The sequence below is a fragment of the Euprymna scolopes genome, chromosome 19 (genome assembly GCF_053919585.1).
Source record: "Euprymna scolopes isolate OS-2025 chromosome 19, ASM5391958v1, whole genome shotgun sequence".
Classification (NCBI taxonomy): Eukaryota; Metazoa; Mollusca; class Cephalopoda; order Sepiida; family Sepiolidae; genus Euprymna; species Euprymna scolopes.
Window position 1 is genome coordinate 64,028,829 of NC_136500.1, and position 72,089 is coordinate 64,100,917.

At 33.6% G+C, this 72,089-nt stretch overlaps 2 pseudogenes; one reads left to right on the plus strand and one right to left on the minus strand.

Moving 5' to 3' along the window:
- Positions 1 to 9,650: 9,650 nt before the first annotated feature.
- Positions 9,651 to 9,777, minus strand: LOC145240518 (U2 spliceosomal RNA; annotated as a pseudogene).
- A 24,376-nt stretch (positions 9,778 to 34,153) lies between these two features.
- Positions 34,154 to 34,270, plus strand: LOC145240443 (5S ribosomal RNA; annotated as a pseudogene).
- Positions 34,271 to 72,089: the final 37,819 nt, after the last annotated feature.

Consider the following 72,089-nt stretch of genomic DNA (forward strand, 5'->3'; position numbering starts at 1 on the left):
TTGGTTTTGTCTGGTTTGATTAATATTAATATCTTTTAATTTACTTTGTATTCATTATTCAAGTTGGTTGGTTGTTTTTGTTTTACGTCATATCAACCCTTTTCAGGTTATTTAATGCCGAATCCAAAGATTTTGAGGAAAATTTTTTTAATAGAATATATTTGTTGTTTTCAAGTCGGTTTCTATTTAACCCATAGTTGGGACCCTAACAAGTACTACCAATCCGGGTCAGAGTGGACCTGGGAGCAATGGCAATTAAAGGGTGGCTCCACACTCCCCAAAGCCCGCAAGCTGGGGCCTCACCACTGGATATAGTTTAAGGTCATATGCAGGACCATCATCATTCAAGCTGAACAATTCTCATGTAACGAATATTATTCAGTCCCAAGCCTAATTATTATTGTTACAAAACGAATATTCTCGAGTCTAAATGCAATTAATTTTAAGTATTTATTCATAGACTATTATAGTTATGAGCAGGACGTGGAAATTCCAGTAAATGAGAAGTATATTGAATAAACAAATATGTTTTAATAAAACTGATATTTTACATGGTAGCGCAAAAATGAATTTTTGGACAGAAAAAAAACAAACAATAACACTAAGAAAATATGAATTTATTAACAATTCTATATAGTGTAATTGTATTTTAAATATGTAACTGTCCCAAATAAGATAAATTCATTATTACTGATAACTGCTCAGAAAGTAATATTGTGCTACATAGTCCAATACCAATAATAAAATCACATTGCAAGAGATAATCTGTAATTTACTCCTTAAGTCAAGCGTTATTATTTTTTGCCATGTTTCTTTCGAATGTCCCCTTTTTAAGTAATGTTTCACAGACTTCTTTCTTCAGTGAAGAACCGCTGAACCTTCGAAATTATTACGAGTTCCCTTCTCATCACATTACAACAATGACCATCTATCATTATAATATTAAAAAACAGACGCTAAATCAAAGGGAGGTAACTCATATTCCTGTCCAGGGTTGCCAGATTAGTCTTTTGCGAATTTGTCATTTTTGAAGCTTTCTAAAAGTGTTTATTTTTTAAATTTTCAAAGCGTAACATAATAACCAAGGAAGAAAGAAGCAAAATACTACATAGATTTCTCAATTTTGTTATATTTTATTGTTTTATTTTATTATTTGTTTTGTTTAGTTTAAATATTTTTCTTTATTTTTAATTCATGTACTTGTCACATTCAATTTAATTTTATCTATTTAGCAATAATGATGTCGGTAAAAGCAAAACATAAATAATTTTGAGTGTTAAAACACGGATCTTAACGAACCTGCGAGACCATTTTCACCTGAGTTGTTTCTTTTGGAAAATGGAAATTTAAAAATAAATTTATTTGTTAAAATTAAACTAGACGTAGCAACGGACAAACAAATAAAATAAAGTCAAAAATTAAAATCTATATAGCTAAACATGAAATAAAATAAATCAATGAAATATAAATAAGTTTCTTAATCATGCTTGAATTTAAATTAAATACACATCTGAAGGAGGTAATTTTTTCCCGAAATATTATGTTATACAAAACTTCCATCGAATTTTAGTGACACAAATAAGATTGTAACACGCATACATCCATAACAAGACGGGAGAACTTGAATGCTTACTAAACACTATCATCAACGAAATCACTGTACCAAGATAGCAGAGACTTCCCAGTTGAAGAATTTCAGGAGAAAAGAAACAGTCAGCTCACTGCCAATGCAAGATGTGGTGGAACCCCCCACCTCAACTGATTAACCACCCTCATTGGTCACGCTTGCAACTATAAAAGATAACTTGAATACCTACTGGAAAGAACTTGAATGCCTACTGGAGAGAACTTGAATGCCTACTAGAGAGAACTTGAATGCTTACTAGACACTATTCTTAAGTTTAAGCACAAATAAGATCTTCTTACTATAGGCACTGCAAAACTGCCATTTATTAGAAATACTGCAACTTCTCTAAGTGATGTAACCTCAAGTAATAGCACGGAACTTGATACTGCACCAGACTAGATTAATTCTTGGAATGCAGTAAGATCAAGACACCATAAGAAAGATATACTATAACATAATAAAATGGTCAATTGAAGAGAGGAAAATTATATTCTAGACTTCTTTAACTCAGTGTTGGAAATGTAGACTCAGTGTTGGAAATGTAAAAGAGGAATTTAATGGAGCATTAAAATATCTATGGATCTCATATCAAGATCAAGTGTTTCCCCTTTTTATTTCGAGAACTTTAACTAAAGTAAAATGAAACAAAAAAGAGATATAATCATCTACATAAATCCATATTACTGTCTGTATTTTTGCTCACAGTATATGTCATATGGGACGTTATATATAACATCAAAGCAAATAACGTAATATATGATGACCTCATATATATAGCATGATAGCAAAACAAGGCAGTTTGAAAAGGGAACAGGGGGCAAACATGAAAGTAAACGAGCAACGACAGGTATATTTTATATATATATATATATATATATATATATATATATATATAGTCCAAAGTTTTGTTGAAAATTCAAAGACTCACGTTTTCTTTTTCATAACCTTTGTTTATTTCCTGGGGTTTTCCATTACAGCTGTTTCATTAATGAGTGGCAATTTTACGATTTATGTTTCCGCAAAAATATCCTGTCGCCATCAACTTCTTCAGATGTTTATCCACATTAGATTTTTACAACAAATGGTATATTTTTTAACATTCTGGACATCGTATTCGGATATATATATATATATATATATATATATATATATATATATATAGATATATAGATATATAGATATGGATATATATATATATATATGGATATATATATATTGTTTTAACAAACTCAAGACATCAAGAAATAGATTGATAGCAACAAATAGTGTATTTCATGGTTAGTTAAAAGGCTGTGCTTGTGAAAATTTTCAAACGACATAATGTTTGAATTTGTCCGAATAGTCTTGAAACAATTGTAACTAACGATGAAATATACTATTTGTTGCTATCAATCTATTCCGTGATGTCTTGATTTTGTAAAAACAATATATGAATGCTCAATTATTAAATATGATACTTTTGTAGCTTACAGTTTAAGTCATCTCATTTTAACTTAAAACTTATTGGTATATGAACGATTACCGAATTTCAATTATATAAACCCAGTAAAATTCGGAATACTATAAATAAGACTATATATATATATATATATATATATATATATATATATATATATATAAAGGTGGAAATGCAAAAGTCATCCCTTCTTAACATTTTTTGTGTTAATCTGTTATACTTTCCACTTTTATTGGTTCTCGCATTTGCTTATATATATATATATATATATATATATATATATATATATATATATATATATATAAGCAAATGCGAGAACCAATAAAAGTGGAAAGTATAACGGATTAACACAAAAAATGTTAAGAAGGGATGACTTTTGCATTTCCACCTTTATATATATATATATATATATATATATATATATATATATATATATATATATATATATATTGGTTTATGCTTATCATATTAAACTCTACTCCTAACTGCAGTATCGAACTTTTTATATTTGCTTGGGATAAATTTTTATATTTGCTTGGGATAAATTTTTATATTTGCTTGGGATAAATTTTTATATTTGCTTGGGATAAATTTTTATATTTGCTTGGGATAAATATAAACATTGATATTTATATTCCTCTGAAGCTTACAACGGCACTTGACCAGTAAACTTCCCCCATTAGTCTTATTTTGATTCATCTGACTACTGTTCTCATCTTGAGTGTGATTTTCACAACGTTGTGGTCGATATAACCTCCGGCCTTCTTCAGGTGCATTTTGTCGAACAGAGGTAAAACGTGTCGTCCATTGAGAGTACGGTTAGAAGAACATCGAAAGCCGTAGTACCTGGAGAAACTGAAAAGTCAGGTATAGCCGACCATATTTGGAAAGAAAAGGGAAACCATCTACCACTATGGAACGAAGTAAAAATTATAGACAGAGAAAAACGGTGGAGATTAGACGACTGAAAGAAGCAGCACATATGCTGGGGAATAACCAACTGCTAAGTAGACCTAGTATAGAATTCAATACGATATGGGAACCAGTAATTATAAACAATAGATAATATATACAAGTAATAAGTAAAAAAATTAATATATACAAATAATAAGTATAGAGATAGATATACATTAATGTATAGTAATAATTAGTAATAAATAGTGATATTTACAACTAGAAATAAAAATAGGTTTAAGGCTCCTAAAATTCGTACTTGAATTGTCCGCAAGGACCCGTGGCACAGTGGTTAGAGTACTAGGAAAAATCAATTGTAAAAGTGATGTTCTCATGTATGTTGAAGGTTCAATACTCAGTGTGGGCGACCGAAATGTACATTGCGAATTACTTAGGACCTCTATCTAGTCATGAGGGAACAAGAGCACACTACCACCTACTCGAAATTCCGCCCAAATGCCCGAGTTCGAAAAACATTCACGAAGAAGGTCGGAGGTTATTTATATCGACCGAAACGTAGATGAGAACAGTAGTCCGAGGAATCAAAATAATATGAATAACCAATCCTCATCTCAAAAATTCAGAAACGTCATTACCCCATTAGTTACTTGAGTTTATATATATAGGATTACTTCACTTAATCACATAAAATAATATACGAAGATATAATTTATCAGTATTTACTTCAACAGTGCTCAAAACATAGGTAGAGCTAGGTAGTAAGTTATGAAAATATTTCGCGTCTCACTCTCAGGCTAACGAATTCTACGTGAATGAAACGCGGTATATTCTGTATAGCTTAATTGCCATATATAATTCACAACTACACATAACATACACCAATATGTTTCAGAACTATAATTATATAATTATAATCATATTTTAAGCTCAATATTTTTAATCAGTTGTCGCAGGTCGAGTTAACAATAAAATAGTCCCAAGAAAAAAAGGCTGACCAAATCGATACATAAAATATTAGATCTCCGCATAACATTTATTATATTATATCTTTATCTTTATTACCAGCAATGGAATATATATATATATATATATATATATATATATATATATATATATATATATATATATATATATATATATATATATATATATCTTCCATTGCTGGTAATAAAGATATAATAATAAATATTTATCGATTTTAAATTGTCAGTAAAGCTAAAATCGATAGATCACTCTAATGATGATTACGAAAAACATCTGCATATTTTACAATCGGGGGAAATAACAATCTTATAGTTAAATAATTATAGATTTATTTAAGAATCGGTACTTGTATCGGAATCGGGAAAAATATTGGAATCGTCTCATCACTAATATACATATATATATATATATATATATATATATATATATATATATATAAGTGATATATATATGTGTGTGTATATATATATATATCAGTGATATATATATATATATATATATATGTATATACTAGCAGAAGTACCCGTCGTTGACTGAGTTCAGAAACAGCTTACAGAAAATGGACTGTGATTGATGAAATTATGATAGGCTATGAAAAAAGTGGGTTGTAAAGAGATAGGTTTTGATACCAAAAAAAATTACCCTAAGCAAAATATGATGAAACTAAAGATAATTTTCGCGAAAATATATTTTTTTATATCAACTTTATTTCCATTCGTAGCCAAGAGTGACCAACAAAATTATGTTTCCTTATAAAGAGAAAATGTTATATATATAATAATATAAATATACAAGAAATAAATGCTACCATAGTCAATAAAAGTTACTTTTATGGTAGGAAAAGTTCATTGGCTTGTATTTTTAAGTAGTTTGTAATTTTTTTTTTATTCACGAACCGGTTTTAAAAAATCAAAATGGCAGCGACTTTGAAATGGAGAGTATCATTTTCAATTCGAAGGAGGGGCACCTGAGTATTCTGTGTTAACAATTTAAGAGAGTTCCGTCAACGTAAGGAATGTTTCTAAACATAGTTTAATGTTTTCCGTTATTTTGTGCTTGAGGAATATTCGATTATAGCATGTGTTGTTTATATAAAAATTAATTTAAGTAGTTATCACCTCAAATTTCGTTTTAATTTCGGTTCGCTGAAATTATTTCAAGTAAAGAGCATTAAAAACTATTAAAAAAAAACATGAACTGAACTTTTATTGACTATGGTAACATTTATTTCTTGTATATTTATTTTTTCGGGTAGTCGTTTGTTAGCTTTTCTGTTAAACACTCTTACTAAATAATATCGACGAAATATCGAGACACAAAGAAACAAAAACAGTTTTGAAAATAATGAAGCTTTACTTACTTTAGTAAAATAATCCAAAACAGCAAAATGGGATATTAAAAAAGTAAACACGTAACTACTTTAGTTTTTTAAAGCAAAGAATCGATATAAATATGAATAAGAAGAAAATAGCGCGCTTTTCAAGCAGAACAGCTTCGTTTCAGTTTTACAGTATTGAACTATGTAGTATTGCGCCGTCGGATTAAGGGTTGTACTATTGTGATGTAAAGAACACGCAGAAAGGGTTGAAATCAACTGAATTCCTTCTAGTACACTGACAAAAAATGCTTAAACAAATATATAAATAAAAGTAAAAAGGTTGTGTAAAAGTTTTTAAAAAGACACGTAATCACGTGAGCAGGATTTTTTCCTTCTTTTGACACGATAAAAAGTAACGTTCTTATTTTTTATTATTTATCTATTTATCTATTTTCGAAAGAGTGCCACGTGCAAGTGGAGAAGGAAAAAAACAGAGTTATGCAAAATTTGTGTCGAGAATTGTCTAAAGTTCCGACCTTTTTTTTTTTGGCTTTCACTTTAATAAGAACGTGAATTTATGAGGTGAATTAATTCGACACAATATGATTCAACTAAAAAAAAAATAAAAAATAAAAGCTAACGTGAATTAAGATTAAAGTTAAAGGGTTTATTGTGGACCCTCACCCCTTTTAAAAAACCTTGTTAAACTTTGTGACATATTTACATTCTATGGAGGTCAGGCGCGAACGAACACCCAATAATTTTATTATACCATATTTCTTCAAACTGAAACATAATTATCAAAGTATACTTACGCAAATAGATATGAAAAGTCTTTGTTAAAGTTTGCGCCATATTTCCATGGAGTACAGGCGCGAACGCAGACCCTACAATTTTATTATACCATCCCTATTTAAGTTGAAGCATAATTATCAAAGTATTCTTATGTACATCTATATCAAAAACCCTTGTAAACGTTATTTTTTTCATTTTTTATTTCCATACTTTTGGGGTCAAGCGCGAACGCAGACCCCACAATTTTTATGAATCACTGTTCTGCCAGATCAAACATACCCATTCCTGATCCAGTTTTTTAAAATAGTCAACAATATTGGAGCCTATTCGTGACCACACACACACACACACACACACACACACACACACACACACACAAATTCAGCTTTATATTATAGCTATATATCAACAATCTTATATATATATATATATATATAAATTTAAAAATAAATCAACAATCTTATATACATGCATATGTATATATATAATTATTTTTATTTTTATTAGCGATTCCGTGGTATTTTTTCTTTCTTTTCGCCCCCCTGGGCGCTTGTCTTTTTATTTACAAATAAAGAGCAAGTCTCACATTTACAGCCAATTAAGTAGCGGGTGAGATTATTTTTAACAGTGCTCTACTAAAAGAGAGGGGCTTAAAATATATTTGTAGTCATCCACATACAGTACTGTTTCGTTGTACCACAACTTATCAGTGTGGCTAGACTAGCACCTTTCCCTAAGCAAAGATTGAACCTAAAATCATCACGTTGATAGTCGACAGTTCTACCCATCGACCCACGGGAATGGCGCCCGCAAATCACACACACACACACACACACACACACACACACACACACACACACACACACACACACACACACACACACACACACAGAGTCATCCACATACAGTACTGTTCACTACACTGTATTACTATACTGTACTATATATATATATACAAGCTGTATATATATATGTATATATATATATATATATATATATATATATATATATATATATATATATATATATATATATACAAGCTGTACCCTGCCACGCGTTGCTGTGGCTCAATTTGGTGTAACGGAAAAGTCTAATAAAAGAGAAAATGCATGGTTCTTATAGTCTTAGTACAGCAATGGACCCCCCCCCAAATAAAATAAAAAAGGCAAAAATGTAAAAAGAAGTGATAGTCTTGCAGTACGTAATTGTCTGATTTTTTAGTATTTTTATTTAATGCAAAATGTTTATTTATCTCGAAGAACACAATGTTTATGGATGTATTTGGAGAAGACAAATCGTCGCGGACTCTGGTGAATGTGCTAACTTTGGGTAAATAATTTAAAACTATATAAAACAGTGTCAGAGTGTTTTAGTTTGAACTGACTTTCCCGAACGTAACGTAAGCAACAGCATTTGTATGTTTGAACTAAATATATAGCAAATGTAATTTCGTTAATGAAGAAGAAGCATTCATAAATGTTAATTTAAAATCGTCCAGATTTCTTTAGTAAAGAAAAAGCAATCATATTTTTCAGACCTTTATCGGACCATTATCGGACCTTTATCGGGTTGTTTATTTTGTTTTTGTTTTTCAATTGGAATGCAAGTAATTTCCCGATATAAATATGTAAATGATAAATGTAAATAATAAATTGCTCATAGTTAGATTCCTAGGTTTGAGTAGTCCAAACCGGAAGTAAAAACCAAGTAGCCTTGCAGTGTGTGTTTTACGGTAAAAAAAAAAAAAATGCAAAACATGACAATCGGACGTTCATTATGTTTTTGCTGTTTGTTTTTTGTTTTTTAAGTGAAACGCAAGTAATTTCACGATATCGTTGCGTTCTAATAATAAATTGTAACTCAGGAAGTGTTTCTTTATTTAATAGTAACTTTTTAGTGGAAAGCAGTAATAAATAAAGCTCATAGTCAGATTCCTCGGTTAGAGTTGTCAAAACCGGAAGTAAAATCCGAGCAGTCCAGCAGTGTACATTCTACAGTAAATTAAAAAAAGGAAAAAAGATAATGTTAATCGGAGAATAATAGTTTTTATTTTTATTTATTTTTTTATGGGAGAACAGCGAAAGAAAGAGAGAAAAAAATGGCCTAAACAACCCTTTACGATTCGAAACCGGTATTTATTAGTACTGTTCCCTGTGGACGCATTTTCAACGGTGTTAAGTGGGGGCAGGAGTAGGGGGAATGTATTAAGGAGAAAAGATTTTACAACTTCCATTGATTCTAACCGATTTTGGCAGTGAAATCTCACCGGAAATAAGGCCGATAGCTATTAGTCGGGTGCTCTCGTGTAATGAATGAATGCGTGAATGTAGAATTGACATGAAATTCTTTAAGATGAACTAAAATGACCGAAACATGGGATGAAATGACTTAATTAAATAAAAAGTAAATGACTTAGAATGACTTTAATGAACTTAAGGATGAATTAAATGATCTTAAGAATGACTTGAATGCTTTAAAAATAACTGGAATCCTTCAAAAACAACTTGAATGATCTGGAGAATGACTTGAATGGCTTTGAGACTGACTGGTTGTAAAGTGGGTGATAATTTTACATTAAATTAATACATAAAAGTGATCCCTCACTTTATATCACAATAAGTACAGCATATAGTAAGAACAGATACTACACTTTGATCTTGGCCAAAAGGTCAAGAAAAGGGTATTTATTTGCTCCCCCACCGAGCAAATTAGGCACAAGGCCGATTTTTAATGTGAGGAGTGAAGGGGAAATGGGGACCAACTCCCCGGGGAGTAGGTGAGCTGGATAGTGACAATTGGTTGAAGTGTTGCCTCTACATTGACCAAGGTCTTATATGTGGGGTTGTCCCCACATATGGTCTTTGCTTGTAGTATCTGCCGGAACAGATACTACACTTTGATCTTAGCCAAAAGGCCAAGAAAAGTGGTATTTATTTGCTCCCACACCGAGTAAATTATGCACAAGGCCGATTTTTAATGTGAGGAGTGAAGGGGAAATGGGGACCCACTCCCCGGGCAGTAGGGGAGCTGGATAGTGACAATTGGTATGAAGGGTTGCCTCTACATTGACCAAGATCTTATATGTGGGGTTTCCCCCACATATGGTCTTTGCTTGCAGTATCTGCCGGAACAGATACTACACTTCGATCTTGGCCAAAAGGCAAAGAAAAGTTTAAAAAGCTAAGAACTTAACTGAAAAGGCGAAGCACAAAAGTGTTACGGACAGACCGACAGACCGACCGACAGGCCGACGGACCGACTGACGGAGTGACTTATAGAGTCGCTTGCACGCGACTAAAAATATAGAAATGTACGGTTATCGAGGAAGTGTAAGAATAATAGGCCTATAGCACACGTCAGATCATGTGCTGCAGTTTGTGCACATTACATTTGCATGTAATGTCTTGATTTTTAATCCTATTAAGGTCAAACTCACACTGGAAAAAACGAGTTCATTTTATTTATATATATAGAAGATTACTGTACTATATATATATATATATATATATATATATATATATATATATATATATATATATATTCGTCGTTGACGGGACTCAGATACCAGTATACATTTTGCTCATTGCTATGATACACAGCAAGTCTTATCTGTGCACATTAATGTCGGTTGAAGCCGCCACAAGAGGATAGTATGAGGGTTCACAGGTGTTTGTGCTCCAATTTTTCTTTGGGCTCTCTTATTTCTTCTTTTTGTCTTCTGTTGTTCAGAGGAGTTTAGAAAACACACATACACATATAAGCGTAGAAAATATACACATAGACATACACATGCACGCACACACACACGCACACATCTATAAATTTTTAAAGGTCACAATCTTTTTTTATATAACGATTACGAATTGTTTATACATTGTGTTAACGAATTAGCATTTAAATCTGGAAATTGGTAATCCCAAACGGTTGCTGCTGTGGTCCACACATTGGCTATACCCACCTCTCCCAGTCCCATCGATGATATGCACCTACACACGACCCAATCGAAACCATGCGGAATCTACTTGCACTGATTCAACTTTCATCCGTCTTACTTGTAATGAAGTCGAGTGCGCCTTTTGATTAATGGCCAGCGACCCACCTTATCTCTGCCTGTCCACGCATGGGCCATTTATGTCCGTTCCCTCGGATTATTCAGTTTCAGCGAAATGACAGATAAAGGTTTGACCAGCTGACTTATCGAGTTCTATATCATCGATTAATGAAATCGACAAATTTATTTTTAAGAAAAGACATTTATTAATTTAATCAGGGTACTTGTTATGAAACAGTCATTATTATTTCTCCACTTTCATTTTACCTTTCTGCATCTTCATCTTTTCTTTCTCTAGATTCTCTTTCTTCATCTTCTTTCTGTGTTTTCATTTTTCGTCATCTTCATCTTCTCTTTCGTGATCTTCGTCTTCCTTCATCTTCATCTTTTTTCCCTCTATCTTTATCTCGTTCTTCATCAGTATCTCCATCTTCATGTCGCCATTCTTTGTTTTAATCTTCTCTTTCGTCATCTTTATCTCTGTTTCTTGATCTTCATTATTTTCTTCGTCTTCATCTTCATTATTTTCTTCGTCTTCATCTTCATTATTTTCTTCATCTTCATCTTCATTATTTTCTTCGTCTTCATCTTCCTTTTTTTCGTCTTCATTTTCTCATTCTTCATCCTCATCTTTTCTTCCCTTCAACAACATTTTCATCTTTTCCTTCTTTTCTTTATCTTCATTGCCTCCTTTTTCACCTTGTCTTCTTTTTCTTCTTCTTCTTCTTCTTCTTCTTCTTCTTCTTCTTCTTCTTCTTCTTCTCCTCCTTCTTCTTCTTCTTCTTCTTCTTCTTCTTCAGACTCCAAATATTTATCACAAAACAGCGGAAATCAATTTCACTAATAAAACCAATCAATAATCTTACATACTGATTCATAAAAAAATTACGCTTTTTATTGACCTTTACGTAAAATGTATCATGAAGCAATTATATGGAGTCGCTTTTGACGGTAACAACAAATAGCAAAAAGAAATGAAAGCAAACGGTTTTGTGTATGAGTATAAATCTTGCTCAAACTTAAACTCTTTTAAGACAGCATGAAAACATTTTGTATTCGAAACACATCACAATACTTGATTATTAATGAAAAAGTTTGTACTAATTTGTAACAGCACCTAACACTAATTATAACGCCATATTTGGGAAATTAATTCAACAAGTATGCGAACCTGTTCAACTGCGTAACTAACATCTATTCTCAGCTTCATGCTCACGGCACAAACATGAAAGCCTCAACCGAGTGATTGTACACACTTTTCTTTTTTTCACCTTGATGATGAAGTATACGTCGAAAAGTTGGGAGCTTTACACCACACTTTCATCTTAGTGCGACGCATGGTAAATAAATATTTTCTAATTGAAAATTATTGAAATCCTTTAATGTCATTTTTTACTCCCTTCTCTCGTACTCAATGGTGTTCTTCTATAAAACTGCATTGTCATAGCCTCCAAACACAACACATCCTATTATATATATATATATATATATATATATATATATATATATATATATATATATATATATATATATATATAACGAACTGTTATGACGACTGACTATATCCGTCCGCGTACTTGGCAGATATGTAGGGTTTATTTCTTGTAGACATTTACGATAGCCTCATTTATTAGCGTGTTCAGAATTGGAGTTAAATCTGTCTCTTGCTGTTAGATTCGAATCGTGCGAGTGGGGTGAATAGTTATCCTACACTGATGATTGCGCAAGGATGAAACTTATATCTATGCATATAATATTTAAATATTTATTATTAAAATAATTATACATATATATGATAGAAAAATCTTATTGAAAATTAATTCAAATTTTGAAAAAAAAACAAAAAAAAAAACATTATAAACCTGTAAAAAAGATATACAAAATTTTTTTAATTATCCGACAAGGAGGACAAACAAACTAGAAAGACCTTATTCCGCGGAGTATATAATATAAGTATATATATAATTTAATTATATATATAATATAAGTAATTTGGCCTCCCAAACTTTAATGAAACTGAACATGACCCCGGTAAAATATCTGTAGAATTCAAAATATTTTATATTTGGTTGCTTTTCCTCGCCATCAAATGATTTGTGAAAGTCCAACTCTATTCAATCAGTTGACAAGCATTACAACAACTGGCTTCATGACTAGGATTTTATAAGTCCCGAGTGACGAGAGTCAAGTCGATTTCTTTCTCAAAGAAACCTGACAGCAACAGAATCAATAGCTCAACTATGCAGTAGGTAACACTGGTTTACAGAGTCCCAATAGCATTCCTAGGACCGAATCGAATCGTACCTAATTAAAATAAAATAATCAAACCCTTTGCAAAAACAGATCCTTAAATTAAAATGTGCCAAGGATTCCTTAATTGAAAAGACCCCCCCCCCCCAAAAAAAAAACTTCCTATGTATGAATGAAATAGTATTAATACTTTTGGTGATATTCTTTATAGTTTATAATGAACTATTCCTATCTTGTAATATATAGTTAGTAGTGATGGGACGATTACAAAATTTTTCCCGATTCCGATCCAATTACCGATTCTGTTCTAAATTTCCGATTTTGATTCGATTCCTGATTCTGATTCTTTTAACATTTATAAATATTTAATTAGATATTTGTTTTGCTAGTTTGTTTGCCTGTTTGTTTGTTTGTTTTTTTAATTTTAAAATTATTACATAAACCGCCGGGTAATTTCCGGGTACATTTTTTCTCAAATGGTTTCCTTGTAATGTATTGCAAATCAAAAGAGAACAAAATATTTATTTTGATTTTAAAACAAAGTCAGATTATATCAGTTCGTCGTTAGTGTACAACATGCTACTTGAAAGTTTTCATAAACAGTTGAAAATAGTCGACGATTGGTAGGTAAAATGAGAAAACGATGTAAGAACAAAATATTAACAACGCCCACTCCCATTGTTACGAACGAATTTCTAAGTAATAAAGTTACTATTTAGAAAAAAACATTTTTAACATGGAGGGGGTGTTGGGTTTCATTAACTATTATGTGCCTTCCTTCTATGAATGTTTAAATTTTATTTGAATTATATGGTGGGTTATTAAATTGATTTCACTATATCACAGCTAATCAGTGTGGCTAGACCAACACCTTTCCCTAGCAAGTGATTGAACCTGCAACCATCGAGTTTATAGTCGGCAGTTGTAACCTCCGGCCCATGGGATAACTGCTCGTAACGACCTCATCAAATGTCCATTTAAATAGACATTCGCCCATCGCTTTTATAGCGCTCGAGCTGCTTGTTTATTTACAAACAAACAAACAAACAAACAAACAAACAGCAAACCTCGCATTAATGCCAATTAAGCAGCGGGATATATATATATATATATATATATATATATATATATATATATATATATATATATATATATATATAGGCATTTTATAACCGGACTCAGCATTTTTCTTTTATTTATATTGACATCGCTTCTGACAAGGCATGAAGCCTCTTGATGTAAAGGAATAAACTAAAATAAAAATAAACTAAAAATATTACTTCAAGGTGAAAAATTAGCCAACAATATGTGTTAGTTAGCTAGATCGATGGATAGAAAACAGCAATTCTTCACTTTTTTCAAAAGCATCGCTCATAGAATGTAAGAACTAAAGGACAAATTTCTATTTTCCCCATGTCATTATATTTGCCATATGAGTAGGACTCTAGAAGGTACCATCTTTACTTGGGGAGCTGTACAAGCATGCACCAAGAGGTGTGAGGAGAATTGAGACTAGCCGTTGAGGGATGGGCAAAGGGCTGCAACAGAGCTCCCACCACCAAGCACCATCGACATATATGGCATATGCAACAGAGCAAGTTTATCCAAGATTGGCCTGCACAATCACGGCAACCGTTGTTATTAGGCGCAGATATCTATTGTCTTCTGAGACAGACCGATGCCAGGAAGTGCCTAGAGGTAGTTGTGTAATGAGGTTACTACAAATTACCTCTAAAATCGGAATCTCAAAGTCAGATGCAGTTTAATGCTGATTTAAGAAACCCTGAAGAAATCGACTATTACAAATAATAATAATTAAGAATAATATATTTAAGTAAAATTCGATATTTAAGAATATCCAAACTTTATTACATTTATTTTAGTTATCATACTTTGTCCTGTAATTTATTTCCACCCGGCAATCTCCAATCTTATCGTTCATTTTCACTAACATGAAACAAAGGACCAGTAAAATGGCTTAATAAAAAAAAAGAAAACAATAAAATCTTTTCAAAAAGCAATCTCTCTGATGTTATTTTTTGCCAATTTTTAATTTTACTTCGTTATTAAATTTAGATTCAGTCCAGTCAAAGGAAGTCATTATACTAGAATAGAGGGCGTTGCTTCACTTTGGCGCGCAAAAGGGCGGGATTCAAAACGCAGGCGGACAAGAATCATGACGTAACTGGTTGCTATGGACGAAGTTATTCAGTATCAATATTTTTACACCCACACCTTTTAAATTATGCGAAGCAACACCCATATATATATATATATATATATATATATATATATATATATATATATATATATATATATATATAAAGAAATTAAAACTGTAAGTTGAAATTAACCAATCAAATTTCTTGTTCGACCCAATACTCCAAAATCAGTGTACACAGTCCTTATTCTGCAGAGTTTCAAAGAATGCTATTCTTGCTCTTCTTCTCATCAGAGGAGAGAAAGCAATCAGCTGATTTCTTTCTGTCCTCTGATGAGTAGAATTAAAACTCGGCGGAAAAAGGACTGTGTAAATTGTTTTTTGGAGTATTCGGTCGAACAATAAATTTGATTGTAAATCTCAACTTACAGTTTTAATTTCTTTTCTCTTATAATAAGCTCTACTCTATATTGTGTAATGAGCTTTTTTATTTGGTTGGGAATAAAATATGTATATATACATACTGGTATTTATGTTCGATTTACGTTTACCATTGCTTATATCAGGCAAACACTGAATCTGTTTTGATTTCTTATATACGACACAGACACACACATACACACACACACACACGCACATATATATATAAATATATAAATATATATATATATATATATATATATATATATATATATATATATATATATATATATATATATACGACGCAGACACATACATCTTTAATATATGTCCATATATATATAATAAAAACGTCTCAGTTTTTCGTCTCTGGACCAAAATGCCATAGGTTTGCAACAACAGGTGCCACATACAATTTTTTTTATGCCTAGCCTATTAGCCACTATCTTATGTAACTATATAAAGACTTTTCTGACACATCCAAATGTTCAAATAAAATCCTTGATTCAATCCGAGAAGCTGCACCAGCACTATCGCATTAACTTTCAGGTGAAGTACTTCCGATATTTTCCCTATTGCTGAAGACCTCGTACTGATACCCATCAATACCACAGGGGTTTATATACATGGTGTGGATATTGTGATTACACCGTTCGTAACTGATTCATAAACTAATAGCCCAAGCATTTATTTCCGTTCGTCGATTAGAAAAATAAATTCTCCCTTAAACCATTCCTGCTATGCTCCTTGGCTTGGATCAGACCGATCCCTTATTACAAATTACAATTCTATAAACTTAAACGAACGCGAAAGTTGTTATCCAACATGGCGTCTACCAGTACAGGATGCCAGCGTTTTACATTAAATAAAGTAATTACTGAACAACACAGAGGTATTTGCTTCTCACTTCCTCTGTCTTTCTATTCCTCTCTCTCTCTCTCTCTCTCTCTCTTTATCTCTCTAAAAGTGTTTAGAGGAGAGCGTGACAAAGAGAGACAGAGACATATAGACAGGGACAGAACGAGAGTTTTATCTGTTTTGGTTACATTCGAACACTGTACCGAAGCAAGAGAGAGTGTGAGAGAGAGAGAGAGCAAGAGACAGAGAGAGCCAGGGAGGGAGAGTGACAAACAGAGACAGGAGAGAGAGAGAGAAATACATGCAGAAAGAGACAGAGATAAAATCATCGTAACAGCAGAGAGAGAGAGAGAGAGAGAGAGAGAAAGAGAGAGAGAGAGAGAAATTAAATCGTCGTCACGGATTGACCTCATTTCATTACCGCGTCCAGTAATTTGGTTCAATTAGAAAAAAGCTAACACACCGATAATTTGATACCGTTTTCGATGGGCAGTGGATATCGGGCTCGCATCGTAACCTACGGGTTTCACTTTCGCGCCGATGTAACAGATTGTTTTTTTTTTGTTTGTTTGAAGTTTTAACATTTACACAGAATTAACATTTCGTGTTTTTTTTCTTTATTTTTCTCAGTTATCTTTATTATCGAATTCAAATATTGAGTTTTTCCCCTATTATTTGTTTTTAGTATAAAAATGAAACGATAAACCTATTGTGTTTTGGAGTGTTTTTTAAATTTTATTTTTGGGTTCATTTTTATTTCGGTTTTATTTATTTTTGGTACGGTGATAAGGGAAATAATTGAAACCAAGTACTGCAGTAATTAATAAAAATAAAAAATAATAAATGATAAATACACGAAAGAAGTCTCGTTTTATTTCCTTAAGATATGATTCCATGTTTTCGCTCTTAAACAAATTTCTGCTTCCTAATAAAACTTTGAGACAAACTATTTTAGTCACGGGGGTCGTTATGTAACCAGTCAACGTTACCACAGCTTCAACTGCTAAATGTTTTTTTTTTCACCTCTCTCGCTCTGGGCTTTCTACTGTGTCTATTTTTTCTTTTTCCCCTCGCTGCTATTTTTTTTATCATTTTTTTGCGGCTGGGAGTTGCACATTACCTTTATTACGCCACCTCTCTCCACCCGTCTTTACATCTCGATAGCCGTTCTTACCATGAGGAGTTTGGGGTGTCTATTCCGAAAGCCGTTCGTAACATGGAAAGGTTGGGAGGTGGGCAGCAGCAGCAACAACAACACACACACACACACACATATATATATAATATAAAGCTGAATGTGTGTGTGTGTGTGTGTTTGGTCACGAATAGGCTCCTATATGATTGACTCTTTAAAAAAACTGATGACATATAATGATAGAAGATGTATCGAGACACAGGAATGGGTATGTTTGATCTGGCAGAACGATGGTTCATTCAAATTGTGGAGTCTGCGTTCGCGCCTGGTCCACAAAGTATGGAAATAAAAAATTTAAAAATTAAAAATAAAACGTTTACAAGTGTTTTTGATATAAATGTACATAATAATACTTTGATAAGTATGTTTTAACTTAAATAGGGATGGTATAATAAAATTGTGGGGTCTGCGTTCGCGCCTGGCCTCCATAGAATGGAAATAGGCACAAACTTTAATAAAGACTTTTCATATCCATCTGCGAAAGTATACTTTCATAATTATGTTTCAGTTTGAAGAAATATGGTATAAGAAAATTATGGGGTGTTCGTTCGCGCCTAACCTCCATAGAATGGAAATATGTCACAAAGTTTAACAAGGTTTTTTAATATAGATCCACAAAATATTGTGATAAGTGTTTCAGTGTGAACAGGTATGGTATAATAAATTATGGGGCTTATCTATTGTATTTTTACTTTCATCATATTTTGCTTTGGTTTTGATACCCCCAAATTCGAAGCTATCTCTTTACAACCCTTCCTTTTCATAATCTATCATATTTTCATAAATCAGAGTCTATTTTCTGTAGGCTGTTTTTGAACCCAGTCAACGACGGGTACTTTTGTTAGTATATATATATATATATATGAGAAAGAAAATTAAAACTGTAAGTTGAAGTTACAGTTTTAGTTTTCTTTCTCTTATAATAAGCTCTATTCTCTATTACGTATTTAGCTTTTTTAATTAGGTTGGGATTAAATTTTCTATATATAAATACTGTTATTTATATTAGTTTGAAGCTTGAAGTTTACCATTGCCTATATCAGGTAAACAGTACTTCCCTTTGTTTTCATTAATATATATATATATATATATATATATATATATATATATATATATATATATATATATATATATATATGAGGCCACCAGAATCATACGGTATTAAGTACCACTTAAAAAAAAAAAAAAATCAGAAAACGTGTTCACAGTTTTGCACTTTTGTAGTCTGTGTATCCTAGCAACTGATAGAGCTATTCGTTTTGGATTTCTTTTAAAATTAAGTGTAATGGCCACGCTGTCATCTCATATGTTTATTTCAACAATGATGATAGTTGTGATGTAATGATGATTATTGTGAGTATGGTGATAATGAAATGTGTTATCATTACCTGTAAGTATAGTAATAAAATTTATTGAACTATTATTATTGCCTGTAAGCATAGTAATAAAATTTATTGAACTATTATTATTACCTGTAAGCATAGCAATAATTCTTTTTTTAAATAGAAGAAACAAGACAAAATTTTACTTTGCTTCTTAGATATTCTGCACTTCTGTTAACGTCAACGTAATGGATGAATGCGTTGCAATCATCCAGATCATCAGCGTCATCAACGTCATCAGATTCTACAGTGCCAGCCACACTTACCTTGGAGATCGAATTTTCACCCATGTCACCACAAAGATCTTTTTTTAATATCTAGAATATTATGAAGATGAGAATCATGTACAAAGGGAACAAAGGTGAGCAGAGGAGCCAAGCCTCCACATCAACCAGTTTGTCTTTTGTTAGCAGAAATGTTTATGAAGTCGCCTTCATAAATTTTAGATTTTGATCGTGTTGTCAGATGCATATTTTTACCCCCGGTCGTGCCTTATATATATATATATATATATATATATATATATATATATATATATATATAGATATGTATGTATGTATGTATGTATGTATTTGTTTGTAAATGTTCAAAATATAGGGCGACTTTTCATTTCAAGGGAGACGACTTTTCTACGTCCCAAAGGGAGATAAATCAAAAACTGAATTTAATTATGTGTGTTAAAAACTAAAAAAAAAAAAATATTAAAACATTATATATGCACATCTAAATGTTAACACTTCCAAAACAACAACAACAACAACAACAACAACAACAATAATGATAATAATGATAATAATGATGGTAATAATAAGCAAAATTTCTACGAACTAAGGTATTTAAATTACGACCGTAAAAAGATGAGGCGGTGTTTACTAATGACAAATACATCACGAACAATAAAAAAAAAGTGGAATATGACTTCATTTTCTGGGTGGCGTTTTAAGTCGAAAATTAAACTTTATATAATACATATTTAATAATAAACTTTATATAATACATATTTAATAATATATTTAAAAACAAATTTGTGTTCTTTAAGCTTCTAACCGTTAAACATTTAGCAATGCTTCCAGACGAGGGAAACACTTATATCTCCATGTATAATATTTTGATTGCAGAAATTCCCCTCTGAACCAAAGTACCGCAGGTTTGCAACAACAGAAATACTATTTCAAACTTAAGCATTACAGATGAAACAAAATACTATTTTAAACTTAAGTATAACAAACCAAACAAAATACTATTTAAAATTTAAGCATGACAGATCAGAACAAATTCTACTTCAAACTTGAGCATAACAGTCCGAACAAAATACTATTTCAAACTTATGCATTCCACCCAAACAAAATAATATTTTAAACTTTAGCATAACAGAGCGAACAAAATACTATTTTAAACTTAAGCAACACAGATGAAAAAATACTATTTTAAACTTAATCATAACAGACTGAACAAGAGTACTATTTCAAACTTAAGCATGACAGGTAAAACAAAATACTTCTGTTAAACCTAAGTATAACAGACCGAACAAAATACTATTTAAACTTCAGCATAAGAGACCGAACTAAATACCACTTCAAACTTAAGCATTACAGACTGAACAAAACCACAACGCATTTCTGTTTCTCTAAAAAAGACATTACAGAAGCGTCCTTTCGTCAGTAGTTGAATCTGTCACGCTTAATCTTGCCATTTGCCTCGCTTCATACGCAACAGGTTGAATGGACGCATCTTAGGAAAAGCCGATTATTCGTTTCTTGCGCGGTTGCAATTTTAACATTGGATTTTTAGACGATAAAGGATTAATGGCAACTCTTTTCGTTTTGTTTATTGCGATTTTATTTTGTGTCTATTAGTAGAGAGTCGAGGTCTTTGAACTTACTTTTTCCATGGTCACTCATTAGAGTAATTAAAACTAATTAATCACGGATGGCGCGAAAAACATCTTTACTAGATTCGGATTCACGCACATAAACGCACATAGGTGTGTAGGCACCAGCATCCATAGTGATGGTATTGACCTACTCACACTCAAGAACAGTGACGAACGAGATAAAAGGCAAGAAACTACAAAAATACACATTTATAAATATATTTAATTAATTTAAGATGAAATAGTTATCCACAGACATGTGTTTCCTCATTGCTATAGATCATCAGCGTGGCCGACTATTACAGGACTCGACTGTGATCAGATGTTTTACCGCTAAGCAACAAAGAAACTGTCTCACATATTGTTTTTTTCTTTTTACAAGGGATTCATCACTATTCTAAAATACGGGTTTATGAGTGTGCGATGATCACTGAGACAACAGCGGAATGATCGTTAGTGGTGGTAATTGGGTAGAATTTGATTATTCAATTAGTGCTTGTTTATATTAGACTTGAAGGCGAACATGGTGCAGTTATCCGGAAAGCAGGCCAACGAAACAGAGTTTCATAGGCGATAGATAGAGAGTGGGGGAAATTGTAGACACGTGCTTTTTGTGAAAGTTTGATAGGGACACTGAAACTCAGATGAACACTTACCATGGAATTAACGATAGAAAAAAAGACAGGTTTGCAAAGTCTTTTTGTGGAAAAGAGGTTGCAGGGAGGAGAAAAAGACATTATCTACTAGGTTTCGAAATCGGTTTTGAAGAATAGGGTACCCCGCACAGCTCCTGGCAGAATAGGGTACTCCGCACAGTTCCTGCACAGATGTAGCAATATTACTCCATCCTATGATACACTTGGCTCTTATGCAGATAGAGGATTTTATCAGCAGTGAGAAATCTATATATAATAGATAATGATGCAACCATTTCTCCGGAGATCTTGGCAACGGATTTGATTGTGTTCCATTTCAGGTTAAGATGGAAGGTCAGTCCCAGAAGTTTGTCGCAGTAGGATGCTTCTTTGTAGACAAGAGTCATTCATATCAATTGAGGCCAAATGGGTAACAGAGTGTTTTTAGTGAAAAGATAGAAGCTTGGTTTTAGATGAATTAAAATTTACCAACCACCTTTCTCCATTACACAACGTGCTTAAGGTCGGACGAGAGAGACTCAGAGAGCTCTTGGTCGTTGCTGACATTTGAAGTGTTGTCATAGATAGTGTTATCTGTGTATATTTCCAGATATTCCATAGGCGGAAATCTTGTGAAGTAGATCTCTATGTCAGACCCTACCAAATATTTTTGATAAGTCAAGAGCTATTGCTCTAGAGAGGAAACTCATGTCGATAGATTTACTGATTCTATGTGAAATTACTGTACATCTTGCAGGAAGGAACCATATTGCTTGTCATTGACTAGGTTGCTTTTGTTGGGGTGACTGACTGTTAAGTGTTGAGACATTATGTTGAACAAAGATGGCGGTGAAGAAGCAGTGCAGTACGATCCTGAGTGTAATCGCCAGTAACAAAAATGGCGCCGAAGAAGCAGTGCAGTTTAGATCAGATCCTGAGTGTAATTGCCAGTAACAAAGATAGTGGCGAACTGATTGAATCCAAAATTCGACAATTTTTATAGTAACTTTGGAAGCTTTTCATTGGTTGCCGACCATGACTTGTGGTTATAAAAACGATCGTTGAAATCATTGGTCTCATAACCCTCATCAGGAGTCAAAAACATTTAACGCGCCCCATTTTTTGATATAATGGAAAAAAATCCCTTTGGATTCAATTTGGTTTGACTTAAGAAAAGGAATAAATAAATAAATAAATAAATAAAATAAAAATGAAAATAAACAAATAAATGAACAAATAAAAATAAACCAATAAAATCACAATTGTTTTTTTTTTTGTTTCTTTTTGTGTGGGTTTTTTTTTGTGTTTTTTTTTGGGGGGGGAATTTGGCATTATTCTTATTGGTCAAAAAGAATTATTAATATATTGGTATAATGTGTGCAAAAAAGAAGCCATTATTTTGTAAATCACATTAATTGTTTTTTGATACATATAAAAATAAACACTTTTCAAATATATATATGTGTATATATATATAATATATTTATATTTTTTTTTTGTAAAAAAATATATTTGTATGAGTTTGTGTGCATATATGTTTATATGTATTTGAATAGGATTCTACTTGTATATATATATATATATATATATATATATATATATATATACACACACAAATAGAACCCTATTCAAATACATATAAACATATATGCACACAAACTCACACAAATATATATATTTTTTACAAACATTGGAAACATTATGTTAGGTATTAGTTGGTTAATTTGGTTAGTAAGATAGAAATGGTCGCAGTTTAACACGGATTAAAGCAACTTACGCTTGACACACGGAAGATTAATAGGTCTGTATTGAGCTGCAGAAGAACGATTTCCAGCATTTTTAAATACTGGGCAAACTAATGAGATTGAGAATAATTTCTCCTTTAGACATCAATTAAACAACTTTGCAAGAATGGATGCTTGTTCTGGTTGTAGTTTTTTGAGTACTATGCTTGGAATATTGTCAGGACCAGCTACCTTGCTGGCATCAAGGTTCTTGATGAGTGTGGCAACACCACGAACATATATGTGAATGTTGCTCAGATTATTTTCGGTTTGGAGAAGGACAATCGGGAGGAGGATTAAATTTAGCAGATGCCAACGAAATCACTCCAGGCCATTTATTACCGCGCAGGACCTTGTTTGTTATTTGCCAAAAACTTGTAAGAGCCAAGTCTCTGTTCTTCTACTTTATACTTGATAGTCTTATAACGCAGTACACATGTTTACACGCGGGACCCACACGTATGCAGCCAACATCGCAAAGGAAATCAATACAAAGAATAGCTCGAATTCACTTTTTCATAACAACATTTATTTCTTCATCCTCCCGCCACGCTTGACTACTCGTTACAGCCGTGACGTCACCCATGTTTCTAAACTGATCTTCTTCTCTAATGTCTCTCTCTTCCCTTTATAGTTTTGTTTTCCTTACAGTGACGTCATTTCACATTTTGTATGCATTTGAGGGTCTGGTTTGAATATGAAGTTGGAATATACTTTGGTGAAGAAATCGTCTAAGGAAGGAATTGAGTTAGTGTGAGTTTAACACACACCAATAGGTTAGATTTGGTCTCCGTAATTTGTTTCGCCCTCTAAAAGGGTGGATCGTAGACCCCACAATATAGAGAAGTAGAGCTTGTAGTAGATGTCTACGCTGGGATTGTGGTTTTGGGTCTTTCGTTACTTGTTGTTATTGTTAGTGATAATGGCTATGTTAAAGCTAATAGTTATGCGCTTCTTAAGCGTTTAGGAGAGTTAACTCGTTTATACACATTACTAGCGGGGGTACCCGGCGTTGCCCGAGTGTTTGGAGGTGTAAAAAAAATGTTAGTAGTCAGGCAGGATCGAACCCGTGACGCGGTGACGCGAAAGCGGAAAAGAAAGTGAAAGAAAACGTGACATCTTACCGCTACGCGACAAGGCCATAGGATTAGAAAAGCGTTCCAATCAAAAAGTTGACTTCCTAGTAGGTGCAGAAACAAACGTTGGCTGAAGGCCAGTTCAGATATCGCTGTTTTATTTGTTGGGGAAACCAAGCTCCCCCGAAAAAGGAGGAAGTCTCAAATGAATAGCAATTGTCTGAAATGAAGAGTATTCCCCACATTAATCAAAGCTTTCAAGATGTCCCGGCACGCAAGGGTGCTGACCTCTATTTATTTGTTTCTCCACGAGAGCAAATTAGGGGCACAAGGCCGTTTTTTAATGTGGAGAGATGGGGAAGGCCCCCCCCGAGGGGGAACTGGATAGTGACAATTGGTATGAAGGGTTTCCCCTATATTGACCAAACTGATTGCTACAAGAGCAACGGTCTGATATATGGGGTTGCCCCCACATATAGTCTAAAAAAACAATGTAATATTTTAATATTTACATTTTCGGAATGTCGGTTGTTGTCTATATAAGTTAGAAAGAGGGGGAAGATAGAAGATCGAGGGTCCATTGTGTTTGACATTTTCTCCACCGTCGCCTTCGACACAAATGCACTCTTACAGATAAACGTCTCTCTCCGTTTGTCGATGGGAAAGAGTTAATTGTAAATAAACTTCTATGCTGACAAATTCGTCTCTGTGTTGATTTTGGTAATAACGACAACAAAACTGTCTTGTGTATTAGTCGAGCAAGAAATTACTCGACGAAACAAAATGTTATTTGCAGATTATTGAGAAATGAAGCTGTATTACTTCACCAAATATTTAATGAATTCCTTAGGAATAGCGATAATAATAATCTTCATGTTTTTCTGGCTCATTTGAGATATTATTTTATATATTTTGATATACCATCGATTAAAAAGCAACATTCGGTTCTTAAGAGTTTTCCATAGCCTTTCTAGACTGCTGGAACTACTACTACACCTACTACAACTACTACAACAACTACTACTACTACTACTACTACGCTTGCGTAATACTGACTGCTTACGATAAAAACTTCTGTGTTTAAGAAATAAAAACGAAGTAGGTTAAACCTTTTAACTGTCGATTAAAGCATTTTTTTTAATTAAAAGGTGTACGCATCTGAAAAGAAAATGATTTTAAAAAATAATGAGACATTTAAATCATTGTGAATTTATTCGAACGGCCCCCTGGAAAATTAGTCGAGCAAGTAACTGCTCGACAAAACAAACTTTTACTTGTAGACTATCGAGTAATGAAGCTGTAGGTACTGCACAAAAACCTCTGCAAAATTTCTTTGCCAAATATTTAATGAATTCCTTAGAAATAGTGATAATAATAACAATGTCATCCTTAAAAATGTACTCTTTACGTTCGACACCGGTATCGATTAATAGAACCAGAAGTTTGTTTAGATTTTGAAATGAAAAACGTTTCGCAAAATTTAAATGGGTAAAATTTAATCATGTCATTATTTCGAATGTAAGGATGCAATTCAAATTTAATTTTAATTAACCACGTGTTTAACAAATAAAAACAAATAATGCAAGATGAAGTTTTAAAATGATTAAATGTGTTTTGTTTTATGATTTAAAAATAGTAATATTGATAATAATATTGACGACTACAAAGTAAAATTTCGTGTACTTATGTATTTTTGGTACCGTGCTGAAATAATAATGTTATTATTTTGAAAGCCATTCTGAACATGGGTAGGCGAGGGGTTGTATCTATTCTGTGCTTCTACCTTACAATTGAATAAAAAAAAAATATCGTGACGACTGTCCTTGAAGGAGATATTGTTTTTAAAAGAGACTACACCTCTTTCCCCATAATATTTAAAAAAATATATTTTTAGTTAATTGCTATTGTTTTAAAAAGATAAAATCGATTTTATAAGCGTTCGTTTTCTACCTACCTGGCTAAGTTGTTATAATATAATAATCGTTTTTATAATGAGAAAATTTATAAAGATTTAAAATCTTAAAAAGTGAAACAAAATGCTAATTACATTTTTATTAGTGCATAAGGCACATCTGATTGAGAGTAAATAATATAGTTTTTTTTTTTATTCTAGTATCTCCTTTTTTATAGTTTAATATTAATAGTTTTCGGTAAAATAATTTTCCGGTTAAACATTTTGTTGAATATTTTTCTGTTGAGGCAGAAAGCTTTTTCAAAGAAAATATATAATTTAGGAAGCATTTGAAAAGTGCAAGTAAGAAAATTATGCATATATTCAATAACGCAAGAAGTGTACCTCAGTCTGGTGACAGACTGTTTCGACATGAAACACTCTAAATCCACACTAGTTAACATAATCGCTATCTACTAATTTTTTTATGTCAAAATCACTAGAAAATGGTGGAATTGTTCTACCGCCCGAGAAAATATCTTAATCCTGACACAATCCTCTACCTGTACAAGAGTTAAATACATTCTCAAATAGAGTAATGTCACCAAATTTGGGTTGGAGCTCTCAAGGTTGACCTTTCCTGCCTTGACAGTGTACAAAACCGTGTTCAAAATTTAGTGGGCACAGACCTTTTCGCCTCCCTACTCCCTCTTTCACACAGAAAAGACGTTGCGAGTTTATCTCTGCTCCATCGTTACTTCTAAGATAGATGCTCGACAGAGCTCCAATCTATGGCTCCCCCTGTAAAACGTTCGTAACAAATACTCGCATAGCTACAACGACTTTTTACAACTTCTCTCACTTTCTATCTGTGCCTATAACTAAAGTTTCTTTCTTAGAGCTGTCCGTCTGTGGAACACAATACTGTGACGCTGCTTCCTGGCTCATTATAACATAGCCATCTTCAAATCTAATGTGGATAAGTTTCTGCTGAACGATCCTCTTAAATGATCTAGCCCCACCGATGTTCCACCATTACTGATCACGTTGTCTCACCGTCTACCTAACATTTTAACTCCTAACTTTGGGTCGAGATAAAAGTGTTGTATCTGTTTTGATACTACACTACAATTTTTTGTTCTCTCAGTGAAGAAGAAATCCTTCACGACTTGGACAATTTTTAAGTTTGATCCTTTTTTCCACATGAAAAAAAACGACCCTGGTGTCTAATTCTGTCCTCGTGGGGAGGAAGAGTAAGTAGGAACATTTAACTTCTATCTTAGAGTAGCTCCATGGCCTTGATAAGCGTTGCTCCCTCTAAAATATAAAAAAACATACGTATACATATGGACATTTACATAATATGGACTCTTAACAATACAGGATATTTATCTTACTTGTGATTTTCCTAACCTTTGTCTTCGTCCACACCCATTAATTATGACAAAAACATTAATTAATTTATTTAAAAAATATTTAATTTACTATTTATTATTTATTATGTTTATTATTATGTTCATTATTATGTTTATTATTATGTTTATAATTTATTATTTATTAAAATATTATATTAAAATAAAATAAGATAAAATAAAATAAAATTAAGATATTATATTAAAATATTATTAAAATAATATTCAAATATATTTATTATTATGTTTATAATTTATTATTTATTGAAAAAATTAATTATGAAAAAAATGTTCTAACCTTCGTCTTCGTCCACACCCATTAATTATGATGACGAAAATTGTTGTCCGATGCACTAAAATTTTGTTGAATAGTTGTTTATATTGAACACTTTTAGTCATGTTTTAACAGTTCAATTTTATGCTATCGAAAGGAGATTTTATTTTTTTTAAAAATAACTTTATAGAAATGTAGGGGTTAAAAATTTTCCTCATTTCTTTTTACAAACAAGGTCATGCAAAATAAATTAGCTCAAGGGGATCCTGTTTACGTTACACTTGATAAAACTGAGCATTTGAAATACCATAGCAAACTCAAAGCGAGACAACAAGCCGCGCAGCTGGAGGCTTCGTTTTGCTAATTTTTAAATAAGGATAGAAAAATCGTCGTCACTTCCGGTTAGCATGTTTATATCCACTGGCAAAATGGCGATCTTTGTTAACAGTTTTAAACCACGGATGTGAAATAAAAACCCATAAAAAGACTATTTGCAAGCAAAAGACATCGAAATGCAGTGGGAGAGGGCGAAACTATTTAAGGACATTTTTGAAAGAGATTGGAAATAAAAACGATGCGTGTGATGATTGAAATAAAAGTATTGGAAACGAAAATGAAGTCGTGAAGAAAAAAAAAGGGGCAGATCTTTCTTATTTATATTTATGTCTCGGAAGTAGAGTGAAAATCATATCTTATTTTTCTTTTATTAATATTTTTGAAATCTTTTCTTTTTTCCATGTACACATTTTTGTGAATTATTCCATGAATTTCTGCCTTTGGATTATTATGGACCATCTTCTTCCAATTACGGGATGTCCTTGGATTTTACTTGTACAAATGGACATTCTTTTAACTTTCTTGAAGTTTTACATTTGGATTTTACCGTCACTGGATTTTTTATCTTTCACCAAACTATCCATTCATGTGTAATCACCTTTTTCTTCACCATATTCCCTCTGCTTCAATTTTTTGTTATCAAGTAAGATCTTTGACTTACTTTTTGTTTCATCAAATACTTCTGCATGCAAAATCCGATCCTGTATTTTGCTAATTCCTACCCTCTGATGAGAAGGAAAGTATTTCTTCGAAACTCCGCGGATTAAGGACTATCCATTTATCTAGTGTTTCCTTTTCAGATTAAATATGTTTTTAACTCATTTCAAAGTGTTTTTTAACATATTTTATTAACTGTTTGCTCATATATATATATATATAATGGTTGTACAAAATTATGCAGATGTTGCGTTGTCAGTGACATGTCATATATATATATATATATATATATATATATATATATATATATATATACTAGCATGGGTACCCAGCGTTGCCTGGGTTGACATGAAGTTCTGTTTGAAACACACCGGTATACTAATTATTTTCATCGTGGGCAACGTGGATACCCCCACAACAAAAATAAAAGAACCGATAAAAACATATGAATGTAATCGCCTCCAAAAAAAGAAGTATGTGATACCCTCTCCACCAGATATTTCGGTAGAAGGGCTACAAAGAGAAGAAACTCTTCTCCGGATATTGAGCACTGCAAAGACCCCCACCAAGAAAAGATAATTAAAAATAAATCATTACAACTTTTGTTTCAATAAAAATAGCAGCGAATGCCCGTGCAATCGCAAAAAAAAAAGATCTACAAAAAATTAATTCTAAAAAGAATTAAATGACATTTTTCGTCATTTTATATTTCTAATGTAATCGTCCTTCCCCCCCCCCCTTCGCCCTAAAAATTGAATTTTTCCTATTTTGGGGTTCGTTCTGTTCATAAAATTGTCAGGTGAAAGTACATAATGGTTTCATAAAAATTAATTAAATTTATCGTTATTTTATGTTTCAAATGCAATTCCCCTCCCAACACAAAAAACTAAAACGTTTTGTATTTCTCATGTTTTATCCCCCCCAATCGATCGCTAAACTTGAAAAAATGCTAGAGATGACATGTCTAATTGAACGCTTTGTGGCCAAAAAGTGGGTTCTCATTTTACGTTAAATTTATATAGAAAAGTTATTCCCCACGCTAAAATGTTATCACAGTTAGGTGGTTTGAAAATGGGTGCCCATTTTACGTTAAATTTATATAGGAAAGTGATCCCCCACTTTTTGAAAATGTAATTTTTCATATGATGAAAACTACTTATCTGCCCCAAATTTAAATGTGATATTTTTATCACTATCGAAAACCATTAAAATTCGTCATTTTCAAGTTTTTTGAGGAGTTGGAAAAAAACTTGACATTGATCATTTTTTCGCTGGGTCACGTCGTAAAAATTGACCATTTTTAATTTAAGGTATTAAATAACTTATAAAGAAAATCTGTTTCGCAGGCAATTAAACACACTTGCTGTGGTATAATTATTATAATAAATCTGGGCAACACCGATTAAATTTTATAAACAAAAAACAAAAGAGCAGGGGATGATGGATTTTGTTCACATGTGTCTCTGTGACTAACTCTGCCCTCGTGAGGATGCAAAGTAAATGAGGACATTAGTTTTAATTATTTTCCCTAACAAATAAAAAAAGTTACTTAAAAAGTAAGAATAAGTGAAAAATATTTCCTCCGAATTAAAATAAAAAAAATAATTCAGCTTAGAATAATATTTCGAAATAAAAACAAAAACAGAAAATATTTAATAACCTGCTCCGTTTAAAACTATTTTTCAATTAAGCTATCACAGCTATTTCCCCTTTTGGTTTTCTGGTTTTTGGTTTGAAAATAAAACGGTTTTAGATTTCAGATAAAATAAATTAAATCAAACATAACTTGAAATTTGAATAAACTAAATAATTTAAAAAAATTAATTAGTATAGTTGAAACAAAGCTGTTATGTAAAATCAGTAATGTCATCGAGGTAATTATTTAAAGAGATTGCATTTAATGTGATATGTTAATGACCGTAACTCAGTAATGAAAAAGTGGTTTAAAGAATGTTATATATTGTAAGTCCGTATACAATATAATATCTCCTTTGACAGAAGTATCCTTATATGGGCATTAATATTTATTGACCAGGAGAGGTATACACACATATGGCCTTTATATTTCTTTGGTGATTGGTAGTTGTACACACAGACAAACACGCACACACACGAACGCCACTACTTTTTATATATATATATATATATATATATATATATATATATATATATATATATATATATAGATATAGATAGATATAAATGAAACTTCTGGTTTGTTCGGCTTAAACAAACTAGAAAACTACAGGCCCGTTTTCCGTCTTATTTTGCGATAATCATTATATATAACCCAAGCGTGTTTTTATATATTTACAAGCAAAAGATATAACCATATTAAAAAAAAAACTTTTTTCGACATAGTTTCTTTTCAGTCGACTATTTTAAAATGACGAAAACTAACGATTCTGACTCCACATTCATAGAAAACAAACTTTTTTTTTAACAATCCTTAAAAGAGAAGAGTAAAACAGAAATTGTTAAATTAAAGAAATAAAGCATAAGTAAAAATAAAATTATCTGGTACGTATGCATTTAATGAACCGAACGTAAGACAGTGCTCAGCTCGGATTTCTTCGGAACACAACGTCTAGAGCTCGGGTTTAGTTGCTGCCTGATGTAACATAGTGGTCAGCCAATCACAACGCCGCGCGCTGAGTTTCAACTCGACGGCTTTATCCGGATGTTGACGTCATGTGCTGGAGAAAGCCGAACTGAACGCTGAGTTACGTTTGGTTCGTTAAATGCATAAGTACCAATTATTTAAAAAAAATGATTACACAACACTTTTAATTTAAATCATTGTGAATTTATTGAACAGTCCTTTGAAAAATAAATATTTAAAATAAAGTGGCGCTTATGCACTTATGTTACCGTGCTATTTTTAAAACAGTATTTCCACGTTAAATTCAAGTTTTACAATATCTTTTTGTTTATTAAATTGTTAGGTGAAAGTACAGGTAACCCGGCCAGTTTCTAATGTGTGGAAAATCTAGCTCCCAGAAAAAAGGGTACTGAATAGTAACAAAAATAAAAATTGCCTCAGTCTCTCTTTTCCTCTGTCTCGCCCCCTTTCTGTTTCTAACTATCCCCCCCTCTCTCTCTCTCTCTCTCTGTCTATCTATCAATTCCTCTATATCTCTCTATTTCCTAAATTAATTACAGTGAATAAGGCATTGTCAAAACATGGATAAATCCTATTTTAGTCACCTAATTTACTTAATTTGAGAATAGAAGTTATTTGGAAATTACTGCTACCTTGAACAGCACCAGGAGTAACTGGTGAAGCCTTTCTAATTAAATTTATTTTGGCAGCCATTTGGCGACAAAATGACATAGCCTTAGCCCTTGATGCATGCAGAATACTTGCGACCTTGCTACTAAGTATAACTACTTTTTCTACTTTGAAACTACTATTAAACATTCAATTTTTCAAAAATCTCGTGTTCAACATCTCCAAAACATCCAGTATGGGGAAAAATATTACAGAAATGCAAACTTATTGTTTGGTATGAATGCACAATGGCACGCAAAAAATCACTTGAGGCTCTTGGTCGATCCTTGCAAAGTTTGCCTGGAAATATCAGATCATTTGGGAATGCAGTAATATTGCTTGCAGGAGATTTCAGACAAATGTTACCTATAATTCCTCAATAAACACCACCAGATTAAATAAATTAAATCTTGCCTCAAATACTCTACTTTTTGTGCCATGTGAGGATATTAAACTTAACTCCTTAATGTGTGTCTAGTTGCAGTTTAATTCGTGCAGATTTCATATTTATTATTACAGAGCCAATTCTCTATTGAATATTATATATATATATATTATATATATATATATATATATATATATATATATATATATATATATATATATAGAGAGAGAGAGAGAGAGAGAGAGAGAGAGAGAGAGAGGGAGACAGACAGACAGACAGACGGACAGACAGACAGACAGACAGAAACTGAGATAAAGAGAAAGAGATATTGTACTAATTTCAGAAAAGATTACTTGGGTGCGATCAACTAGAATCGAAACCCAAACTCTTAGCGCTCCAATCACGTTCCCTACAGTTTGCGCTATCGACAGGTAGATAATAATGATTTTGCATTAAACCACTTCAAGCTATGAGTGAATGTGCGCATGGCCAGAAAGAAGTAAACATATGTCAGCAAGTGTAAATAAACATTTTGTATTTCAACTTGTCAACATATTTCTGTACGCATTATTCATCCATCCACCCAAACAAAGATTTTACTCATTATATACCAACCTTGGTGTATGATTATGCTTTCCTGATAATTTCAGTGTTATATGACTAGTAGTTTAAAAGCTTATCGGTTAAATATTTTCACACACACGTACATACATACATCTAGCGTTTTACTTATATAGATTGTTAAAAAACAATTATGCAAATGAGGCATAGAAATATATCACAGCTAATCAGTGTGGCTAGACCAACACCTTTCCCTAGCAAGTGATTGAACCTGCAACCATCGAGTTTATAGTCGGCAGTTGTAACCTCCGGCCCATGGGATAACTGCTCGCAACGACCTCATCAAATGTCCATTTAAATAGACATTCGCCCGTCGCTTTTATAGCGCTCGAGCTGCTTGTTTATTTACAAACAAACAAACAAACAAACAAACAAACAGCAAACCTCGCATTAATGCCAATTAAGCAGCGGGATATATATATATATATATATATATATATATATATATATATATATATATATATATATATATATATATATATAGTGCACTTTATATACGGCATAATCACGGTATAATAATCACTTTATATACGGCATAATCACGTTGACACACCGGTTCTCGTCAGATCACCGAAGTTAAGCAACGTTGAGCCTGGCTAATACCAGATGGGTGACCATTTGGGAATTCTAGGCGCTGTATGTGCTCTCCGCTTATCTCGGCATTGTTTCCAGTCGTCTTGTACCTCAACTTGCCACTGGTATGCAACAATGTTGACTCAGGAGAGGCGTGGTTAGAGGTTGCGCAAGTCTTGCCACACAAATTTCACGCGCAGGCACACTTACAGTGGGTATCCATAGTCTGTCAAGACTGATGGAACCCTTCATAGTGCACTTTAAACGACTATGTTATATATCATAAAACAGTAACTCGTTTTGATAGCATTATGCAAGCAATAATTGCAAAAAGAGCTTGCATTTAATGATTTAGACAATAAGAACTAGTAAAAAGATAAATGCATGCGAGATTTATCAAATTATTTAAAAAAAACTTTTGTTAACTTTAAATTAATTGCATTTCTATCTACTTACCTACCTACCTAACTACCTACCTACCTATCTACTATTATATAAAAGCAACTTTGTATGCATGTGAGTTCGTTCCCTGTATACTCGGAAACGGCTGGTAAGATTTTTTTTTTAATTTCACACGAAGGTACTTGATGTTTCTGGGAGTGTTCTTACGTAGGCCTTGTATCAGAATGCGTCTGGCAAACATCGAAAATCGATAATCAAACAAATTCGATGAAGGAAGGAAGTTTGATTTTGACCATAGTTAACACAAGCTAGCATCCATTTTGACCAAAGTCATATAACCTAACACTACAAAGACATTTGAGAAGTTTTATCACCGCATACACAAAAAGGCACAGCTTATAAAATCAACTGTAATTCTTTTATAAGAAAGGGTCGCGTTCGAAATGAAAGTTTCTGTTTAAAGTACAGCAGAACCATGATACTTGATTTTTTCATTTAAACTTTAAGTGAAGCTATTATTTAAAGATAATTTTATAAATTAACAGTAGATTCTCTACAGGGTAATGTAGACTAGATTATACTGCAGGGGTCATGTGAAGCTTTCTCTTAGTACACTGCGGATTGTGTCCCTAACAAGAGCAGGAAATCAATCGATTTGATTAAAAAATGGTCCATTTCATCGATTTCAATGATAATAAAAGTATGGGAGGCTTAAAAATTTGTTAATTCTCATTCAATCCCAGGCAACGTCGGGTTTCATTGCTAGTTAAGGTATAATTTGGGCAATACATTATTTTAACATAATTGTTCGTTCATTTATTTTATATGAATCCAAAGATTTTATTGGTGGCACTGGTTCTCTCGCTATCTTTCTGGCTAGAATTATTTCTAGAAAAACATCGCCGTTTCCGGGAGGGACCAGGTGAAGGTCATTAACACCATGAGTAAAAATGTTTCTGCGGAACGAACTGGACTTGAACTTGGCACACTCAGATTGTCAGTTCGTGTCTTTAACGGAGTAGCCATCGCCATATACTATAAAACTGTTTTAAAATTATAAACTTGATTTACACATCTTGCCGTTTCTCACAACGTTTTGGCCGATGGAATCATCTCCAGGTGCATATCCACAGTGTATGTTATTAATGAATGGTGGAAAAATTTGGGTTATAGTTTTTTTCTAATATTCAATTATAACATCCAGTTTTGACATGCACCCGAAGACGTGCAGAAGTTACATCAGCTGAAACGTTGTGAGAAAAGCATCCAAGATGAGAAGAATCCAAATAATGCAAATAAAAAATATTGATTGAAATACTTAACGCCTCACATCAACTCACATAGATGTCTCTTGTTCCTTTCAACTACATTTTTGCTAAAAGACGTCGTGTAACGTGGCCGTTATTTTTAGCTGTGTTATTAGAGTTTAAACCTTTCGAATTCACACGCTGTTTGGTATCGTCGCAAAAGAACAAATAAATAAAACAGGAAATATATAAAAAGTGCAAATGAAATGCATTTATTCCTGTTTCCTCCAAAATAATGTACAGTAGAACCCCTGTATACGGTGGCCCTAGGATACGTTTATTTTTTTTTTTTTCAGGTTACAATGTGGAATACGATGTTCTTCCGGCTCTTGGTTACGGTATGGTACTATCGCTTCCCTGAGGGAGGGTTACTTGGTTGAGAAACGTTCTGGGAACGCAGTCAGCTCCCCGGGAGAATAAACGATATCCACAGATAAGCACATGGAAACATCAAAAAAAAAAAAAAAAAAAAAAAAAAAAAAACGGGTCGAGATGTCGGTGGTTTTGGTTATGCCGTGGACTATTTTTAAGAGTCAATCTTTCGTCTAAAGCAGCATTTATACACTATCAGCCGGTCACTGGTATGTGGCCGACCTCACGTGTTTCACTATGTCTTAGGAACGGTCTCATGAAGATGTTAAGATGGGCCAGTCATTAGGGTATGTAAGAAGAAAAGCATACCTGAGATGTCGGATGTCGGTGTGTGTCTCCTTCATTCTCCCTAGATGATTTCTTCACCCTGGATGCATTCTGGTTAGAATCTTCTTTCTTCGTCATCCAGACTGCTTCATTGTTTAATGGAGACATTTATGGCAGGCACAAGTAAACACACAACACGACACAATCGCCAAATTTATGAAACATAATTAATTATTTATTTTACATTATGTATACACTATACATTACAAAAACAATTTACACTTTACATATCCTACATTTATTAAACTAACTATGCTTTACTAGTGTTGAGGAGGGAGGGGGTGCCCCCTTTCGTTTACGGAGAGACAGAAATATGCGTACTTACCCTATGTTATCCGAACGAAAAAAGAGGCCGATAAAGGAAAGAGAATTCTGGGCTGCATTTCTGTGTAACTCTGCGCTTATGGCCAAATCACCACCCGGCCATGCTGAAGAGTGTGTTAACAACCGTGGCACAGAGATATAGTGCCAGAACCGTATTTCCCCGCCTTACAGTGTTATTTATGATGTTATTTGATTATATACATGTGTATTATATACTGTACTGTATTTTGTTACTAAGTTTTAATGCCATATCCCGAGGTTCTACTGTATTTCATTATATCTCCAAAGTATTTGCACACACATGTGCTTTTTAAAAGTCTCTGCTCCCGCCAGCGGACGCCGGCCTCAGACAGCGCTTTTGTGACCTCGACTTTTCACGTCTATCTTCCCCGGCCGCACTTCGCTTCTCTCCTTGACCACGTGGTGTATTTTTTCTCCTTTTCTTGGGACGCAAGTTCGCACCCACCGGTTAATTTGCATATCTGATTTAACAGCTGCTGATGCTAATACATTCGCTAGCCAGCAATCTCTCGGCTGCTGATAATCCTCTCACACACGTCCATACGCACTCTGTTACAGTTGCTATTATCCTTCTACTTCCGATATTTCAATAAAAGGTGTTCAACTGAGCACTCAGGTCCAACTTTATAATATACTAGCTGTATATATCCGACGTTGCCAAGTTGCAACATATAAGCGGGCGGAAAGTTTAATCACAAACTATTTAAGATACATCGAATATCCTAACGTCTTACAATTTTCCTGAAAGTGAACAACATTGGATTTATAGAAACATAAAACACATCCATTTTCCTCTATAAAAATAAAACGAGCTTAAGGAGAAATAACTCTCATAGTATAAATAAATAAACTTACTTCCGTTTTTAAAAGCAATTGGTGTCGGCTTATAATAATTGAAAATAAATTAAATTAAAAATAAATTAAATAAATCAGCTTTAAATAATGTCTAAATAGAACAATGAAAACAAATCTATTTCAACAATTAATTAATTAATAACATAAAGTTAATTATCAAAATAGATTTATTATAATAGATACACACCAATATCTCGTTATACTGCCACAAATACAAAAATATTTAAAATTAAAATCTAACAAGAAGCGTTTTCACAACTCACTGGATATTTTCTTTTCCTTCTTTTCTTTACCCATCTCACAACACCATGTTCAGAAAATAACTCGGTATTTACTTCCTTCCCGTCATAGAAAGCTGTGACACAAGGTCGGAAAGTAAGGAGAGTGTCAATTCAGTGCCTTTAAAGGAAGAGCACTCTGGTCATATAAAATTGCCTAGGCAGCCTCGTCGGCATTCCCGGTTAGGTTGCCTTAGGCAGCAAGCAATAAACTTGCTCCACTCGAAAGACGGGAGGTAAGGGCTGAAAAGTGGGAGAACCTACTAACCGTACTGCAGTCAAAGGGAAAAGGCCATTTCAATAATGATCTACCCTTTGGAGTCAAGCGTGAATCTTCGGCTCAGTTCAGAAAAGAAATTATTTATTTCCTTTCTACCACAGACGTGACACAAGGCCAGGAAAGTGAGGAAAGTGAGGCCAGCGCCCTTAAAGAAGAGCCCTCTGTTCATTTAAAAATTGCTTGGGCAGCTCGTCAGCATTTCTAGGTAGGAGTGTCTCAGGTAGAACGCAATAAACCTATCCCACAGTCCGTACGACGGAAGGCAAGGACTTTAGTCAATAATAAAAAATATATACATTTTAATCATGGCATGGACTCTGTTGGTTTTTAGCTGAGGGTAAACGTCCGTCTAAGTTAAGAAAATGAATCACCCATATGAACATTATTTCATCTTTTTTTAGTTATTTAAATCTTACATAAACCAACTAACTTGATTTGCATAATTACGTCTATGAACTCGCTGTCCGAGATGGTAAAATAAAGACACCCACGAGCCGTTTGTGCTGACGTTGGCATTCGTAATAAATGGAAACGTGTTCGAATTCTCACCTGTAACCTAGTATTCAAATATTTATTTTACTTTTTAAATTGCTCATATGCACTATATTACACATGGTTTTTATCTTTCTTCTCACGCAAACTTCCTAATCTGCATATCCGCTTTTTTCGACTACCGCTGCTTATCTTTTCGCAAGCCAGCCATCCTTCGCTGCTGCTGCTAATTTTCCAGGCGCTGCTATGCATTATGTTACACATGTTTCTCATTGATGATTCCACCAAGACAGAAAATACTTCAACAACCACTTTCTCTGTAACTACTGTCTGACATCACTTCCATCTAAATATCATCGACCTTTTTTCTTCCCCATAATTCTAGGTTATTAAAGCCAGCACTAAATATCTGAACTCTCTAATTTCTCTGTCTGCAACAGATTTTGCCGAATCGCTGATATATACTAGCTAATATATATATATATATATATATATATATATATATATATATATATATATATATATATATATATATATATATATACAGTGATGATCATATTTATTGGCACGGTAAAATAAAAGTTAAATTTTGTCTAATAAATTCTAAAAAAGGGATTAAATTAAAGAAAATAACAAAGTATATTATGTATTTTTAACTGGCCTTTCCGATGCAGCAATCGGATTTTAGAAAAAATAAATAACAAAGGAACAACAAACATAATTGCAAAAAATCCTTGTTCAAAATTATTGGCACGGCTTTGTTTTTCTTTTAGTATCAGTATAATATCAATCAATTTCCGGTTTACGTGCTTTCTGAACTTTTTTATAGCCATATTATGCTTGTTTAACGCTAATTCAGTGAATAATTTTTTTCAGATAATTTTTAGATAGCGATTTATTTAAACTATTATAAGTGACTAAATTATAATTTTCAATCGCCATGGTTAAAACTAAGGAACACAGCGAAGACGTCAGGAAGCTTGTTGTAGCATGCCATACCAATAGGGAGGGCTATGATAAGATTTCAAAGAAGCTAAACCTTCCTAAATCCACTGTTAGAGCCATAATAAACAAGTTCAAATCGCAAGGCCACGTTATGAGTTTAGAGGGTAGAGGGAGAAAAAGGATTCTTTCCCCAAGAGATGAACGGAAAATTGTTCGACAAGTAAAACAAAACCCAAGGATCTCTGTTGGGGAGATTGTTGATGAACAGAGCACCTCTGGAGTGAATGTATCTCGACATACAGTTGGTAGAGTTTTGAAGAGAGCTGGTTTAAAAGCATGTCGTCCGAGAAAGACTCCCTTATTGAAGCCTATGCACCTGAAAGCAAGGCTAGCCTTTGCAAAACGTCATATTGATAAAGATGTTGCATTCTGGAAACGTGTTCTATGGACTGACGAAACGAAAATAGAGTTATTTGGCCATAATAAAGTGTCTTATATTTACAGAAAATCTGGCGAAGCTTTCCTGCCTAAGAACACCATACCCACAGTGAAGCACGGTGGAGGCAGTTTGATGTTTTGGGGATCCTTTGCTGCCTCTGGACCAGGGCGACTTGTTAAGGTCACAGGTAGCATAAAAAAGGAAGATTATGTTAAAATATTGGATGAAAACCTGAAAGACTCTGCTAAAGAGCTCTCACTTGGTCGTCGTTGGTGGTTCATGCAAGATAATGACCCAAAGCATTCGGCTAAACTGACTAAGAAATGGCTTGAGGACAATCATATTAATGTTTTGGAGTGGCCATCACAAAGCCCAGACCTTAATCCAATTGAAAATTTATGGAGAACATTAAAATTGAGGGTAATGCAAAGGAAGCCTAAGAATCTTATTCAATTGGAGGATTATTGTCAGGAAGAGTGGGCTAAAATTACTACTGAAGAGTGCAACAACTTGGTTGTAAACTATGAAAAGCGACTGAGGAAGGTAATCAAGGCCAAAGGCTATACAATTGATTATTAAATAAATCGTGCCAATAATTTTGAACAAGGGTTTTTTGCAATTATGTTTGTTGTTCCTTTGTTATTTATTTTTTCTAAAATCCGATTGCTGCATCGGAAAGGCCAGTTAAAAATACATAATATACTTTGTTATTTTCTTTAATTTAATCCCTTTTTTTAGAATTTATTAGACAAAATTTAACTTTTATTTTACCGTGCCAATAAATATGATCATCACTGTATATATATATATATATATATATATATATATATATATATATATATATATATATATATATATATATATATATATATACTAGTAGGGATTAAATGATGGTCAACGAATAATTCAAACTCCTATATTTTTATTGTCATGGTAATCCGTGAACTCGCCCGGGAGGAAGCTTCACATGCGTCCATGCAGTAACTTAGTCCAAAATATATATTATTCTACATTGCACTCTAGAGAACCTACTGTTTCTTTGATAAAATTATTTTATATAAACTTCATTACAGTTAACGGAAAAAGAAAGCATCAAGAAATTTACGTGCGGGGTTTGAAGCTAGATACCATGCCATGCAAAAAAACAAACAAAAAAATCCAACACGTAAATTTTCAAGTAATAAAATTGTTTGCAGTTAATGAAAAAAAAATCAGAAATTTACGTGTGAAGTTTGAACCTACAGATCACATCATGCAAAAAACAAAAAAAAAAACATAAACAAAAAACAAACAAAAAGCACGCTATCAACTTCCCCACAGTAGAATTTTCACCACACGTTGTTCTATCATTGTTGCTAAATGATGACATGGAAAAATGGCTTTACCGATAATAGATAAATTAAAATAACGGTTTCGATTATCGACTATCGGTTATTATCGGAGGTATTCTGAAACAAACCTTAACTAAGATGACTCCCAGTCTTATACACTAAAGTTCTGTAAATTTTAGAGAAAATCTGCTCAGCTGTTTCGGATTCTATAAGGAACGAACTCACACACAGACAAAGTTGCATATATATATATATATATATATATATATATATATATATATATATATATACTAACAAACCTACTCACACCAATATTCGACACATTTAACTTATTCCTATAAATGTGTTCATTTCAAAGGCCAAATCTGTAACTGGTATAATTTTGTCCTTTTTACAATTGTTGTTCGCGTAACGTGAAATCATTTTACGGGTAGAATCAGCTTATTATCGATTCTGTCATCATTCAAATTAAATCTCTTCATTTTGAGTTATCGGCTAATCAACAAATTAGCATATTCGCGTTCTATTCATCTAGTGGCGTCTGTAAGCATGCGCAAAAATGATCAGAAACGGTCAAGTAGTTCCAAAAATAATCACATTTGAAGCATCAAGCAATCTGATTGGCCGAGAGATTTCGACCCGATAAAAATCAATTACCATGATGAGTGCTAACACATGGTTACATAATGACCGGAGTCCAATTATCAGATGAAAAGAAAAACATTTCAGGCCATTTTTTTCAAACACGATATATCAAGTTATTTTATTATAATCTATTAATATTTTTTCAAACATATCAAGTTATTTTATTATCTATTAATATTTTTAGTCCCCCGGTAAAAGGAAGTAAATTCACCCTTGTCGGTTCGTCTGTTCGTCCGTTCGTCTGTCCGCACTTTTCTCAATAACTACGCGTTGGAATTTTTTTTTAATTTTGGACAAACATTAAACATGATATGAGTAAAAAGTAACAGAACGAATTTTCCGGGAAAACACCGGTTGGCCCTCTAGGAGTGTTTTGCTGGTTAAAATGGCTAAAATTGACACTTTTGTGCGTATTAAAAAAAATTGATGCCTTGGATTTTTATAAAACTTTCTGAAAAGTTGTAACTAATTGATTTCTATACAATTTTGTTTGTCTGTACTTCGCGATAACTCTTCGGTGTGCCTCAGGGGCTCTTTTAGAGCTAATAAAAACACTCCATTTTTGGGACTATTTTACCCTATTTGTCCGAAATTTTCTGTGTATGTCTATTTAGCAATTTTGCATGGTGCTGAACTCAAAATTAAATATGTAAGGGCCTTGGGGACTTTTGGGACTAAATGGAGGGGGGGCAAATAATGGATTTAGTCATTTCTTTTTTTTTTTTTGCATGGTGCAGAACTCAAATTTATATATGTTAAGGCCTAAAACTGCATCATTTGTTCATTTTCACCAGGATTTGACGTCCCCTGTAAATTTTGGGGCTAAATAGGGGGGTAATGCTGAGCTTAGTCATGTTTTATGCCTCGTTCACTGTGGACTCATGGGGAACCATGCATGCTTCACTTGTTTATTTTTTATTTCTATTTTTTTTAATCCTTTTAGATGATGCTTCATAATCATGCGTGTTTTTGAGGACTGTTATCCTCATCTTCGTAGTTGTTTTCATTGTTGTTTCAACACGTTTCGGCCAACTAATCGGTGCCTGGGATGCAGTAGATAACGGCATTGAGTTTCTACGGTTTCATGTGAGAGTTTCCTGAAAATAGCGGTTTCAATCATATCCAAAGCAGGCCAGAGAATAAGTTCGTGGTAAGACAAGAACTATGGAAGGCAGTAATTACTAGAGATACAGTGAAAAGACAGGATTGCGGTTAATCACCTGAAGAAAGCCGCAGAATTAGTTAGTCGAAACGTTGTGAAACAATAGCAACTATGAAGAGGAGGATAACAGTCTGCAAAAGAATGAACACACGATATATCGTTCTGTCTAACTCCTTGTGTTGGTGTTATGCAACCGGTCGGAATATATATATATATATATAGATAGATAGATAGATAGATAGATAGATAGATATAGATAGATAGATAGATAGATATATATAAGGTAAAGAGTTAGGAGAATAGAGTAAATTATATTCTATAAAAAGAGACTTATTGGAATAACATAAACCTCAACAAATTCCATTGGAGCTTATATAGGAAAACAATAAGAATGGAAAATGAAGTCACAAAAACTATATATTGGTGAATATAGAATGGTTCATTTATTGAATAAAGGTATACAAACATTTATTTGGGGGATAGAGGGGACTCGTTATACCAAGGTATTTCGAAGCCTAATGCTTCTCATCAGAAGGGTAGTGAAGATGCTAGGTAACATTTATTTGGGGATTATAGGGACTCTTTATACTAAACTAAATTAAAATTCTAGTACACGACGCCCTATGCAATCCACTCCACAACTTTCATTGATCCTCATAACATCACACTACACCAATAGTCTTCTTATAAATAATGCTTGGATAACGGTTACTTTTGTTCAATCCTACTTAATTCATTATCATAATATTTCGCCTGAAATTATACACCGTCTCAATGTCCTGTTGTCATCTAAGTTGCATCTATCAATAAAAAAACTATATAGATTCTATACATCTTACATATGGATAAAATAGGACCAATACCCATCCACCCTATACCTCCCCTTGAGTCTTAAATCACTATATGCATACATTATTTAAGACTATGATAGAAACTTTAGATAGATAGATAGATAGATATTGAATAAAAGAAAAGAAACACCTTAAAAATCAACAAAATTGATTTTAACATGGGGTAGGTCTATCTTTTGTGGCAATTACAGTCTCAATTTCTTACCTAAATGCGAGTTGGGAATAATTTTCCCTTTAACCAACTTGGTACCTCCACGTGGGGAGCGGCATACATATTGTTTTTTAAAATATAATCATCCACTGACACGTGTTTCGTCGTCTACGACTCATCAGAGTGGCTGAATCAAGTGAGATTCGAAATCAAGACCCTGCGGAAATGAACCTAAAACCTCTATCAGCGCGTCCATCCGCTCGACTGTCTGGATGTATCGCGATTTATTTAGCTGTTATTTATTTTTGTTTTTGCGATACGTTCCCACCTCGCATTTATGTAAAATGCACTTTCGTAAATAATTGAATTCATTCCAAACGTATCGCAAAAACAAAAACAAATAACATCTAAATAAATCGCGATACATCCAGACAGTCGAGTGGGATGGACGCGCGGATAAAGGGTTTAGGCTCATTACCGCAGAGTCCCAATTTCGAATCTCGCTAGATTCAGCCATTCTGATGAGTCGTAGACGACGAAACACGTGTCAGTTGATAACTATATTTTCAAAACACTATATATATATATATATATATATATATATATATATATATCTGACGTTTATGACGTTTATATATATATATATATATATGACGTATATATATACATATTGACATATATATATATGATATTTACATATATGACGTTTATATGTATATGTGTGTATATATATATATATATATATATATATATATATATATATATATGATTAGTTTTTTGGAAAAAGAATTCCAGCAGAGTGCTCAATTAAAAGGAAAATCCAAATTTTAAGAGCGTACTTATATTTTGCCAGTCTAGAGACGAACTTATATTTTGCCAGTTTAGAGACGAATATTGGCTGAAGAGAGCTCGATAAGGATACCTTAAACGGGCCTTATTATCGGGCTTGAAACCGACGGTACCAATGACCTGTCTCAACTAACAACTTTCTGTACACAAAATATATATATATATATATATATATATATACTAGCGGGGGGGTAGCCGGCGTTGCCTGGGTGTTTGGAGGTGTGTGTGTTAAAAAAGAAAAAAGTTTTAGTAGGAAGGTAGGATTGAACCCCGAAGCCTTGACGCGAAGGTGGAAACGAAAGGGGTTCATAACCATCTCGGCCACGAGAGGAGACGAATTGATAAGCGATTGGAGTTAAGGGTTAAAATGTGAGTCAAGTCAAAGAGGTTTGATTGACAAGTGGCCGCTTAATAAGGTAATGGCGGGAGCGTTATGATGACTGGCAGTTTTTTATTTACTGCGGGGAAGCTTTTGGGGGTTTGTTTACTTTGTTTCAATGCGAGGCAGTTTTGGCTTCCCCAAGATGATGGTGGGGGAAAACCAGCTTCCCATTTAAAGGGGGTTGTCCAATACGAAAAAGCCGAATTCACACGCGGCGATCCAAAGAATGTAGAATATTTAGCTTTTCAAAGTCGGGCAAATTAAATAGACAGGCAACCCCCGTTGTTAATTCGTAGATATTATGATTTCGACGTGATATAAAACGTTTTAAGAATGAGCGACGGCCTCGAGAACCCGCCCGAAAAAATCCTTGCAGACATACACAAAAAGCGAACATACATACATACACACACATTTTCGCTTTTATATATATAGACTAGCGAGGAGTACCCGGCGTTGCCCGGGTGTTTGGAGGTGTGTGTGGTTTTGGGTAAATCAAAACTCCGGGGGGTGGGTAAAATAAAAAAAAAATTTTGGTAGGAAGTATGAGGATCGAACCCGAACCGTTGAGGCCTTGTCTAGGGCAATGAATGCCGTTCCCTCACTCCCGACACATCCCACACCTCAAAACTGGGAACTTGGGAGTGCTTGAGTACCACACATGCCTGTGCAATTAGATTGGGGTGATCTTCTTCTGATGGGCTGATGGTATCGGATTGACAATTCCTGGCTGCTGTTTCCGACTGGTAGTACATGAGCCGTAACTCTTTGGTAGCGCTTAAAGCGACTGCTCTATCAACAGTTGTATAATATCGAGATGTTTGTAGTGCAATGTCGCGCATGGAAAGGGACCCTGCACTCATCCCCGATGGGCTTTCCTGAGGCCACAGTCCTAGTGGAAGAAAGGCCAGCTAATGGTCTACTTGTGTTGCATGTCTGATACTCTGCATAACCTATTGTTCAGCTCCCCTTACATAACTGAAACTCTTTAAAAACATGATGACAGTACAATAAAAAATAAGCTTAAACCAGGCCTAGTGACAAACAAATGCAACTTGCCTCCTCCCTTGATGTTTGCATTCACTAACATCCGTGGGCTTAGAACTAATTTAGCTGATGCTGAAGCATTTCTCCTAACAAATACCCCGGATATCTTAGCACTAAGCGAGACTAACCTACACTCCTCCATCCCCGCTAACTACTTTAACATGCCTGGCTATCTCCCACTCTGCCGTAAGGACTCTGACAGACATATGCACGGACTTGGAGTCTACATTCGTAACACCCTCCCCCTGACTAGAGAAACAAACCTAGAAACGGACGATCAAGCCTTTATGTGTTTTAGACAAAACATACAACATAATATTAGCTACTTTTATTTTCTCTGCCGCTCTCCCTCGATCCAGGACTTCACCATAATAAACAAAGTCTCTGACAGTATAGACACAGCACTCTCCCTCAACACTAGGGCAAAAGTACATATATTTGGTGACTTTAATGTTCACCACAAAAATTGGCTTTGATTCTCTACTCACACAGATGCAGCGGGCAGCACAACACATAGTTTCGCTATATCTCACTCCCTATCACAAATGGTTATGTTTCCAACCCGTTTCCCTGACTAGTAAGAACAACACGCATCACTTCTAGATCTGTTTCTGACTACAGTTCCCGAGGATTGTATAACAAATGCTGACAGCCCACTTGGGAACGCTGACCATGCAGTGATAATAGTAGAAATCGCCCTAAATTCTAGACCCAAAACTGAAGAGGCAGTGCTCAAAACAACGAGATATTATAAAAAGGCTTACTAGGAAGCCATCAGAGATCTTATCAGAGATGCTCCATGGGGAAATATTTTTTCTCTTCCTGCTGAACAGTGCGCAAATGAGACCACTGAATGGTTCAAAACAGCAATTGAAGCACATGTTCCCATGCGGTAATTTTATAGCAAGCCCCACTCTCCCCAATGGTTTACTTCGACTTGCGCAACTACCATTGCTCAAAGGCATCATGCATACCGCAGATTTAACCGACATAAGTCCAGTTCAAACAGACAGAAGTATATAGAAGCTAAAAGTAACGTTAAGAAAGAAATAGTGACAGCTAAGTAAGAATTTACTGAAACCACTAAAAAACGCATCGAAGCACAGAAATTAGGAAATCGTGACTTCTGGAAAATCTACAACAGTGTAGTAAATAATGGTCAATCAACAATTCCTCCACTAACCAACAATCACGATGTTGTTTGCTCAGCAACCGACAAAGCTAATATGCTTGCCAGCCGAATTGCCTCCAACTCCACACTGGACCCTTCCAACCACCCCCTCCCTGACTTTCCTTTGCGGACAGACGCCACGCTAGATTATCTAAAAATCACCCCTGCTCAGGTACACGCTATCATAAAAAACCTTGACACTTCAAAAGCATGTGGACCTGATCTCATCCCAGCTGTGCTATTAAAAATGTGCTCAGCCGAAGTAGCTCCAGTTCTCTCCAAACTCTACAACAAATTCCTTAATGAATCATGTTTTCCGGGCTGTTGGAAAACTGCTTCTGTGGTACCAGTATTCAAGAATTCTGGCGAAAGAACTGCCCTATCGAATTATCGCTCCATTAGCCTCCTCCCACTTTTCGCCAAAATATTTGAGACCATAATTAACCATGCTCTAGTCCGGCACCTTACAGATGCTAAACTTCTGACTGACAAACAATATGGATTTAGACAAGCCCGTTCCACAGCAGACATCCTCACTGTAATCTCTGAACGTATATACCATTCACTGGACAAAGCGGGGGAGGGCAGAGCAATAGCTCTAGATATATCTAAGGCTTTTGACAGGGTATGACATGAGGGTCTCCTCAGGAAAATTAAATCATACAGTATCACTGGTAGAATACTTAACATAATTAAATCCTTCTTAGATAAGAGAAAAATCCAGGTTGTCCTCGACGGGCGTACATCTAAACAGTGTGATATAAATGCGGGAGTGCCTCAGGGGTCTATCCGTGGACCTCTATTGTTCCTAATATTTATTAATGACCTCCCTGACAAAACTGCCTCTGAGATGGGTATATATGCTGATGACACTACACTCTATAACAGGCATGACAGGAAAACAAATGAACGCATAACTAAATAAATGGCAAAACAATAGAGGATGACATCCAATCTGTAGTGGAATGGGGACATAAATGGATGGTCACATTCAATGCTGCCAAGACTAAACTGGTTTCCTTCAATAATTACAAGAAACCTTCTCTGCCACCAATAGCAATGGCCAGTAACTCCCTGTCTGAGAGTACATCTTTCAAACTGCTTGGCCTAACGTTCACAGGAATGGCGCTATGTTATAGAAACCTCCGCACACTAAACAAACTAAAAATTCCTATCGTACAAACCACATCACTAACCATAAGACATATATTAAAAACCACGAAACATCTCTATAACAAACAAGTTTCCGATGGAGGTATATATACTATTCCTTGCCATAATTGCCATCATAAATACGTTGGTGAAACTCAGCGTAAATTGGAAAAAAGGCTCAATGAACACAAAAGAGATATAAAAAATAGCAATTCTCTAAGTGCATTATTCTCTCATTCATTGCAACATAACCACACCTTTGACTTTAAACAAGCAAAAGTAGTTAAATTTATTTCAAATAAACCGCGCCGGAGACTTCTTGAATCTGCGCTTATCGCAATTTCAAGCACTATTAAACAACGTGGAGGTTTCTATAACATAGCGCCATTAATAAGTAAACTGTTATTAAAAGAACATTATTTAACTGTGGACACAGGTTAACTTTCTCACACCATTCAATACCCTCTGTAATAATTAACACATAATCTCAATCAATAAATTACATAAAAAACACTCATTTCATTTCTGTTACAAACTTATATTTGAATTTCAACAGATATATCTTTTTCCCAATAAGAATATAAACTTGCGTTCATAGTTTTAAAATTAAATTAACGACTATATGACGTCACTAAAATTTCCTTCTCTTTAACAGCGCCAGCCCCCCCTCCTTTTTGAATTTCCAACATCAATTTTCCGTTTCTCTGAAATAGAACTGCGTCACACTGTACACGTGAAACATTTTCAAATATTTTGTACTGGTATATTTTTTGGTTTCTTAATCTCATTCATCCAGAGGAAGTCTCGAAATAAAGACGAAACGTTGATGAACACATAATACGGTTTGTTCCTTTTTATTTTCTCTACATATATATATATATATATATATATATATATATATATATATAAACTAACATAAAAAAATTAACCTAGGTTAAAAATATGTCAGGACGCTCCCTACTAAAATAGCACATACAAAGGAACGGGTGAACCGGAGGTCAGCTAAGCCTTTGTCCTATAAGTGCCTGCTCATTGGCTGATTAGGAAGGGTGCGGTAGAAACTTGTAAGCTAACTAAAAACTCAATAGAATATGCGTACATAAAAACGCGAGACAACCAAACAAATCCATGCATAAGCCCGATGAATCCTGGCGTGGATGAAACGCGGAATATTCTGTGTAGATTAATTGCCATATATATTTTTATAACTTACTACTTACTATATATATATATATATATATATATATATATATATATATATATATATGAGCAAACAGTTAATAAAATATGTTAAAAAAACACTTTGAAATGAGTTAAAAACATATTTAATCTGAAAAGGAAACACTAGATAAATGGATAGTCCTTAATCCGCGGAGTTTCGAAGAAATACTCTCCTTCTCATCAGAGGGTAGGAATTAGCAAAATGCGGGATCGGATTTTGCATGCAGAAGTATTTGATGAAACAACAAGTAAGTCAAAGATCTTACTTGAAAACAAAATAAGTTAAGCAGAGGGAATATGGTAAAGAAAAAGGTGATTACACATGAATGGATAGTCTGGTGGAAGATAAAAAATCCAGTGACGGTAAAATCCAAATGTAAAACTTCAAGAAAGTTTAAAGAATTTCCATTTGTACAAGTAAAATCCAAAGACATCCCGTAATTGGAAGAAGATGGTTCATAATAATCCAAAGGCAGAAATCCATGGAATAATTCACAAACATGTGTACAAGGAAAAAAATAATATTAATAAAAGAAAAATAAGATGTGCTTTTCACTCTACTTCCGAGACATAACTATAAATAAAAAAGATCTAGGAAGAAAAAAGAGAGAAAAAAATGCTAAAGTTAAATATAAAATAAAGGGAAACAAAAGTCAAAACGACCCAGACAGGAAATGTTAAAGGCGCGAAAATATATATAGGGCAAAATAATATAGGTCAACTGAAATGTACAGGTTATCACTTAAAAAAATGTCAGCAAGAGTTATTAAACGACACTAAAAGGAAAATAAAAATAAATAAATAAATATATAATAAATAAATAGAAAATAAAGAATAAATAAATAAAAAAATATATAATAAAAATATAAAATATAATATATAAAATAAAATGAAATAAACTAAAATAAGAAAAGAATAAAGATAAAAAATAAAATTATTTAAGGGGAGAAGATGGCCGGTATCTGCAATTTCAGGAAAAAAAGTAAGTAAATTCATATAGTAAAATTTAAGTAAATATGCATACAAGATATGAAAGTGTGGGTAGATTGATATATTAGATAGATAGGAAAGTTTAAAGAATAAAACAGAAAATGCAGAAAAAAACCGGCCATGCAAAGAAGAGATAAAGAATTAAAATTAAGGATTATTAAATTATAAAGTATTAAGAAGTATGTCGAAAAACGAAAAAGTTAAAGAAAAAATATATTTTATATCTATATAAAAGGTAAAAGTAATAACTATGTAATTTCAAAATTGCCATAATTAAATTTGGACTTATGTTTACAGAAAGAGATCAGTTCATTTTTAAAATTTATTATATTGTTACTTCGAGGGGAAGTAATTATAGTTATAGCTTCGGTTGTACAGAGGCGACATGACTTAGAGCCTGGAGTATAAGACTTAACTTTTTTTTATAATAGTTCATTTGATTGAGAAGGGAGTATTGTTAGAATTAAGTTTTTTAATTAAAGTGGTTAGAGAAGTTCCTTGGTTATTATTAGAATTATGGTTGTTAAAAGAAGAAATGTGGTTTGATATTCTTTTCTTAATTAATGTTGAAGTAGCGCCGATATATGTATGTACTTTATTAAAAACTCGAGGTCTGGTATTAATATTAATTTGCTGATTTGTATTAGTTAAATAGTTTGAATTTTGTTCATAGTGTTCAAAAAAATGGTGGGACAATGTCTGTATGAGGACTATTTTGGAGGGGATAATGAGTGTTGTTAGTGTTAGGATGGCTGTTAGGAGAAATATTGTTATTCTCATTCATATTATTATTATTATTATTATTATTATTATTATTATCATCATCATTATTACTAGTTGCATGATTGTAAATGGAAGGGCTACTCGAATGGTGTATTGGATTAGTAACTATATCAGATGGAGGATGGGAAGAAGAATAACTTGAAGACGAAATATTAGTGTCTGTTATGGGAGGATTGCGTGGGAGCTCAGTAATAGTGCAAGAATATATAACATCTTTATGGATACAATCATTATTGAGTGGGCAAAGATCTTTGTTATTACAATTACAGTTAGTTTTGGGTTTAATTGGGAAAGGAATTTTTTGGGCTGATTTAATTTTTTTATCTAAATATTATTAGATGTTAAGATTCTTTGTGCTAAATTAAGCATTGTTGAATAAGAAATCCGGATTGAATTTTTATTGAAAATAGAACTATATTTGTGTGGGTATTTGAAAGAGTTTTGTACAATGTTGAAGAATTCCTTAGGTATATTAGTTTTGACATTTAGGCTAAATGGAGGATTAAACCAAATATTTTTCTTTCTCCTGATGCGACTAGGTGGGTTAGAGGCCTTGCGATTAGTATTTTGGTTTGGATTATAAATGTAGACTGGTTCATTGTTATTGATAGCGGCAGATCTTGTTAATTGAACTGGTTTCTTACGAGTCATATTGTGTGTGATTACAGATTTAAGGCGGCCTGAAGGAGGAGCATAATTGTTGTATTTAATCTTTTCCTTGTATCCTGAGTTCCATAAAGCATTATTGAAGAAAGTAGCATTTTGATTAAAAGTTTTTTTTATCAGCAGAAATTCTTCTAGAGACAGATGGTACTATAGATTTTATAATTGAGTTGGGGTGGTTAGAAGATTTACGGACGTATAAAAGCGTAAGATTAGGTTTATGATAGGGGCTATGAGTTTCGGTGTTTATATATATATATATATATATGGATCTGAAATAGGTATGATAAAGGTTAGGGAGGTCACTTATAAAGCGGAACCCTATGCACGCTCACACCGTTTCATGTAGATCTATAAAATTTGGCAGGGTAACCCACCATGGGGAGGAGTTTTTGACGTGTTACATCGCTCACTCCCACAACCAGGGGTGAAACCCAGGGAGAGCACTTATAATTGGAAACCTATGCACGCTCACACTGTTTGATGTATACTTTTAGAGTTACCGAATATGGCAGGATAAACCACCATGAGATGAAGAAGTCTTGACGAGTTACACCGTTCTTCCCTCACCAGTAGAAGTGGGGCCCAATTGTGTCACATAACTGGGAACCCTATGCATGCTCACACCGTTTGACTTAGAGCTACCGAATTTGTCATAATAACACATCATGGAAAGGGGGATTATGGGTTACATCGCACACTTTCACCAACGGAAGTGAAACCCTATTGGGGTTCACTTATAATGGGGAACCCTAATTGGTGTTCATATGTTTGTGTTAATAAAGATTCCCACTACTGTCCCCTTATGTTCGTTTGAGAAATTGCTCCTCACCCCTACAAAATCATCCGAGCAATGCCGGATCTGTCTACGTGTCTTTTTGCGTATAAGATGCAAAAAGTATGTAGAAAATAAATATCAGTTTCCAAAGAATTTAAAAGTAATTTATATTTTTATATAAATTAGAGACTCAGTTTGAACCCAATCAACGACAGGAACTTCTGCTAGTATATATATATATATATATATATATATATATATATATATATATATATATATATATATATATATATATATACACACACACATATATATATATATATATAGAGAGAGAGAGAGAGAGAGAGAGAGAAAGAAAGAGAGAGAGAGAAAGTAAAAGGTAGATTAGAAAAGGTAAAGGTATGATCATTATGAAATATAATTTCATGTCAATTCTTTTGTTGTCCGTTAAATGTTTCATTTCAACGAATGGTGCTTGCCAACGTTGATACAAGCGTTCGCCATTTTTGTTGTTACATAGATTGAAATCACACGATAAAAATGGCGACCATAACTGGTCGACGTGAAAATCGAATCCGTTTAAAGAATATTAAGCCAGGAAAAGGTCGATCTGTTCTCAATTTCCTGTATAAGTCGTTCGAGGCAGTGGCGTGGGGTTCGATAGTTTGGCAATCACCGCACGCAAAAATATACACGGAAACTTTCTTCCTAGTTTTCTAGATACAAACATTCCCTTTTGGTAAAGTTCCTACGGGCACAAAAAAAGTAAAAATCAAGCTAACGAAATGGAGAATAACAAAATCTGATCAAAGAAGTTGATAGTTTTTCAAAAATAACTAGTAAAAAATATAGTTTCAAAAAAGTATTAATATCCGCCTTTTTGGACATTTATTTAATCGTTTCAAAAGCCTGCGGCAATATATATATATATATATATATATATATATATATATATATATATATATGTGTGTGTGTGTGTGTGTGTGTATAGTCTGTATCTAATCTGACGTATAAGCATATTTACTTACAAAACTTTCGTAGCAAAACTTGCATTATATTAAGAACTACGAGTACGTGGGCCCAAATTGATTATCGATTATCATCAATATATTATTTTGGCTATTACATGTAATCTTTATTTTGCTATACCCACATGCACATACATTCATACACACGTGTGTGTGTGTGTGTGTGTGTGTGTGTGTGTGTGTGTGTGTGTGTGTGTGTGTGTGTGTGTGGAAAATTATCTCTATGATATAAAAGTTTTTTTTTATTTATCACTCATATATCATAATCAAAATAGGTTACTGTTATTGAAATCAACAATCATCAATATGTTCTGGGTGTCCTGACTTAGTCCGCACGCTACGCTCTGAAAAATATTAGACACAATTTTTGAACTGCTTAAAAAAATGCCAAATTCGCTAAATTACGCTTTAAAAAGCCAATAGGCAAACTTTGACAAGCAGAGGAGAGTGACGACACTTTGATGTAGCCTTGTTTTCGAATTTCGAATATCATTGTAATAAAATATAATCATTCTTAAAATAGTGCGACGAAGGAATTTGTAGTAATTTCGATGAGCCATAGGTTCTTCACCAAAGAAAGAAGTCAGCAAAACTTTAAATAAAACGGGAACATTGAAAAGAAAAAGAGCAAAAGAAAACATTGTCTGCCAAGAGCGAATTAAAGATCGTATATCACAATCTGATTTTATTATTTGTATTGAACTATGTAGCACAATATAACTTTCTGAATATTAGTACTTATTAATCTCATTTAGTTCTATATTTAAAATACAATATAGACCATTTTCCTAGAAATGTTAATAAACTTATAGTTTTTGCGTGTTATTTTGTGCTATCCAAAAATATCAGCTTTATCAGAACATATTTGTTCATCCATAAATATAAAAGCGAAAATGTGTGTGCATGTTTGTATGTTTGTATGTGTGTGTTTTTTTGTCTGCTAAAAACCTTCGACAGACAAAATGAAAATTCACAGACTCGGTATCATATTGAAGCCCCATCCTTCGCTCGAAAAATTGGCCAAAAACGTTCATTTTTTTTCACCGCGAAATCGACAATTTTCGACGGGGGGGGGGGGGGGGGTAAAAAACGGTCCTCTCGTGACGACCGGTTCTACGCATGCGTTAGATGACGTCATTACATGATTTACTTTAAATATGTGAAGAACTGACTAAATTTCATGTTAGCTCAGTTGGTTAGCTAGTTGGTTCGTTATCTAAACGTTTTGGGTTCGAATCGTGGTGTGAGATGTCTTTTTTTTTTTCGATTTTTTAAATTTAAATATTGAACCAGTGTTATTTAAGCCATTTTTCACGTAACGTTTGTTTTTCTGTGTTTTTTTCTTTTACTTCGCTTATCCACCTCCGACCACACACCCGAAAACACCCGGGTACCCACCGATTTTTTAAATTTTAATATCGAAACAGGCTTATTTAAGCCATTTTTCACGTGTTCGTTTTTCTGTTTTCCTTTTTATTTTTTCGATTTTTACATTTAACATCGTTCGTTTGCCTTACGTTAGTTTTTTTGTGTTTTTTTAATGTTCTGATTACCCCCTCCCGCTTAAGTTTTAATGTTCGGTTTTATTTTTTATTTTTTTACTTCGCTTATAACAAACAAATCTAGTCATTGACCTCATTTGCTGAATAGCTATTGCTTACGTCGTCGTCGTCGTCGTCGTCGTCGTCGTCGTAACGCTCTACGACTTCCATGCGCGCACCTGTCAATTTGGTTCTTACTTAAATAAATTCAAACATCTTTCAGTAACTCATTCTGGCTGGCCGATTTTATTTTCAAACTTCGCCTCAGGGCTTCGGGTTCGATCCTACCCCGCCCCCCGATTTTTTATTTATTTAACAGCACACACACCTCCAAACACCCGGACAACGCCGGGTACCCCCGCTAGTTAAATATATTTCTCATTCCGTTGAATTTCCATGGGTCCAAATGGTATGTAATAATTTGACATTCTGTATACATAGTACAGATAAACAATACAAAAGGGAATGATTTTAGTGACTAATTTGAACACTGATTTTTTTAAACAGCTTGCAATAAATTAATGTTTGGTGTTATTATTTGAAATTGCATCGTGTTATATATATATATATATATATATATATATATATATATATATATATATATATATATGCAATAGTTTCTTCGGCATCAACATTGATTACATTTATGTAATAAATAAATCGAGTAAATAAATAAAACACCTCAACTTAAACTATCTTCGCTCGCTAAGAGCGATGCATAAGCTAGAAGAGAAACGGGAGAAAAAGTGTTTCTTTCTTCCTCATTCCCGAAGCCTTCTTACAGTATTTTCGTTTTAATTTAAAAAAAAATGCCTTTTTTAATAAGCTGAGTTATTGTACTTGTTTGCATAGTTTAATAATCTATATATCTATCTATCTATCTATCTATCTATCTATCTATCTATCTATCTATCTATAAACGTGAAAAAGGTTTCTGTGTGTGTACATTTCCCTACCAAACTACTCTGTCAATTTTCAGTCTACAGACTCGAGATTTGACATAAGGGTATTGAGGTTTGGAAAAATCTTTTTAATCGGTTTTCGGCAAGAAATTTGGCTGTCAAGGGGGGGGCGGTCAAATGATTTAATCTTTGAAAACTTTATCAAACTCCTCCGCCAATTTTGGGTCTAAGCACTTGAAAATTTAGATCTAGGTTACTTCGACATAGATCAAACTTTTTAATTTTATTTGAGCCCAAAACAATAATGTTAACGGGTCAAAATTGGGGTCAAAGTTTTTAAAAAATTGACCTCTGCGGTCTCTATCAAATTACTCAACCAATTTTTCAGCTAAATATTTGAAATTGTGTTTAAACATAGAGAAAGCTTTTTAATCCGTTTTTGGCAGAAAATTTGGCCGCCAAGAGGTCAAAATTAAAAAATTTTTACCTTTGCGATCTCCAGCAAACTATTCATATGAAATTTTACATAAAGGGTATTCAGACATGCGGCAAGCTTTTTAATCAGTTTTTTTTGGGGGGGGGGCTAAAATTTGGCCGTCAAGAGATCAAAGTAAAAAGAGTTGACCTTTATAGACTCTACCAAACTCCTCCGTCAATTTTGGGTCTAAACACTTGAAATTTTAAATGTAGGTTACCTGGACATGAGTCAAATTTTTTAATATATATATATATATATATATATATATATATATATATATATATATACACATAAAGTTATGGACAGTACATATGACGCGAGCAAAGCCGGTCTGAACTGCTAGTAAATAAGTTATTGGTCAATATTTACAAACATATATTTTACTATCATCATTTATAAAGAAAAACAAAAGTTAAATAAAACTGATCTAACCAAATTACGAAAAAAAGGACATTCATATTTTGTTATAAAAATCGCCTGTCACCCTACAAAAATAATTTTAAAAATATATTCTAAATTTTTAGGGGGATTACGTGTGAATATCCTGAAAACTTTGATGGAAAGAAGAAAAAACTAATCCAAACAGGCAGGCAGGAATATATTTGTTTTTAATGTCATATTATTATTTATAACGTACAATAGTATATTATAATGAAATAAATGTATTATACTCTATAAGTTATAGGTGAGCACTATCGTATCATTCCTATACATGCATTAAACTATATTCTCTATTCTTTAATAAAGATAAATGTGTATTTATCGAGATTATATTTCTTTTAGTCTGTCTGTCTATTTGTTTGTTTTTCCATTCCATTTTTTTTTCGGAAATTACTGGGTTGATTTACCTGATATTTTCTATGAACCTTTGTCGCGATAAGGTACAGCGGACTAAGTATTATCGTATCCGTGCAATGCACAGTAAGGGATAAATCGGAATTAGTACTTAATGAAGAGAAATGAGGACAGAGTTTACCATTTTCAATAATCAATTTGGTATAAAATACTTATTATTATTAACTTTTGCTTAATTTTAACGGGCTAAAAGTCTAGCTGTTATTAATAATAACATGGCATAATCTGAGGTTTAACGACGCTTTTGTCGTTCTTATCTTTTTTACAGTCTGTGCTATGCACATATAATGTCCCAAGTAAACTACCATAGGGAAAGAAGACAGCTTTCCCAATCACGAGCGTTTTTCAAGGAAAAGTTTTTTTCCACAGCTACATGACATTAATGACTTTCTCTCTGCAATGCAACGTTCTGACACGTCCTGACACGTAACCTTAAATCGTAGCCATAGTCTGTTTAACTTTCAATGGGATTTCCACTGCATGAAAACTTCTGTAGAAAATGCAACTTTTCACCCACGTTTAAATCGTACGATAGAGACACATAATCTCCATTATAATTATTAGGTTGATGAGAAACGAACAACAACAGCAAAATGTGGATGGTAGAAAACTATGCTAAGAGATGAAATTTTGTCAATTATTAGTGGATGAGACATATTTAATTTTCATGCAAGATGGAGTGCCTCCACACTTTGTTATTGCTGTTCTTGAATGGCTGAATGCCCTGGAAGATAAATGGGTCCACGCATTATAGTTTCTTTTCATATTCACTGTATATATATATATATATATATATATATATATATACATATATATATATATATATATATGTGTGTGTGTGTGTGTGTGCGTGTGTGTGCGTGTCTATTTTGGCAGCAAGTTATTATTCAGGCAAGTCTGATTTAACACGATAGAAAGCGATTGAGAAAAACATGGCCGAAAAACATTTGGGCTCTATTCTATACAACATGCTAGCCGATATAAAAAAAGACCGCTCGGCAAATAGAAAAGATATCGAGAAAAATCGAAGGAATAACTCTGTCGTATTCATCATACTTGCCTGAATAGCGGTGTGGGGAAAGGGGATGCCAAAACTTAATGAGATAAAGAAGGGTAGAAAGATATTAGAAGGAAGAGGAGGTGGCAGCTAAAAAAGAAGAAGAAAAAAGAGAAAGAATAAAGAAAAAAGGAAAGAAAAAGAAAAAGTATACATGTAGAACACACACACACACACACACACACACACACACACACACATATATATATATATATATATATATATATATATATATATATATATATATATATAATTTTTTAAGTAAAATTTTTATATATTAAAATCCTGGTAATGTTCATGTACCAATAAAATCGAAGTCAAAATTAATTGACTCAATTAAGTTTCATGATTATCAATTTTTCATAATCGAACATGCATATAATATTTTCGCAAAATCAAGGCAACAAATTATAAAGTGAGAACATTACATTGTGTATTTCCTTATGCATTACAATTTGTTTCATTACTATTTGGACAAATTTAAACATTATATCATCTTCCATATATTATAACCCTTGTCGCTTCAACCGTTATCATCTTGACATTCCTTAAAAAGAAAAGTGGAGTATTCTAAATGGCTATTAGACATTTGAAATAATAAAACAAAAATATAGTGTCACTGGTAAGATAAACCTAGCAACATTCTGACTGGATGATGAAAACCCTAGCCACATCCTGAGTGGATAAAAAGAAATCTTGCTCACCAATGGAAGCTAAAAAACATGGTTTTAACTTTTTGTTCAAATGGGTTACATTTGTATGCACGTGTATTAACGTTAGTTCATATAATCTTATAGAAAAAAAAAACTCAAATTGTTTATAGGAGAGTTTTATTGTGTACATTTTGAATGAATGTAATAGATTATTTTAAAATGTTTAATTATCATTTGTTTGTAAATAAAATTTAATTAGAAGAAAAACTATTTGTATGCTACTGCGCTATTTTTTATAGTATTTACGAGTTATGTTTCCCCTTTTTTATACATTTGTATATTTTAAGATTTTATGTGTAATGTTTATCAATTATCTATTTTTGGATAAGTGTGTGGACAATGCTTATGTAGAGAAAGGACCGTGAAATTTTGTTTTATTAAATTAATGTTTTACGGTATCTTTTGTTTATTAAATTGCTAGGCGAAACTACAGATTAGTTTTAAAAAGAAACCCTACCTATGTTAAAAATAGATTTCGAAATAACGTTATTATTTCAGCATGGCCCTTTCTCTGCAAGAATATCATTTTTTATGTAAATAAACATCACGATTTCTCTCATTCATTTTTTGTTTATTTTAATAATTCTGATTAATTTTACCTTTTTTTGATATAATAGTAATAAAGAGGTCAAAGATTCCGTGTTTCGCATGTCCAGAGAGACAAGTGAATTATAATGCTTGGCTTAAAATTTTAACCATAGCCAGAAATTGGCAGTTCAAATATTTCAAAATCTTCTTCAAATGGCGAAGTAAACATGTTTTCCCCATTATTATTATAGACAAAAAATAAAGCCTGACGCTGAATGATTAACAGAATTTGACAGTTTAATACTTCAAAATCTCTTCAATTAAATTGTTTGGTGAAAGTACAACGCAGTTACAAAACACCATCTACTCTTCATATTTAAAGTGGCTTTCTAAATAAATTTAGATTTTAGTGCGGTAACATAGATGCATAAGTACGATAATTCCTTAATTTCAAATTATTTACTCAAGAACCAAATTTGATGAAATATTTTTTGAATTCGTAGTGATGGATTTTGTTTTTGATTTTTCCCCTATTTCGTAATGATATAAATTATTGCACAGTACAAATAATTAATTTTAAAAAAATCTTTTTTCTTATTTCGGATTATTTAATAAAGTAAAATTTCAAATTTTTTTTAATCAATTACTAAAGTAAAAAAATCGTTGATTTTACAACTAATTTTTTTAGGGGGGAGGGTTAAGCAGATAATTAGACCCTAAAAATTAAATTACTTTAATACTTTAACCCTAGTATTTATTAATCTGCCTTGTTTAATTTTAAACTTATAGTTCTAACATTATCCTCTTTATATCAACTAAGTTCAATTCTTCACATAGTTTGCTTCAAATTTATATTTTGATTTAATCTATTTTAATCTATGATAATCTGTTCGTCTCCATATCTTTTCATGTGTTATTTTCTTACCAGTAACAATTATTAAATTGAAATTTAATTTTATTTCTTTTATTTAAGTTATAATTAGTTTCTATATGTTAAAATGATGACATATTCATTTATTTATTGCACTATCCTAAAATCTTCTTATTAAATTTAACATTCTCTTACAACACTTATGTTTCACTCTCAACATATTCCTTACGTTTTATAGACATGGTTTTTAATCAGGTTTTGGGCGTGATAATAGGAATTTATTTATATGAAGACAGCTTTGTATAACATCTAACTTTTTGTTTAACATTTCCTCTTTAGAATTCCCTATGTGATATGACTCAAGTAAACATGATATATATATATATATATATATATATATATATATATATATATATATATATATGTGTGTGTATAAGGAATGAAAAAATACCAGTGGTGGTTGACGTTATGTTACGAGAAAAATAGAAAAAACCGAATGAAATTATTAAAAAATCAACGTTTCGTCCTTATTTCAGAAGACATCTTCAGGATAATTGAAATAAAAAATAAAAATGTAAGAAAAGAAAAAGTCATAGATCGTGCGAAAAAATCCGAACAAGACCACCCCCTAGCTTTTCTAGACATACTCCTCATCAGATCAGAAACCGATCTGAGTTTCAAAGTACATAGAAAGACCACACACAAAAACGACTATATTCATTACTACTCGCACCACAATGATAAAATAAAGACGGGCATGATTATTGGTTTTTTCTTGCGTGCCTTTAGAATATGCAGTCCCCAATATCTTAATGATCAATTTCAATATATTACGAATGTTTTAAGAAAACTACAGTATCCATCCTATTTCATTTCTTACGCAAAGAAAAAAGCTACGAAAATACACTATAACATAAACACACAGAAAAATAAAACAAATACTTCACTATTAAACAGACATCTTTTCATTCCCACCCACACCAAAAATACAAAAATCTACGACACTCTTTATAGACTTGGTTTTCACTTGATACAAACAACTTCCTCAACCATAAAACAGACATTAAAAACTACCAAGCACTCTCCCAAAACCCTCACATCCGATGCCGGTATATATTCCATCCCATGTAACAACTGTCAACAAGCGTACATAGGTGAAACACAGCGAAAATTGAAATTAAGACTTAACGAGCACAGAAGAGATATAAGGAATGGTAACGCCCTTAATGCACTCTTTTGCCATTGTGCAGAACACGATCACTCATTAAATTTAGATCAAGCGAAAATTATTAAATACGTGATAGATAGAGCTAAAAGAAGACTTTTAGAATCAGCACTAATATTGAATACTAATACTATTACGCAAAGAAAAGGCTTCTACCATTTAACCCCTAGCATAGGGAAAATAATAATCAAAGAACAAAATATCAAAACAGATCCTGGCTAAACCGTTTTTCCTTAAATATTTCAACAAAATGAATAAGTTTACAGAAGAAAAAAAAAATGTACATATTTATTTTAACGCATTTCTAAAAGTGTATATATAGACATCGAACAACCCAACCTTCCCATACGCACACATATGTTTGTCCTTCCCGACATGGGTAGGATTCAAGAACTGTCTTTTTCGCACGATCTATGACTTTTTCTTTTCTTACATTTTTATTTTTTATTTCAATTATCCTGAAGATGTCCTCTGAAATAAGGACGAAACGTTGATTTTTTTAATAATTTCATTCGGTTTTTTCTATTTTTCTCGTAACATATATATATATATATATATATATATATATATATATATATATATATATATATATATATATATATATGACAGCCCCTTTAAGAAATTCGTTTCTTATCGTTGAGCACTTTCAGTTGAATTAAAAAAGTCGGTCAATTTAGCTCTTATGCGTAGATCATCATATAACGATTTGATCACTGTCTGCCTGACGTAATGAACATTTAAATTAAAATGTTTAAAATTCAACGCTATTTCACACGGTTAATAGTAGCCGAATGGATACGGCCTCCGCTAATCGAGCCAGACATGTCTCGTGTCGCGGGGTTCGAATCGTTCGACTGGTAGTAATCGTGACACCCTGCACTGAAGAATCCCGAAAGGATGAAACACTAGTGTCTGTAGGTATTTAATTATTATAGTAAAAAATAATTATATATATATATATATATATCTGTGGAAATATGATTTTTTTAAATTATATTTCACTTTTTATATATTAATCCTAAATTTATGAAGCTAAATGTAATTACAGAGCATATAACAAAAGTTTATATTCCAAATTTCATGATGTTGGCCATCTTATAATTTATTCCTTTAGTTATGTTGACATGTACAATTAATTACAGTAACTGTTTCGTAGCACATAATCATTCATTTAATTATATTAATCAATGAATCGATTTTGCTTAACTCATCAGAAGAAATAGCAACTATCAATCCACCAAAAGAAAAAAAATAAAATGCATTTGGGCATGATTACACAATCCAAAAATTGGAATTACTTTTTATTTATACTTTTATTACGCCATTTTGAATTTTCAAGTAAATTAACTAAAATTTAATATTCGTATTAATAAATTGTATTAATTTTGATATACACTAAAAAAATTCTATTTAGTATTTTCTTAATTAATTATTTATAATTAATCTATATATATATATATATTTACTTAGATAATATTAATAATTGTAATATATATTTCACATATCAATATATTTATTTAATTTTAAACGAAACTAATTAAAAAAATATATATATTCTATTTCCCGTTATACCAAGTGTTGATTTTATCTGAATTTTATATCCATATATAAGTCATTCTTATTAATATTTTAATTAAATTTATTATTACATGAATTATAATTCTTTATTGTCCTTTAATTATCTTTCATTAATCTTACTCAAAATCAAGTGTTTGTAGGTATTAAAATAAATAAATACACACATATGTTTTTTTCGCTAAGATTGTCTGACGATAATTCATTGTCCTGTCGACTGAAACAACTTGTAATGATTTAAGTAAAAATTCTCGAGGTTGAAATAATAAAAACATATTTACCTCTACTAACGTATTGAGCACTTTTCTCCCTGTTTCTTTTTACTAAATATACCTCCTCACACACACACACACACACACACACGCACACACACGCACACGTATATATATATATATATATATATATATATATATATATATATATATATACACATATATATATATTAATCCCTTTTCAAAAGATGGAATCAGCCGATGGTCGAAGACAAGACTTAAACAAGCAAGTAAGGATAGCTGGATGGCCCACAGAGTTTTATTGATTATGTATTCCGGGTATATAATAATTAGGGCTATGAAAACAGCATATCATTTTCATTGTTTTTACTTTCGAGTATATATCTGAAAAAGTTAGACACAATTAATCAACCGAGGATCACATCACTCTACGTAAAAATATATAAGATATCAATGGATATATACCTGAGAATCAAAACAAGGAAAAGAATATGTTGTTGCCCTAATAATAATACCTAGTTTTGCATTATAGAAAGGAAGTACGATGAATCCTTACGTATAAAAATGTTGTCTTTATTGATCGTTTACGATGGACAAGTGTGTGTGCGTTTAGTTTCTTGATCCAACGAGGGGATGTTATGCGTCTAGTGTGTTAGGTACAAGTTAGTGTTAAGTTCATGCTTGCACGCCTTCTCGCTTTAAGCCAACACCGCTGGCTAACCTAACGGTGAAAAGGGAGCAGCTATGCATAAGTCTCCCCTGCCAGTACATAGCCTCACCATCATTAAGACTCCTACAGTGCCTCCACGTTGGCCTTGCGGCCCCAGGCTAAACTTGTAGGAAATCTCGTAGTAGGGGACCCCAGAGGTAATGCGTTATGGCCCACCGATGTGTGGACATGCCCTGGAACACTACCAACCCCTACCCCACTGTCTTGTGGGTGCCCTTGGTTGGGCGAAGACTAGGGGAAGCAACCCCAAAATCAAACACGACTGCCTTGTGGGCTTTATCACAGCAAAAGGCTAAGAGATAGGAACTCTGATTTCAAATCCTACTGCTGACTTGCAGTTTTCCTTAAAAGGCTATGGAACCTTATCCAGAAAGAAAAGGCATAGTAGCGGATACGGTAGGGCGACTGTCAACCTCATTGAGATTACTTTCGGCCAGAAGCTGCAGTCTCCTCTGCTGGCAGTCGTCGCGGGTTCGCTCCACTGGACATGAACATTGGAGGTTCAGAGGGTGTCTATCTGATGCGCAACAGATACTACACCTAAACTGCGCAAGCAAATTAGGGGCCAAGGTGGAAAGTCCTGTGCCGATGGAGTGAGGATAACGGTGGCAGGTGTGAGAGCTGGGAGCCATTAGTCCAACCTCTGCGCATAGGCGGCCGTGTGTGAAGGTTGCAAATGTACCGAGTGGACGACGATACACAGAGGCAGCTGCACGGATGATCAAGCAGCCCTGTTCAGGGATAGCACTTCTTGCCCTGGAAGGGGACGCATCTATAAAACGTGAGGTAAACAAAGCTCATCCAAAGACCATCTGACTATCAAACTGCAAGTGGGTCTCCAATCGAGCGGTAACAACAACAGAACAAGAAATAACAACACTCAAGACTTGAACATCGCTACATGGAACGTCAGAACCATGCTCGATACGGTCTTGCATGACAGACCACATAGAAGAACAGTACTCATAGATCTGGATCTCGAAAATACAAATATCGACATAGCTGCATTGCAGGAGACAAGACTCAGCGGGGAGGGCCAACTGAGAGAAGCAAGAAGAACCTATTTCTGGAAGGGCTGTCCTGTAGATAAACCAAAAAGAGCTGGAGTCGCTTTTGCGATCAGAAATGACCTAGCAAGCAGACTCGCAGAGAGCCCCAGAGGAGTCTCTGAAAGAATAATGACACTGTGAACCACCACATCCCATAACCGTAACATCATCATTAACGTCTATGCACCGACAATGACCTACCCAGACGAGGAAAAGGAGGCTTTTACTCTCAGCTGAAAGACACCATAGCAAACGTCTCTGCAGCGGATAAGCTAGTTCTTCTTGTTGACTTCAATGCTAGAATGGGCCATGACTACAATAGATAGAGCCCTGTTCTCGGAAAGTTTGGAAAGGGAAATCCCAATTCAAATGGGGAACTGCTGCTCTGTTGGTGCACGGAGTTTGAACTGGCAATTACGAACACTTACTTCCAACATTCAGATAACCATTACTACTCCTGGGAACATCCCAGGTCAAAGAGACGCCATCTCCTGGACTATGTTATCACAAGAAGGAAGGACCCCAAAGATGCCAAGAACACAATAGCTATGTGGGACTTGCTAAGCAGGCCTGTATTCTCCGCTGCGGCAGAGCTACTTGGTTACACAAAAAAGTGGAATGCGGACTGATTCAATGAGAATGATCAAGAGATTAGAGATGTAATAAATGAAAGAAACCAAGCATTAAAATCAAAGCTAAGCAACCCGACTAGAGCAAACCAGAAGAAGCTGAAACAAGTGAGGGCAGAAGTCCAGAAAAAACTAAGAGATATGTAAAACACCTGGTGGCTGAAAAAGGCTGAAGATATGCAGAGGCAAGCCGAGGAAAAAAATTCTGCAGGTTTCTTCAGATCACTGAAGGAAGTGTATGGCCCTAGAGCCCAGATGACTAACACCCTCTTATCAGAAGATGGAAACACCATACTGACCCAATCAAAACAGATAATTCAAAGATGGCATGCGTACTTCGGCACCCTACTGAATGTGCAATCCAATACGGATGAGGAGATCTTAAGCCACATAACAGTCTTCCCCCAGCAGATGGATCTGAATGACATACCAACTCTTGGTGAAGTAAGAAAAGCAATTGACAAAACTAAAATGAACAAATCTCCAGGAATTGACGGCATACCACCTGAAGTATAAAATTTCGGTAGAGAACAACTCATGAGAAAACTTACCAACTAATAGCAAAATGCTGGCAACAAGTACCGCTGCCACAAGAATTCAAAGATTTCATGATCGTTTCAATCTTCACAAACAAAGGTGATCACAAAGACTACAGCAATTACCGAGGTATATCCTTGCTGACCATTACCGGGAAAATAATGGCTAAAGTGGTGCAAGCACGGCTAGCCAGACTGGTGGAAAGGGTCCTAACCGAATCACAGTGTGGATTCAGACATGAAAGATCTACAATAGATATGATCTTCAGCTTACGGCAGATTCAAGAAAAAACTATTGAACAGTGTCAGGAGCTCTACATAGTCTTTGTAGACTTCCGTAAAACATTTGATACAGTTGATCGAAAAATGTTGTGGAAGGTCCTTAAAGTGTTTGGATGCTCCGATCACTTTGTGGAAATTATCAAACAATTTCACGAAGGAACAAAAGGGAGAGTTGTAGTAGAGAATCTAGAAAGTGAACTCTTGGAAGTAAACCACGGCACCAAACAAGGCTGCATACTGGCCCCAACATTGTTCACCCTATTTCTGACGGCTGTCCTAATGCTGCTGCATCAAAGCATCGAAGGAGGTGTCTTCATATACACACGCTCTGATGGGAAACTGTTCAACATTGCAAGACTGTAGGCCAAGACCAAGACAAGGAAGGAACTGATAACAGAACTACTGTTCGCAGACGACACTGTTCTAATAGCTCACAATCAAGCTCAGATGCAAAGGATAGTTGATACTTTCTCTCAAACAGCCAGGAAGATAGGTCTACAAATCAACATAGGGAAGACTGAAGTGATGTATCAGCCCTCATCAGATAACAACGACTCGCAAGAGCCTATAATAACAATCAACGGAAAGGTGCTAAAAGATGTTGAAAACTTCAAATACCTTGGAAGCACTCTAAGCACTGATAACCGTGCTGACAAAGAAATAAGCTGCCGAATTCAAAGCGCATGCGCCTCCTTTGGCAAGCTAGAAAAGAGGCTCTGGACAAGGGCTGGTATCCGGCTAGAGACGAAGTGCAGAGTCTACAAAACCATCGTCCTGCCAGCCCTGTTGTACTCAGCAGAGACCTACACTCTGTATAGAGAACACGTAAGGAGATTGGAAGCCGTCCAACAGAGACACCTGAGAAGGATCATGAAGATCAAATGGAGTGACTTTATACCAAACACGGAAGTTCTCAGGAGAGCAAACCTAAATAGTGTGGAAGCTACCCTTGCTACTATGCAACTACGATGGACCGGGCACATTACTAGAATGGAAGAAAACCGAGTTCCAAAGATGATTTTCTACGGGGAACTGGAAAATGGAACCCGCAAGGTAGGAGGTCAGAAGCTTCGCTACAAAGATGTAACAAAGCGGCACCTGAAGGCAATGAACATCAATGTTGAGAGTTGGGAAGAACAAGCCAAAGAAAGGAGTGGTTGGCGGAACAGTCTCCACAAAGGAAAGTCAGAAATAGAGAGAAAGATTGGAGAAGCCTTAGAGCTGAGACACTATAGACGACACAACCCTGGCACCCACATTTGCAGTGCCTGTGACCGGATGTTACATACAGAAAGAGGACTATGTCAACACCAAAGGATAAAGCACTGAGGACCCGACTAGTCATCGTCAAGACTGACGGACTGCATGATGATGATGATGATGATGATGATGATGATGATGATGATGATGATGATGACGATGATGACGACGACGATGGACAAGTAGAATCAGTGTGAGTCGTTGAAGAATTGAAGCTGAACGGAAGTTGATCTCTCGAATTCGCTACCCAGCCTCTTTATCTCGATGCAACATGTTTGAAGACACCCTCATCCTTAGATGCCACGTTCATTCAAATCTCTCCTCTGCTCACTTTAGTCACTTCATTTTCGGCGTCAGGGTTCACGTTGGAGGGTATTCTTTCGATCAGTTGTTATGTTTGAGCCACTTGAATCAATTTCCGGCATTATGGAACCACAGAGACGGATATTCAAACATTAGAGGAGTTGCCAATGTGACTTAAAGTGACAAAGAAAAACGTACAAATTATGAACGCTGATTGTATCTGGATTGCGACCGCATCTTCTCGGACAGGATTCGTTTGAAATAATCCCCGTTAATCTGAAGAATTAGACTGACGTGGAGAAAGAATTTGCAGAGCCTGCTTAATCGGGTTTAGTCACTCTTGACGACGAAGCTGGATTATCAAACTTTATACTTCTCCTCGTTTCATAAAAGCTCAGGTGGTACGGTTAACATTAGTAAAAAAGTTAAGGTCGAACTGGATCGCATTGTTACTTTAAGTCTCCTGTCTGTAAATAGTCGTTTCGGTATTAAATAAAGTCTACAAATTACGATTTGTGCCGATTAAAGAAACAGCGAACTGTGTCTTACAGATAGAAACATTTTTTTATTTAAAACTAGCTGGACGCCCAGCGTTGCCCAGCATTGCCGGGCATTGCACGGCGTTGCCCGGCATTACCCGGCATTGCCCGGTCGTACAATACGCTTAATCATGATATTTCTATTTATGTAAATTTCGTATGCATTATCATAGAACCAATTCTCAATTGAATATTATATATTACAAGGAATAATTTGCCCGGTGGACTAATTCGCAAAAATAAATAAATAACAAAAAAATAATGATAAGATTTAGGAAATGTAATACAGACATCGAAATTGGCCATAAAGATAGTGCATCACAGGAGACCACCTTTGGCCAAAATAGTAAATGTATTTTCGATTATATATATACTTTTTCATGGCAAGTGTTCCTCTGAGTTTCCGCCTTTGTTCCCCCGGCATGATTTCGTCAAACCACCAAAGTTTAGAAACGATGAGCTTAGCTAGTACCAGATGGGTGACCATTTAGCAATGCAAGACGCTGTATCTACTGCGTTGGGACCTCGAAATTTTCAGGTTTGTGTCTGGAGGTGCGTTTAATTCACTGGGAGAGACGCATCTTCAGTCTTTCTTAAGGCATGCTTCTAAAAGAAGAAAAAATATGACGTAAAACCTGAGGTCCACAGTCTACTTTGCCTTGTGACAGTCATTGCAAAGATTAGCAGTTGTACAAAAAAAAATGTAGGTGGTTCCGCACAAAGATTTCACCACTATTAAAGAATCATCTGTATAGATGTGTAAACAATTTAGTTGTTGTGGCAGACTTTATATGTCGAAATTATATATATATATATATATATATATATATATATATATATATATATATATATATATATATATATATAAGTAAACAAGAAAAGAAAATGAAGGTATAAAAACTATATATTAATGTATATCGATTTATTCATTTATTCAGCTATGTGTACATTTATTTAAAGATACTGAATAAAATGCTCATTTAAGCATTGTTTTATATCTAATACACGCCATCTAAAAATATACAAATATAATAGGAACCCCCTATTTTATGTACACCACTTCCACACTTACAACACATGTACACATAGGTTTAATTAAGCAACTTTTTTCAACCGAATTACCCCATATCCCCATTGAGAATTTGTGCACACATGCTATCCATATACATTAAACCTACTACGACAAATATACTATATACATTCATTGCATAACGTAAACCACACTCCTCCAATATCACAGAAACCACTTGTATCTCCACCAAACAGCCTTAATCTACTTCTCTCCTAATGATACTATCGCTAGACGTCGCATCCCTATCATGTGACATAGCACTTTCTCCACTCTTCTGATGAAAAGCATTAGGCTTCGAAATGCCATGGCATAAAGAGTCCCCCACTTATCCAGCACCCCTGAATAAATGTTCACCCTGTTGAATAAATGTATCAATCCCTCTCTCTCTCTCTCTCTCTCTCTCTCTCTCTCTCTATATATATATATATATATATATATATATATATATATAAATATGTATATATATATTAATTTATAGTTTTCATATCTTCATTTTCTTTCCTTGTTTACTTATAACTTAACTCCAATACGATTTTGTTGAGCTTTGTATTTCCCAAAAAGTCTCCCCTTAAATAATTGATTTCATTATCTTCCTTTAATATCCACATTTATATATATATATATATATATATATATATATATATATATATATAAATATATATATATATATATATATATATATATATATACCACACTCAAAATGTGCTTTTTCAATTACTCTCTAACAATATATTTAATGTTAGTCGACTTGTATGTTACTTTTGGTTCATTATGCATTATTGTAGTTTGATGAACATCATTAACATTATGCATATTATGATGAGAGCAGTAGTCCGAACAATCCAAATAATACATATTGTCAATCATTATCTAAAAAAATTCTTAAACATTATATTAAGTCGATACTGACCCGAAATTGTACAAAAGATGAAAATGATTCTACGCCCTTTCCATTTCATAAAAAATCACACATTGTGAATTCTAATGACTATGGTTTGTTGAAAATGAAGAACAACAAACATTCTTTTATATCATTCACCAATAACAGCCATTGTGAAGAAAGTCGGAGGTGGCACCGGCCGAAATATTGTGAGAATAACCACCGAGATACGAATAGTAGTTCTAACAATGCAAATAATACCGATAGAAAGTTCTTTAAAAAAAAACTGTTCTTTGCAAGTGTAATAGAAAGATGAATTATTTTAAATCTTCCACAAGGAAGAAAAAGAAATCGATTTGTAAAAACGGTTTATAACATGTATTCT